Source organism: Eupeodes corollae, chromosome 2, assembly GCF_945859685.1.
Source record: "Eupeodes corollae chromosome 2, idEupCoro1.1, whole genome shotgun sequence".
Taxonomy (NCBI): domain Eukaryota; kingdom Metazoa; phylum Arthropoda; class Insecta; order Diptera; family Syrphidae; genus Eupeodes; species Eupeodes corollae.
Window position 1 is genome coordinate 131,914,221 of NC_079148.1, and position 72,089 is coordinate 131,986,309.

Below are 72,089 nucleotides of genomic sequence, written 5' to 3' on the forward strand. Positions count from 1 at the left end.
GTAAAAATTTACTTACGGTTTAAAAAGATTTTAAAAATTAAAAATATTGTCTTCAAATTCTTTTTATTTCACAGGAAATACTGTTTTTGATATTCAGTAGTTTTTTATAAAATTCCAACTGTCTGTTTTTCATAAAAATATAAAATCTACAAAAAATAGTAAGCAAATTTGTTAAAAATTGATGTTCGGTTCTTGATATCTCTCAAATTAATCGCATTCATCCAATTTATAAATACTTAAGAAATGCTACTAAAATTGGTAATCAAATTTTTTTGACTTAAAATCTATTTAATAGAACTAGATTTTCAAACTTAACTATTTCTTTATATGAAAAATAATGTTGTTAATTTTAAAATTTGTAAAAATAATTCAACTAACAACTTTTTTAACCCAACACGAAAACCTACAAACTTTTAAGCAAGACAAATAGACAGACTGGATGGGAAGTTATCAGTGCGGTTCGCAAACCAGCCTCTTTTTTTTAGAAGGGACAGAATTATTTATGGTAATGGCTGTTAATTGGAATCCAAGATCGTGAGACTTAACACAGGTAGCTTGAATTACTGTGGGGATTTATGAAATTGCAAGTCTACGCTCATAATTGGAAGGATACAAATCGCTGAGCCATTGACGATATACGACCACAAATGTCGAAAAAAGTCCTCGAAAATCAAACCTAGAGATTAGACTACGTCGGAATACCCAGGAGCGGTCATATGCCCAAAAATCATTTAAATAAGAAATCCAGAAGATTGTATTTCAAATAAATTACATTTAATGAATATTTAAATATATCATATATCTCATTTCAAAGTTATATACCTCTTAGAAATACCCTTGATGTTCACGTCGAACCAAGAACAAACAACCAAAACAAAAATCAGTTTTAAACGGCAAGTTTAAAAAATCTTGTGTTTTCTCATTCAATTCCTACTAACACCAAATTCCACAAAACACAAATATTTAAAGATCCAAACATAAAGAAAAATAAACTTTGTTGATTTTTGAAACTAAATAGATATAAACTTCATTCTTTTGGAACTATGTACGTTAACCCAGGAAACTTACAAATTTTTCTCTTTTGTTCAATTGTGCAACAAAGATAACAACTTAAACTTTTGATATTCTGCTCATAAAATATCATGAAAAAAAAAGTTGAATAAAGTTTGCACTCTTCAAATTCCAAACCAAACTAAATAAGCTTTAAGAAAATAATTTTTGACATTTTCTGTTGACTTATGTTCAAGGATATTAAAAAGGATTTTAAGAATTGCATCATAATAACAACACAATTTTTGGATGATGATGATTATGATGATGAAGAACTTTTTTAAGGATCAGTTATGTAATTTACCACAACAACCACTTACCCATCGACCCACATAACATTTCCCCCAAAAGCTTAAAAAGAAAAACTTAAACTTTTTCCTTTTTCCATTCACAAGTTTAACTTTAAGGATTATTTATGTAGAGTTGATATATAGTGTGCAGTTTTGTTGTGTATAGTCTTTGGTTGAAGGAAATTGTTGAAGTAGAAAATAAAAGGAAACTGGATGTGAAAATGTTTGTAAAAGTCTGATATGGTGTCTGATTTGTGATGCAGAAATTCGAAGCCGATTAAAGAAAATTGAATTGAAATGAGAAAAACGAAATAATATTGAATTTTGTCGAATTCTTTTAAAAATTCTTCTACACTATGTAATGCACTACAGATCTTTACACATATGTTATTTTATTTTCAGGATTTAAACAAATTGCAAAATTGTTCAAAGTCAATCACTGAAGAGGAATATAAGAATGATGATGAAAACGGGATTTTATGTACAAACATATGTGTGCTTCTTATAGGACACATTTTACTAAGGGACATAAATTCAAGTGAAATATGGTATTGTATTCAATTGTTGATCTTTTAAGTCTGAGAAGTTAAATGATTTTTGGTTTTTTCATTAAATCTAATCATTATCTGTTGTATAAGCCAATTTTACTAAATGTGTTGGAAATTTGAATATTTTCCAATTGAAAAACATACAAACAAATTGTTCGTTATAACTTATGCTATAAATTTGATTCTTGGAGTTTTTTTGAAGTTAAAAAAATAAACTATGAAATTGATCAATTATTGTTACACTTTTTAACAAACCCCACAAACGAAAAATGTCATCGACTTCAATTTGAATTGTATTTTATATATTATGACGCTATACAGAATTGGTATAAACTAAACAAAAATTTTACCAGTTACAACATTTGGTGCTTGTAACTTCGATTATTGTATAACTTATTATCGTCCTGTAGAGAAATTGTCTACTATTCCGTAATTGTTTAAATTCCTTGTATATGATATAAATTCTTTTAATTGTTCTTTTGATATATGTGAATGCAGATGCATTTGAAAAACAATCTTAAATCCATTTAATCTTTACAGATTTTAGTAAACCTTTTTACAAACTAAGTCATGAAAATCTTCTTAATAAATTAAGTAAAATGGGACTTAATGACCTTTTCACTACATGGATTTCGTCAAATCAGAGTCATGTTCAGGAGTAACCCTTCATGTCAATTTAAAGTCAATTCTGGTGTACCTCAAGGGAGTCCCCTTTGTCCATTGCTGTTTATATTATTTATAAATGATTTGCCTTCTGTTTTAAATAATTCTATATCCCTAATCTATGCAGATCATAGTAACATTTTACGAGTTATTAACTCCATTAAGAGTTATAAAGAGCTACAAGAATATCTAAATACATTTTGGGAATGGTGCCAAAATCGTTTGTTTTTAAATATTGACAAATGTAAGAAAAAGTGTTTTTCGCACAAACGTGACTTAATAAAGTATGGTCATATGTTAAACTCGTCACGTTTGAATAGAGAATCCAGTCTTTCTGACATTGATATTAAACAAGACTCAAAATTAACATTGACTGATCACTAAAATTACATTACAAAAAAAGCCAAAAAAGCACTTCTCCAAAAGATTTTCCCCAGAGTTCCGTGATCCATATGTTTTCAAAATTCTGTTTTGTATTTGTCAGGCCAATTTTTAAATACGCCTACGTTGTATGGCCGCGTAGATTTTTTAGATTTTGTCTTTGTTTTATCTCCTGGTCTAATAGACTTATTTTTACCTCTATACACTTAAAGGCTTTCTCGCCAAAGAGAGTATTTGTAGTCCTGAACCTGTGTTGCTATTTAAAACTTGGTTATTTGAAAACCTAGGTGATGTTGATTTATAACCTTGGTTATTCTTATGATCTGGATTATTTTCATAACCTTAGGTTATTTTGACAACATGGAATATTGTTTAACTTTGGTTATCCTTATTACCTTGGTTTTATTAATAACCTGTGTTATTTGTGTAACCTGGGTTATTTTTCTTACTTACTTACTTAAGGTGGCCCTATAATCCTCTATGAACTAGGGCCTTACTCAACAAACATTTCCATCTAGTTCGGTCCCCAGTTTTTTCCAGTTGGTTGACGTCACTTTCCAGAGCTTTAGTTTTCATGCGCTCTACGTGACCCAACCATCTTATTCAATGGACTTTATGGACTACGGTATGATAATGGTCCTGTGAGAGAGGACTCAATTGCTTTCTTAGTCCAAATAAACAGCGGTTAGTAAGAGTTATCCTTCGTTTGATCTCAACGCTGGTGTTGTTTTCTACGTTCATAGGGGAGCCTAGTTAGACGAAGTTCTTGACTACCTCAAAGTTACGTCTGTCGATGGTGACGTTTTGACCAAGACATCGGTGTTGTGTGTCTTTTCTTGAGGAAAGCTTGTACTTTTTTTTGCCCTCATTAACCGTTAAACCCATTTTTGCCGCCTCTGCCTTAATACTCACATTTTTTGAAATCGAAAGGTTCTGTTAAGTTGTTTCCAACCTTTATGGAGCAGCGTGAATACTCCATGGTCATCCTGCACAAACAGACGAGTTTGGCAGGGATGCCAAAACTAGACATGGCTCTATACAGCTCGTCCATGTAGATGCTGTCAGATGAAAAGATGGTGGGTGTCGATTTGGTTTTCTTGGGTTTTTCCAAGATCTGCCGTAATGTGAATATTTGATCGACCGTGGACTTTCCTGGTCTTAAACCACACTAATAAGGACCTATCAGGTTGTTGACGATGGGCTTTAGACGTTTCCATACTACGGCAGAGAAGATTTTGTAAGCGTTGTTAAGTAGACTGATTCCTCTATAGTAAGTGCAGTTTAGAGGGTCTCCTTTTTTCAGAATCGATCAAACAACTTATTTCTAGCTGTCTTAAAGAGCTCGGCATTCAAGCCATCCGCCTCAGCGGCTTTGTTAGACTTCAGTTTTGATATGGCAATCTTTGCTTTGTCCAAGTCTCCCGACGGGATTGTTGGCTATCGTCGTCTATGTTGAATGGATCATCCAGCGGAATTCGGTTGGTGGTTGACGTTATCCTCAGCATTGACTGCGGTTCCACTATGATGTTTCCACTTTCGTCTTTGCAGCCTTCGGTTTTTGGTTTATGTTATTTTTATAACCCAGTTTATTTTTATAATTTTGGTTATATTTAGCACCTAGGATATTTTTAAGGCCTTGGTTATTTTTAAAACCAGGTTTTTTTTGTAACTTCGGTTATTATATAAAACTTTATAAACTTTGCTTTTTTACACTCTGAATTATTTTTTAATCTTTGTCATTTGTATATCTTAACTTAACTTTGTTTTTATAACCTAGTTTTGTTATTTTTATAACCTATTTCAATAACGTTGGTTGTTTGTATAAACTTAGTCATTTTTATAGCCTTGGTTATTATCATGTATTCTTTTAGCCATGCTAGATGGATTTTTGGTTTGATCACAAAAATAAGGAAAATTTTAAAGTGATCTCAATCAAAGTCTTAACTCTTTAGAGCTTAAGAAATCTTTAATAATTAAATACAAACACTTAAACCATAACAGACATTTAGTGCAATTTATGCATTCAAATTAAATAAAACGCTTAATTTTCCGCTCTTTGAATTTATTATTTCTTATCCAACAGTTTGAAAAGTTTGTTAATATTTTCATTTTCTTGATGTTTAAGCAGAATACAAACCATAATCACAAAATGCTTATGTCTTAAATCCTTATCAAAAGATAGAATACCAATTTCCAAGAAAAACATAGAAAATATTTGTGTTATCTTTTTCAACAAAGCATTGTTTTTTTTTTTGTTCTTGTAACTTTCATTCCCTTAAGTAATTATCGAGTCATTCCAAAGCTTATGGAATGAACTTTTTAATTAAGCAACATCTTCTTAGAACTCATACTTATTAAGGGTATATACATACATACAATGCATACATAGATAAAATACCTACATTCAAATTCTTCTGTAATAAGAAAATAATTTAATTAAAAATGAAAACAAGTCTTATTAAAAAGTAAATTTTCATATCAAGTAAATTTTCTTGGCTTGTGTAATTTTGTTCAAAAACATTTTTGTTATCATGCTTTTAACCACTGTGAAGTGAATATAGTAAGATTTGTAGTTGTAATTTCAATTTATAAAATAATATATGAAAGAGTTACAAAATTCATGCATCAAAATGTTTTGCTTTTTGGGGATTTTTGCATATAACACATGCTTAAGATGAAATGTTGATACGTTTTTAAGTTTTCTGAAGAGTTTTAGTTGCTCAACTCTTGACTTGTATTCAGCAAAAAGAAGTCGCTGATGAATGGAAAGGATCTACTAATAAAATTTCTAAAGTATCCACCCACATCCTCCCACATAGTCTAAATATATTTTACTATACAAAACTCAAGACCATATAATAATTATGCTGTCCTATGTGATGTTCTTGAGTTTAAGGCATTTATGATTTATTAAAAAACATAAACATATTGGACTTGTCTACTTTAAAACAATCAACCCTTAAAATCTTTAAAACACAAAAAATGGATACTAAAGCACTCTATGAGGGGCAAAAAAGGACATTAACCAAAGAGGGTAGGGTTGTTGTAAGTGTATGTTTCATAACTTCGACAAAATATGTTGCCTTGATTGAATTGATTTTACATTCTTCCCTTTTTCCCATAGTTATTTTCGTAATCAAAAAACAAGGAATCAAAAAAAAAAAAAACCCAAGCACCGATTAGTGCAATTATATATTTTTATAAGCAGATCCTTTTTCATTGTTAAGAGAAATGGTTCAAGAAATAACAAAAAAGGACGAAGAACCTTTTTCAAAGCAATTAGTTTTAAATAAAGTGGGTGTGTAGTTAAAAAATAAATTGAATTCTCTACAAAAATGATGAATTGCTTAATGATTGTAAAAATATAGCTTTCCAAATTGTTTGATAAGTCTGGATTTATATCTTTTCATTAAAAAAATGAGTTTCTGTTAAAAATTCATGAATCATGTCTGGACACAGACTTTGATTGGATTTTTGTTAGAACAACGAAAATCAAAAGCGTTTTTAGATTCGTTATTTGATAACCTTGATCTTAAATTATAATCCTGTTATAAGATGTCCTTATTGTAATTTTAAATGGATCTAATGGGAAATAAAACGGCAAGCGTTGTGAGTACACCATATTACAGATGTTTTCTTGGCATTCTATAAATAGTATAGTATAAAATTCCCAACAAAACCCATCGGCAGTAGCCAGAGTTTTGTATTTAAAAATTGGTACAACTGAAAGAAGAACTGTCAGAATAATAATTTAAAAAAAAAAACACAAATAGAAAAAAGTTTTGTGAAAATCAAAAGTTAAAATTAACTTCAGCACAAAAAAAACTAACTGAAACTAATAAAATGGACAGTCTCCAAGAATAAATGGAAATAATTATCTGGAAATTGAGATCTCAAAGTTTTAACCAAACAATTTGACATGAAATAAAAAAATGTAAGAAGGGGATTTGTTCGTAGACTACTACATTAACATGTGGTGTTGAAACCAGCTTGAAGCTCACCTCAATTCGTTGCATACCTGATTCGAGTTGAAATGAGCTTGATTCGACTCGATTTCGGTCAGGGATCGGAGTCGAGTCAAAATTTGTGAAGAAAAACCTGTGTGGAGGAGTTGGTTTTACAGATAATGCATTATAGTCTGTTTATTTGCATGTTTGTGTAATTTTGTTTCAATCAAATTTAAAAAAAAATTGTATCTCACTTGCACTTCATAAGAAACATCGAAACACCATTTGCATTTTAGAAATTGCTGTCAAACTTAATGATTTTTAAATCTGTTTGTGCGGTGAAAAAATACAAAAAATATTTATTCAATCTAAACTAAGATAAACTTTTGGTTGAAACATAGCAAAACTTAATTATCTCTTCTATTGTTTTCTCTAGCAAGTCCATTTATCAGTTAGTACATTTTCATTAACAAAACTAAATAATATCAACATAAACAGATTGATTTCCAAATGCACAACTACTCAACGAACACAGCCATCGAGATACAAATGCAATATCAATCGTACCAACACTTGAGAACGAACTCACATAAAATCCATTCGAGACTCGTATAAATGTCAAAAGCCCATCTTAAGTAAGATTCTACTTTAACTATTATGGGTAATTTTCATACTACGGATATTGTTTTTGTTATTTGTGTAAAATTCTACTATACTATTGATATAGGTTTTCCAACAAAACACGGGTATTGATTCTAAGAACATTAAGGATTCCTGATTTTTGAATCAATCAGCCTTTTTAATTTTCCCCCCAATTATTTGAATGCATTCATTTGATTGCAATCTTTTGAGGCTTTAGGTATTTATTTAAAATGTTTGCATTTCTTTAAATTCTTTGATAAAAAGAAATTTGGTCCTCTTAACGTTTCTTATTTAAATCCCCTTTCACTCGTAGCTCCCATTATAAAAAATATGCAAAGTTATTTTCTCCCTTTATTCATCAAAGATCAAACTTTTTGTGAACTACTTTTCACCTTTTAATAAAAAAAAAGGTTCTATATGATGATAATGATAGCAATTTGTGATATTCTCAACTCTTTAGGCACTTTGCCTTAACTGAACTTCATTTTTTCTTTTTTAATCGCCCTACTATCGGATGCTCATGAAGAAAAAGTTTTCCAACATTGATTTTCTCATGTTTTAATATTTTGATTTATTTTTAGAATAGAATCTTCCAAATGTAGGTACCTTACCGTTGATACGTGATTGTGGGTGTTATTTTATGATATACCATACATAACTTCTTTTCAACTCATCAATCAATGTTAAAAGCTTCAATGAAACAGCACGTCATGTCTAGTCATTTTTATTTATTCAATCTAAATCGATATCATTTCTTGTCTATTACAAGTGTACTTACTTGCACTCAAACTTTTAACATTCATATAAAATATGTTCCTTATTTTACATTAAAATTGGTTAAGATAATGCAGAGAATTTAATGCTCAGATCTGACTTTCCATCATACACACATAAATGCATACCATCATTTAACCTTTATTTATCACTAAAAAAAGTCTGACAGTTGTTTCTGAAATTTTTATCAAATAAATTTATTCTTTAGAGTGTCAATCTTTTATAACTTCATATTAATATGACAGTCAGTGGAAATAAATTTTTCAAACATAAGATATTAAGTCATCGGAAAAATGACTATGCACATAAAGCCGCTATTTCAAGTTTTGATCGAAATTGAGTTTATAATGCTATTTTATTGAATCTTTCACTTTTCTCTTAACCAATTGTTGTTTAGGTTCAACACACCGAACGAAAACCATAAATTTAAGTATTGAATGTCATGAAAAGTAATATAACGCATGTGAGAAGGTTTATGTCAATTTACTATCAAAAGAGTGATATTAATCCTTCACAGATCTCAGAGATATCTGTGTTTTTCAGAAATATTACCAAAATGTCTCACTTTTGATGTTAAAAATCTGCCAATAAAATTTCTATGAATCAAATTCTCTATCGGACAATTCAAAAAGGATACAAATAAATACAAAGCTATTTTATTCCCCTGCTCTGTCAATCAGTCTTAGAAGTTTTAGAAATATAAACTTGCCAATTGGCTTAAATGAATAAAACATGAAGTTAAACTGAATTTCTTAGACTAAGTAAATAAATATTGCAAGTTCTGAATTAAATTACATTTGCAACTTTCATAAATAAAAAATATATATACATATATGTAAAAAAATAAATACTAAATAAATTAAACTGGCATCCAGAAGTAAACAATCGCTGTTTTTGTAGGTAAAATTCTCTCTGCAGTCAAATCGGTTGTCAGTTTTATTATGAGATCTAATTACGAAGCTTTCGTTCAATATCGATTGTTTTATAATCTTTTTTGTTCAAAAACATTTCGTACCAATAATATGGATCCTTAAAACCGAAAAGTGGACAGTGAAAATATAGTTTCTGACCAAGCGGACTGACAATACTGTTTTGTATGTCTCATAAGAAATAAAACTGTTGCTATTTTTAAAAGCTACAATTTAAAGCGACATTACGATCAAATTCATCAGCAATTCCACAAAGAAAAAGAATTTCTTGTGAATGTGAAAGGTTGTATTCGGACTTACTGCAACACAAAAATATTCGTTAGCTAAGTAAAGGTCATGTAATTGAACTTTCCTGGATGATTAAAGAGCAAGTTATCTCCTTCTTGCTAAACTTGGATACGACATAAGCAATGTGTTAGCTTTGGCTTTTCTTAAAGATGTTCTGAAATATTTAAATGAAATATTTAATAAACATCCAGTTATAAGGAAATGGGTTAATTAATATAATAATAATATACAAAGTTTGTCCGCTTTTCGTCGTAAGCTGGATGTTTTCGAAATAAATACATATTGCTAAAACAGAATTCATTCATTTCCCAACAATTCTTGAATATAAAAAGAAGAACTCTGAAGAAGACATTGAAGTGTTTTCAAACTTTCTATCCTATAGCGAATTTGCTGTAAGATTCCAAGATTTTGCAGAGATTGGGAAGCTGTCTCAATTACTTAAATTACTTAAATTGCCTTAGCAAAGTGCACTGAAGTGACTGCAAAGTTATTCGATCTTTCTAAATTCTCATTACAATAAGAATTAATTGACTCTGCAAATGTTTAAAACCGCATCCACTAAAATATTTTGTGGTAAAAATGTTCAAGAAAAATATCGAAATTGCAAAAACACTAGCTACAAACTTGGCTACTATGTTTGGCTAGACATACACATAATCCAAAAAGTTTCTGTACTGCAGCTTTTTTTGTTGATTTTGAGATAAAATATTTATTACTAAACAATTATTTTGAAAATCACAATCACATTTTTTTTTTAATTTGGTAAAAAGGTAAAGGTGAAACCTAAGTCAATGTTACCATTTTGGTTTTAACATTAATTCCTAGTACTTTAAAAAAAAACCATAACAATTAGAGCTGCTATACGGAGACTTTTTGGACTAACTGTATATACGCGAATCGTCTTTCTCAAAAATGAATTTTTAACTTCCCATAGGAAATTATTGTTATGGGTTCAATTTGTCAAATTGAATATTTTGACATTTCTCGACGAAATAAAATTCCCTAGAGTCGTAATAAAAGATTTTTAGAAAGTTGTCTGTGCGTGCGTGTGTACGTCCGTATGTCCGTACGTTCAAGACGTTTTTTTCGTCCTCCATAGCTCAAGAACCAGAAGAGACATCAACTTCAAATAAATGTTGTTATACAGATAATAAGGCAGAAAGATGCAGAAAGGGCTCTCAAGAAAATTTCGTGGGTGGTTTTTTGCCATAGCAGTTTTAAAAAAAGGTGAAAATTTTGGTTAACCCTAAATATCTTACGAACCAAAAACGCTAAGGACTTAAATTAAATTCAATATAATAAATTGTGACGCGATACCAAACAGGTATATTTTTTGAAAAAAAATCAATATATCGTTTTTTTTATAAATCAATAAAACTGAAAAAAAATTTTTCACCTCCAAAATTTTACGACTGAAATATGATTTCATCTCTAAAACAATTTGTTGCAACGAAGAATAATGTTTTTGAAATCTGATAAAATTTTGAGAAAAATCGAATTGACAGTTTTTTTATAAAAAATAAAAATCTAAAAAAAACATTACTTAAAGTTCGTAAAAATTGAATATCGATTCAAATATCTTTTCAAAAACTTGAAATTTGGGCTTCAAGCTTATTTTATCTTATAAGAAATATTGTTTTCAACATTTTGAAAAATGTTAAGAAAAATCGAATTGACAGTTTTTTTACAAAAAAATAAAAACCTAAAAAAATGTATAAAAGTTGGTAAAAATTGATTTTCGACTCAAATATCTTTTCAAAAATTTGAAATATTGGCTTCAAACTTACTTTATTTCACAGAAAATATTGTTTTCGATATTCAGTAATTTTTATATAAAAATCCAACAGGCCGTTTTTTCATAAAAAATAAAATCTACAAAAAATAGTACGCAAATTTGGTAAAAATTGATACGAGTACATATAGACAAACTTTTAAGCAAGACAAATCGACAGACGGGATGGGAAGTTATCAGTGTGGGTCGCATCCCAGCCTTTTTTTTTATTTTCAATTCTTACAGGCGGTATGCATTTGAAAGGTTTCAAGTGACATTTTAGTCCAAATTGAATTCTTAACACCATGGTTGAATTTTCTTTAAAAGTTTAAAAGCAAAAAGTATTCACTATATGTAAAGGGTTCTACAATAGAGCGAGGTTGAATTTTGACAACTGGTGGCGGCTATGTTTTTTTTCACTTTCTGTCTAAATATTTTCTTTTATTTAGTCATTGTAGACAAATAAGACCAAGTTAGAGCGTCGAAAAACACATGCAAATTATTATCATCAAAATGAGTGGTCTCTAGTAGCAACAATGAGTGCGTTGCGCCTTTTTCGACAATTGAACGTTACAACACGGGGAATTTTGTGTTCGTGATTTAAACCTTTACCCATACAAAAAACCAACTCACACACGAGCTGAAACCAAACGACCATATGCAGAGTCATGTTTTCGATATTTGATTTTGGAGCAGTTTGAAGTTTATCCCAACGTATATAATCAAAATTACCGCACTTGGGAATGCACCAACCAAGATTAGATCCACGAAACAATGTTTTATTTCACAGAAAATGTGATTGATAGGGCTCTTAAATAAAGATAAAGCCAAATTGGATGCATCATCGACCCCCTTTCAATGTTAACCCCTTTATGATCTTGGATATCAGTATTACTAAACATATTATTCTCTTACCTTTTCTTTTAGGTAGTTTAAAAAACAAACAAAAAAGTCTAGAAAAAATGCTTCATTCCGAATTTTACTTATCGCCATTAGAAGTATTAATTTCAACTGCATATTTTTTGGAGTGTACCTACTTTTGTAAAGTAACCTAAAAGTATACTACTAAATAATTTCTTCTCAACGATCGGTTATAAAGAATTTCATCGATTTTGTATAAAAATATATTTCAGCAAATTATTTTTTTAATTTGTGTGTAGAAGGAAAACATTTTATTTTCCATACATAAGGTACTTTAAATTTTGTTTAGTTTGGCGTTTTATTTCGTCAAATAAAGGATTTTTAGTTTTCATTTTAATTATGATTATGTACATACATTTCAGCAAAAAAAAAATCCTTACAAAAATTCTCGAATAAAAAAGTGTACTCATTAATTTAGCATGGAAAATATCTTAACTTTTTTGAAAGAGTTTCACTTTCATATAAACCAATTTTTCACAGAAATTTCGACAAATTATAGATACCTACCATCCATTACCATTGGATTTCATTGCTATCATTTAACATTGAGTAGGTTAGACCATTTTTATATTGCTTTTCATTAATTTTGTATTAAATTAAAAACTGTTTCGCTAGATCAACTTACTATACTACTTATTACACTCTCTTCGAATTACATGTAGCACTTCAAAAACAAGATTCCATGGAAACATTTTGAACTATTAATTTCCTCTTATTTCAAAATTTTACAAGACCTTAATACAGTAAAACTTTTTATAACGATCGAAAGAAGGTTTATAGAAAATTAGTATATAGAATTTTTTTTTAACACTGCAAGTGTTCTTTCATAGTTTCAAAAATAAAGTATACAAAAAAACTCATTTTAAAAAAATGTATGTCTTTTTATTTTTTAATTAAAAATATATCAATTATCGATTGTACATGAATAGTTTTGTAAGGTGAAAATATGCATCATCTGAGGTTTTATCTCTTTTTTCAATAAAACTTCGAATATTATCAAATGCATGCTCTCATATCATTATCGTTGGTAGTTCGATTTCAGCATTGTCATCTGATTAGCTTCTGTTTGAACTTTGTTCGGCAAACTTTAAAATTTTGAATTCATTCTTTAAATCTGTCGACAATGTATGTACTAAACGATACACCAAATATTTCTGCACCATCTTTTTTTTCTGCCCTTTTAACTTTTTTAATCACTGAAAACTTCTCCGAGAGCGAAATAGCTTTGCGTTTTTGGCAACAATTCTCGAACTTAAAATGCCAACTCAAACAATTGACCTGTTGATATGCGTAACATTTCTACTACACATCCATGAATACACAAATTTACTTTAGGAAAATTCGGGGAGTTCGATTTTAAAATAAGGAATACAAAGCGTAGTAAACTTTGTTTTCAAATTTGAAAATTGACATTTCGTTAAAACGAAACAATTTTGCTTTCGGGCCAAAAAATTAGTTCCTTCTTAAGAGAATTTTGCTATAGAGAATTTCGTTATAAAGAACCTAATTCGTATAGGATATTAATGAAATCGAAAACATGGGTATTACTTCCATCTCTGGGCTGGTGCTCCAGTAATTTACTTAAGCCTCTTGAACAGTGCTCAGAGAAGATTTTTTAAAACTACTGTTAACAATATTGTAAAAAAAACTTAAAACCAATATACGCCGAAAGCTGCTTTCCAACCCCTTTTTAACATATTAATATACAAAGCTGTTTGAAATGACATATTTAAAAATAAAGAATGTCTAAATCTTACTCTAAAGCATCAAATCGGTAAATGCATTACATGCTTAAAATACGAGATGTTAAAAAATAAATAGTTCTGGTATTTTATTTTAAAAGATGATTCCTTATATCACGATAGTAAAGTATTAAAATAAAAATAATAAATAGGTACCTACCTCAGAATTCCCATTTTACCATTGTCCATCACTGTTTGCTGCGTCAGCAACCCAAACCGGAGTACATACATATTGTCCATGGAAGTCTAAAATCCAAACCAAAACAAAAATACTAGATACAAACAAAAATAACCGGCTACGAAAGAGGTCTAAAGAATAAGAGAACAAACAAAAAAATCAAAATATTATTGTTGTTCTTAAGCTTATGTATGAACATAATTAAAAATATAAAATATATAATATCCAGGCTTTAAATGCGTCGTAGAATAAAAAAAGATATTATATTCTTACTGCCATACGTAGTCAAAAACCCCTTTATAGTTGTGACGTGAACCTATTTAACAACAATATCTTATCGTTCTTAAAGTGTAGATAGGTGTACCTAACCTACCTGCTTCAAGGAAACACATAAACTTTGTGGGTAGCCTGTATATTAGGGTGGAGCGAAATTTTTGTTTTCAATTTTTTTTGTTTCCTGTACTCAAAATGTTTGACCCATGGTCTTAAATGTATAAATTCTAAATTTCAGCTTTCTACGTCAACATCTTCAGGTGGCGCGCTAGAATAGAACTTTGAAGTATAAGCAAAAAAAAAGGCATTTCAAAACGGTGGAAATAAAATGCACTAAAATATTTTTTTTTTTTTTTATTAATTATATGTACTTTAAAAATAGATAAAAGAACAATAATTGAAATCTGAAATAAATTTAATTGCTTCCAGCAGAAGTTGTTGGGCCTCCGGTACGGTTGAAATATTGCGATTTTGTTTCAAAAAACGGTAGTTCTTGCCTGGATTTGATCTTTGCTCTAATGTAGCCATCTCGTGCCTCCTGTCCACAAACAGATAATGAGGCTTCTGTAACAAGCTTAACGCAACGTTCTACTGCTTGAGTGTGACAAGGCAACTTCTGCAAAAACATTAAATTGTCCTTTGAAGAAATCATGTTCGATATTTCTGTATCGCTGTATTTCATTGTCATTGGTGGTTCGGTTACTTTTTCCTTCGACAACTACTTTGAAGCTAAGACACTTTTCAAGCATTTTCCCAATGCTTCCAGAAAAACTATTAGGGCCGGTGGTGGTTCCATCGAGACTTGCAAACAGATGACGAAGCGGTAGCTCATTTGCATGTAATAAGCACACAAACCATTGTAAAGGACGACCGAAATGTTTTTCTAACAATGCAATGACTCCGTTCTTATGTCCTGTATTTACGGCAGTGCCATCACACCCAATTGCTACCAAAGACGTACGAAGTTAAAAATTTGTTTCTAGAAAGTCAACTATACTTCTTTCAATAGTAACTGCTTTTCCCGAATCAATTGAAAGGTGTCCTATGTATTCTGAATCTGGCTCCGATATAAGTGATATATGTTCTTCAGTAACAGTCTTTCGATGTAAAATGTTGTCAGTCTTAGCGATGAATAATGTTTTGTCCTTACGGCCGTCAAAATAAAGTGAGGATATAGGTTTTCTTAAACCTGCAGCTTCACATTGTAAACCTACACGGACTTTTTGACGCTCTCGTCGTAATTTACTCCGATCTATCACTTTCGATGAATTTTCACTACTTATGACGTTTAAATCCAACATAGCAGCGTTTACTATAATAGCAGCCGATCTATCTGAAACCCCAGTTCTATCGCAAGCTGTAGCCAAATTCTTTAGTTTTGTTCTCATTTGAAGCGTTTCTTTCTTTTGTTTGCAGGGTTTTAAGGGGCAAAATTCCTTGACTTCAGTTTCAGTAGAAGTACTGTCAGACAAATATTCCACAACTGCATCAGTAGTAGAAGTGCTACTGGTTGGAGTATCGGCCGTAGTTTTTAAAAATTCTTGATATTTTCGTTTCCTAAGATCCTTACGATGCAAAGACTTGGTTGCCACCTGATCAACAGATCCAATATAAATTTTACGAGCATTTCGTTGATCTTTTAAGAATGGTTCTTCTCCAATGGGTATTTTTGTCTCACATTTACACAATCCTCTTGAAATACATTTACATGTTGCAATATCAAACAACTTTTGCAGAGAATCTTGATAAAACTCTTGCTTTTTTGTTTCACTGCGTAGTTTCTTCGTACTTTTATACTTATTATAATACGAAATCAACCTTGCAACAACTTGTTGATGACTAATGGTAGGAAGTGATGCTTTATTCCATATACTTTCGACGTCATTGGAGACTATTTCACTTACCTCCTTGATTGAAGGGTCTTTTCCATTATGCAATGCAATTAAATCGTTTCTAATCCACAAATAATGTTTAATTATATCACAATAAGTTGGCAACAAATTATTATTCAGTTTTTGTGAATCACCAAAAAGAGGACAACGCGTATTTTTACGAGTCTTAGGCATTTTAATAAGTCAGTAGCAAACGAATTTATTACTAAAAGAATGGATGTCAAAGTAATGTTTATAAAAGTGGTGAAACGAATTAACTTAGTTAGTTAAAGGTTTAAATATAAAAATAGTTTAATACGCACAATTACACTTCATAGAAAGCGATTCTGACACATTACTTTAAAAAAAACATTAAAAACTACTCTGAATCGAATGAAGAATAAGATTGTAGACCTTAAATTTATTTTGAATTCAATTAATTTGCGGCAACTGAAAGAAAAATCATAGGTTCCTGATTTAAAATAACTATAAATGGAGCGAAGAACTTTTTAAAATTAGGTATTAATTTTTTTTAAATTAAAGTCATCTGCGTCACCTGAAGATAAAGTCATAGCTTCCTGATTTTTTGCATAACTGATGTCCTAATAAAGGGTCACCAGTTAACAATACAGGAACAAAAAAATTTTGATTTTTTTTTTTTGCCATTTTCGCTCCACCCTACTGTATATCACATATCGAGTCTTTAAGTTTCAATGATTATGATGTGTTGCATTGAAGTAACATAGGTACATATTTATTCAACTATGTGCACCTATGAAACATAACAGATATAGATAATAATAGATACCCAACCTACCTATGGATGTATTGTAGGAATAATAGCAATACTTTGTACACAAATTCCGGTAGCTTATATAAAGAGTCAATATGGGCTACCATTGTTTAATTTTAAAAGCCCGCCAATTAGATTGCGCCTGTATCTAATTGATATAATATTCTCGTACATGACTTATATGATATCAATTGTTTTATTAAGGACAAGACATTGTTCCACAAATAACAAATATGCTTCTGTCAAGTGATGATCATTTTATTTTCAAAATTTATATTTTTGAGACAATTTTGAACTTTTTTAAATTCCATAAAATAATAAAAGTACACATACGCCCAAGTGTAATTGTTTAATTTTTAAGAGAATGTCACCTACTAATTTATGGAACAAATCTATTAAAAATTCTATTAAATTCACAGCAAAATAATCTCAAATAAAAAGCTTGTCATGGGTTTTGTTTTGAAGGAATTCCAGTTTTAAAATTTTCAAATTGACCCCGCAAGATATTTTGTAAATAGTATTTATTGACGTTAGATTCTCAGTATGTAAAAAAAATGGAGGTTTTAATTTTGTGCTTAGAACCTAGTTACGGCTTCAAATAAGTCTCACGTCAGAACTTTTTTAAGAACTTCAATTTATATAAAACTTACTTTTTGAGCTTACCTACTTATGAGTTCAGTGGGGACGTATAAATTGTCCTAAATATAACAATATATTCAAATAATCCCAATTTTACCTCATCAAAATCAATACACACTTTGTGTGGATTTTATTTATCATCAAAATATGAAAGACGGCAACCCTGTAAACGTTTGAATGCATGCATTTCATGTTTCAACTTTTCGCTTCGTTCTTCTGTTTTGTTCTTTTTCTTTCTTTTTCAGCGTTCTGTCTCCATAAATCCGTAGAATATTATGTAGAACTGTACTCCATCCTATAAGGCATTAAATATAAACATCCATTTACTAAAGTACCTACCTTCCTCTTTCCGTTCCTTTTACATAAAACATAAAACTTTGGCATTGCTCCAAGAATGATGGAAGTGGAAACGAAATTCGTATGCATTTGCTTTGCTTTAGCTCTTGCTTTGCCTGCCTAAGTAATCTTTATAGAAATGTACATATAAGTTGTACTTATGTTTTGTTCCAGCTTTATGCATTTTATTCGTTGCACTCTGTTGCACATTACATATGTACCTACACATGTACGTCATCATCATTTGATGTTAGAGATCGTAGTTTGTTCTTTCAGCTTGCTTAACTTTCAAAACTTACCTTATTTCAATTCTTATTGTCTCCTCAAGGAGAACACATAAAATCAGAACCTAAAAAAAGATTCAAAAAACATTTCCTATAAACAAAACACAGGAAAAACAAACAACTAACCTCGAAGCTCCCAAGTCCAAGTAATATCAGCGGGGGTGACTCGGCTGCAGCGATGGCTACAGGGTACGTGATAAAAATAGACAACAATCAAACCAACAACAACGAAAACAAAAAACAAACTCCCATTTTGTATATTTTCTTTGTTTTACAAAAACGAATTTCATTTTATTTTTGTTGCTACTCATTTCTTTTAGAAACAAAATTAATTATTATAATATAATATTCAAGTCTCCTTTCTTAAAAAGTTAAAACTTAAACAATCTTATGACTAACGATTTAAAACGTATAAATGAATTTAAAATGGTTGACCCCACACCACAACGACTTCAATAGGATGTGTGGCCAACCGTTAGTTGAATTTTTCTTCTTTTTTGTTTTTGTTTTGTATGAAAATAGAGATGAATTTCAGTTTCTTAAGTAGTTTAGTTTAGGTATGTAGGTACTTCGGGTCGGTGTAGGATGCAGGCAGGTGGGAATGCTCCAGAGCAGATTGTCCTCCCATGTACATCCACCAACCAGCCAGCGAGCCACCACCTTCTAGTCGAAACGAGATTAGGGCAGTGGTTGAGTAAGGCGATTAATTCAGTTCTTTCCCTTCTTGTTGTTGTTGGTATTGACTAATTTGGTTAGAATCTTTCTGGAATGTCCACTGGGATCATGGTGGTTGGTGTGGGTGCTAGCTTCCTTCTTGGAGCGTTGCTTGCCACTGTGTCCGGTAAAGATGTGTTTATCATGGTCAAAGTTGTAATGCTCGTATTCATCGAAATAAGCCTCAGACATGATTATTGATTTATTTAGTTTTGGTTTGGTTTGAAGTTATCACAGTTTCCAAAGTTTCCAATGGGATATTTTCTTTTGGATTCAGGTAAGTTTTACTTTCTTACAGTTACAGGTGGTGAATGTGACTTTTTTTCGATATCACTGATTGATTTGATGACGTAGTGCTTTTTTCAGTTTTTAATTTTTACACTTTATGGGTAATCTTCACTTCCTTTCTCTTCTTTGATTGATTTTTTTTCTGTTTGTTAATTTGAAATTGTGCCTTTAGGGGGGCAGGTAAAAGCTGTTTTATGCTTTTTTTAGTTTTTGAATTTATAAACACGAACTTTCTTCCACAAATGTGAAATAAATAATGAACTGTGAATCGATGGCACCGTTTGCTTTTATACGGGAGTAAATGCCGGCTCCGGCAAAAATTATCTTATATACTCTGAGATGTGTTTTTATATAAAAACAAACAACAACAGCAGCAGGCGAAAAAGAGGAAAATGAAGAAAATAAGATTACTGCGCAGTTTTCACTTAGCTCGAGTCTTGTACAGTGTTTTTGTTTTTGTTGTTTATAAAGTATGACTGGGTACGGATTGGGTTCTGGGACTACCACTGGTGATGGTGGCGGTGACGTGAGGGCTGGTGTGTTTTGTGTATAGCTATTTAGTGTTATGAATTTTGATAGTGGACTTATAGGTGAAGAGGTTGGTGTGTGATGCGGTGAAAGGGGTACCAACATTGTAAACGTTAAGTATAGATGGTATAGAGAGACATAAAGCACCGCATCTACGGTGAGGGCAGAGGGAGCGACAGCCCAGAGAAGGATTATATTTTGATTTGATTGAGATCGAGGGGAACTGGTGTTAGCACACAACGGAAGTTTCTGGATTTTTCGATTTGAAATGTGGAACTTTATTTCGATTTTTGAATTGAAGGTGATTTGCAAAACTTAAACTCAAAACCTGTTTTGTTTGTTTAGTCATACGTGTTGAAAGTTGATGTTATTGTTTTAGATGTCTTTTTATTATTGATTTTATACTTTTGTGCAGGTATAGTATATTTAAAATTCATTATTATTTAACTTTGCAGTATGTAAATATTTTTGTTTTAGTTTTTTTTTTCATTTCGTGGATAATATTTTATTTTAAGTTAAGCTTTATGAATAATCGATGTAACAGCAACAAGTTTTATTTAGATTCTAAAGTTAAACAAACCTACCTACAATTTATTTATAGCGTGTCACTGTTCTATTTAAAATGCACTTCAACTAAGTACAGTGGGACAATTTTTAACTTCCCATAGGAAGTTATTAATTGGTTCCACAATTTGTCAAATTGAAAATTTTCAAATTTCTCGACGTTTCAAGGTATTAGAGTCGAAATAAAAGATTTTAAGAAAGATGTCTGTGCGTGCATGTGTGCGTACGTCTAAACGTCTGTACGTTCGCGGTGTTTTTTTCGTTGTCCATAGCTCAAGAATCATAGCAGTTTAAAAAAAGGTGAAAATTGTGGTTAACCCTAAATATCTTACGAACTAAAAACGCTAGAGGCTTGAATTCAATTTTATATCATATATTGTAACGTGATACCACATATTATTAAAAAAAATCCAATTAACGGTTTTTTTATAAATTAATAAAACTAAAAACAAAATTTGACACCTCGAAAATTTTGAGAATACAATATGATTTTATCTCCAAAACAATTTTGTACAACGAAAAATAAGGTTACATGTGGTAAAATTTTGAGAAAAATAAAATTGACAAAACTTAAAAAAAACACTGCTCGAAGTCGGTAAAAATTGAGTTTCGACTCATATATGTATCTTTTCAAAAATTTGAGATTATGGATTTCAACTAATTTTACCTTATAATAAATATTGCTTTCAAAATTCTGAAATTTTTTTAGAAGAATCGAATTGACAGTTTTTTTTTACAAAAAATAAAAATCTAAACAAAAGAATTAATAAAAGCTGATAAAAATTGATTTTCGACTCCAATATCTTTTCAAAACTTTGAGATTTTGGCTTCAAACTACTTTTATCTATTAAAAAATATTGTTGTCAACATTTAATAAAATTTTGAGAAAAATCGAATTTATAGTTTTTTTTTTACAAAAAATAGAGAGTTAAAAGTTGGTAAAAATTAATTTTCGACTCAAATATTTCAAAACTTTGAGATTGTGGCTTCCAGCTTATTTTAACTTATGAGAAAAATTGTTTTCAACATTTGGAACAATTTGGAGAAAAATCGAATTGACAGTTTAAAAAAAAAATAAAAATCTAAACCAACAAATTAAAAAAAAGTTGGTAAAAATTGATTTTGAATTCAAATATCTTTTCAAAACTTTGAGATATTGGCTTTAAACTTCTTTTATCTTTTAAAAAATATTGTCGTCAACACTCAGTAAAATTTTGAGGAAAATCTATTTTTATACAAAAAAAATAAAAACTTAACAAAAAACAATACTAAAACTTGGTAAAAATTTACTTACGACTCAAAAATCTTTTAGAAATTAAAGATTTTGTGTTGAAACTTGTTTTAGCTCATAGAAAATATTGTTTTCGATATTCACTAATTTTTTTATAAAAATAAAACAGTCCGTTTTTTCATAAAAATATAAAATCTGCAAAAATAGTACGCAAATTTGGTATAAATTGATGTTCAGTTCTTGATATCTCTCAAATTGATTTCAATCATCCAATTTGTAATAATTTAAGAAATTGGTAAACAAATTTTTTGGACTAAAAATCTTTTTAACAAAAGTAGATTTTCACACTAAACTTTTTCTTTTTTTGAAAAATATTGTTGGTAATTTTAAATTTTTTAAGAATAAATCAACTGACAACTTTTTTAACCCAACACGAAAACCTACAAATTTTTAAGCAAGACTTACAGACGGGATGGGAAGTTATCAGTGTGGGCTGCATCCCAGCTTCTTTTTTTTTATAATCATGCAAATGTAAATAAAAGTTTGAATTGAGTTTAAGCTATTTTCTTCGCAGATATTCGAGAAGTTTAAGCAACTTAGTAATAAATAAGTTATGTTTATTAAAAAATTCAAATAAAAACAATATCAATATTTTGTATTAGATGAAATAAGTTTAAATAAGATTTTGTTTGTTCTGGAGACATTTGATACAAAAATCAATTTGTAAACACTATTTGAGTTTTTTTTAATTTGTTTGATTGTTTTAAAGGTGACATATTTGTTCAAAATATTGGGGCATCTCTATCTTTTATTTGTACTTTAATAGTTCCTTAACATGAATTCCAAAAGTATTTTTATTTTTGAAGCTTTACAATGGAGTTATGGGTTAATAAGGTTTCCAAAACCTTGAGATAGGATTTTAAAAGACAAACTTTTCTTTATTATATAAAAAGTTAAAATTTCGCTTAAATAATTAGTTAGTTATCCACAAATTTGTAAGGCATCTGCTAACAATGTTCTACAATTTTTCATTGATACAAAAAGTAGTCCATAGAGAAGTAGAGCCATGTTATTTACAACTCTCAACTATTACCAAAAAAAACGTTTATGGCACAGGAAGCGATTGTAACCAAGATTCCTAGCAACTCTTTTATTTTTGGCTTTGCTCAAAAGTTGATAATTCCTCGGGACTAGGTCGAACTCTTAAAATTGTCTTCAAAAATATAAATCATTAGTAACATATTTCCTTGGTCTTATATTTGCGCTACCTCTAAGGTCAGGTAAATTCCCAATCATATGGAAGAACACATCGTAATCAGCTGCTCGGTAAGGACACAAGAATTCAAAATGAAATGAGGCTTTCGGTATTTAAATACAAATAAAAATCAATCATATTAAGTCTTCTATTTGGTATTCAAAGCTCTGAAAAGACAAACGTTTCTTATTTTATATATGTATTTGTATTTGTCATCAATATGACGGTCCTGGATTGACTAGCTTTGTAGTGCAATTTTGCATTCACAAAGCTAGTGGAATTTTGACTACGTAGCCACTAGATTTGTGAATGCGTTCATTAATTACACCAATCTTTAAAAAGGGAAACAAGTCTGATATTAGTAATTATAATTTCCAATTTCTAAACTGCCCTGTATTCGCAAGCGTTTTGAACAAGTTGTTTGTGATAGTTTAAAATTTTAACTGCAAGGACATTAAATGTAATCAAAAACATGGTTTTATGCGAAAACGTTTTACTTGCTTTTGGCATAAGTGCTCAAATGCCCTAAAATTTAGTCAAGACCATGTCTGCAAATCACATGTTCTTTCCACTTACAGAATCTAAACTTGAAATTAATATTTTCAATGTAATTTTTGAAGATCTCAATTTTTTAGGAAGATAATTTTTAGAGCCTTCCGGCCAAATAACATTTAGATTTACTTATTATAGAAACACCTTTGGTTATACTCCTAAAAGTGCCCGATAACTCCCGAAATCTCATACAAAAAATATTACGAAATCCCTTCAGACTAGTTTCATGGTCTATATTTAAAACGTTCAATATTCTAGAAAATTTCTCTTGCGCCTTAAAGTAATATCAATCAGTTTTCCTTGAAAATTGAGGTGCTCCTGTAAGAAGAACAAACAAACATAGGCCCAATGTACCTATCTACCAAACCAACTGATTCTTTTAATCTGTATTTCGCATTCTATAGGTAACTTTCCATTCCTATATTCCCATTATTTCAAAATTGGGTTCATTATGAATTATTCACCTTTACTTTGGTGTCATGTCATTTTACTTGTTGTCTAAAAAATAAATCAAATATAAAAACAAAAATTCATAAGAAAAAAGCAACAAAATAATCTTAACACCCTTCGCCTTCAGCAAAAATTGAAATTTTATGATTTATTTCTTCTTTTTTTTTTAAATCAGCTGATGTAACAAAATCTACTGACAATATCCCACCAATGATGGCACAATAAAATATCTCTTAAGCTATTATTCATATTTTATTGTATATTAATATAATATGCAATGATAACAAATATCTTGATAAGCTCTTTGCTCTTCTCAATTAAGAAAGAGGTTGAATTGAAATAAAGTCTGAGGCTGCTGTTTATCGATTGGATTAAAATTGATTTTCACTTACTTTTAAGTTCTTAAGTTCAATTTTTTAATACTACTGATGGACATATTATGTTGCTATTGATAAAAGTCTAGAAATAAAATTAAAACAAATTTCTAATCCAATTGACGGCTTTTTTATATCACTTCAATGAACTTTACAAGGCAAATCCTTCTTTTGTATACTCTTTGGGTTTTGTTTTCTTTCAATTCATTCAGATAGTGGATCAGTTTCAATTTGTATTTGGAATTAAATTAATATAATTTTATACCATGACTTATTGATAAAGTCAACAGAAAAGACTATAATTTATATCGCTTATGTTCTATGGCTATAGGGTAAAAATTTCCGCAAAATACATACAGATTAAAGAAACAAGTTTTATTCCACTTTCTAAGTTAGGTTTGTCTCACTGTGGAGTTTCTCGGGGTTATTAAATCAATTAAAACAAAATAGCTGCCTCTTGAAAAGAAGAAACAAAAACTTATCTCAAAACAAAAAAATGCAATTAAACAAAACAAAAATGTAAACAAACAAAAAAAAAATTAAATTGTTTATCAATTTATACGGACATCACAATTTCATAATAATTATTACAGGTTAACGATTGGAAATGAACTCTAACTACAAAAATTATACCTTATAAATTAAAGACGCAATTTATAGACGAAACCAAAACAAAAAATTGGTTTAGATTGTATTTTCAACATAATTTTGCAATTATAGCAAATTTTATTGTAAATGTTTATTAATTTTTTTTTGTAAACAATTGGAATTATATTATGTGTTCTACCGCGCATTTTCAAGGAATCTCTATTTTTTGTTGTTGTATAATATTTTAGCGAATGTCTGTTATCACGTCAACAATAAAACAAAATAAACACAATGTATGAATTATCGAGACAAAAATTGAAACAAAGTCAAAATGTCACTTCAGAAAGTTCTAGAATGTTTTCTTTTCTGTTTCTGTTTTTGTTTTATTTGTTCATTTAAGTTTAACAACAAGGCCATTAAAAAACACACTCAAAAAGTATATAGGTAGTGTTTGTTTTGTTTCTAGCAACAAATGCTAGATGTATAGACACGCATTCAATTCGAGCGAGGGCAAATGATAAAAAAAAGTTGTTTAAACAAGTTGATTAGAATTGTTTAGATATGATGAGTGTTGAAGAAAATGTGTCAAATATTGTACTGAAAAGACCGGTGATCTGGCAGGTAAAGATGTTCTAGATGAAACTTATTTAAATTTACTACATACTTCATTGAATAAACTGCGTTGTGTAAAACAAGTATGTATCTATAACACCTTTCCGTTTATTCAAAAATGTTTTTTCATTGAATTCATATTAAAGCTAACATTAGTTAGAATCAATAATTTTCCGAATATAAAATCCAGTTTCCTTTCAACAGGGTGTTTTACAATTAATAAAATTATGTAGTTCTCCATAAACGAAATATTTAAACTTATTTATTTCAAATACGAGTAGATTCCCATGATCAATCTTTAACAATATGTTTAGTTTCATGTTGATGACAAGAGAAATAAAGGCATAAGTGCATATTCATTAGCTTGAATCAAACCATTTAATCCACAAAGTATAATTTTGACCTTCAAAGCAACGATAAAAACGATGTCGTACACCTAGGCGTATACGTCCTTTTTTAATCCAATTATTAGATTAAATAACGAGACTTTTAAAGTTATTGAAATAATTAAAATCGTTGTGATTTCTGGAACTGATAATTTGTTTATTTCTTGATATATTAGGATTTTTTTTTGATTCTTGGGTCTTTTTAAGACTAACTGTATAAAATAACCATTTTTTTATAAATTGGAAACCCTCAAAAAACACTCGATAAAAATCGGTCCAAGTAGTTTGGGACCAATCTGTGCTAGATCGACAAATATTTTGCATTTAATGTAATTTTTAATTCCCTTTAAAGGGAGTTTATAGCTATAATATTGTCCCGCATCTTGGATCTTCTTAATCCCCGAACATTTGCAGCGTTATATTATCACAATTTTTTTTTATGTGCACATTCCAGGGAATATTTCTACCCTTTTTTGCAGAGTCACAGTGTGAGCATTAGTATAGGGAAAGAAAGATCTTTTGATGATATTATCACATATAAATTTAAATGCTCTAAGTTCGATAACGAATCTGCCATCAATGGATAATGGCAAAAGGGTATGTCTAGCTTAAACGGTACAAGGCAGAATTGGGTTTTCAATGCATTAATTTCTACATGATCCCTATTGCACAATGCTATTTGATTTGGAATTAAATATGAAAATTAATGGAATTGAATTAGCAGTTGCAGACAGGACATCACTTATGAAAATGAGAAAGAGTGTTGGAGACAGAACAGAGCCCTGAGGCACACCAGCATTTATTTTGTGATTTCCAGACTTGAACCCATCTAATACTACTTGTATTGAACGATTCGAAATTTAATTTTTAATCCAATGAAGGAGAGATTTATGAAACAAATCATTTAGAGCGGAGTTGCCCTTCGATCATTATGTTCCGCTATGAGTTTTGTTATCCAAAACTAATTTTTGGATAACAAAAATAAATCCAAGCATAAAGCAGGGTTTTACTTTGTGTTACCCAAATAAAGGCTAGGATGCGACCCACACTGATAACTTCCCATCCCGTCTGTCGATTTGTCTTGCTTAAAAGTTTGTCTATATGTACTCGTATCAATTTTTACCAAATTTGCGTACTATTTTTTGTAGATTTTATTTTTTATGAAAAAACGGACTGTTGCAGTTTCATATAAAAATTACTGAATATTGAAAACAATATTTTCTGTAAAATGAAATAAGTTTGAAGCCAATATTTTTAATTTTTGAAAAGCTATTTGAGCCGAAAATAAATTTTTACCAATTTTTAGTATTGTTTTTTTTTAGAGTTTTATTTTTTGTAAAAAAACTGTCAATTCGAATTTTTTAAAAATGTTACCAAATGTTGAAAACAATGTTTCTTAATGTTACCAAATGTTGAAAACAATGTTTCTTATAAGATAAAATTAGTTTGAAGCAAATATTTTAAATTTTTGAAGAGATATTTGAGTCGAAAATCAATTTTTACCAACTTTTGTAATTTTTTTGAAAAAAAAACTGTCAATTCGATTTTTTTCAAACTTTAACTGAATGTTGACAACAAAATTTTTTGAAAGATAAAAGTAAATTAAGCCAATATCTCAAAGTTTTGAAAAGATATTTGAGTCGAATATCAATTTTTATTAACTTTTATACATTTTTTTTAGGTTTATATTTTTTGTAAAAAAACTGTCAATTTAATTTTTCTCAACAATTTTCAAAATCTTGAAAACAATATTTCTTATAAGATAAAATAAGCTTGAAGCCTAAATTTCAAGTTCTTGAAAAGATATTTGAATCGATATTCAATTTGTACGAACTTTGAGTAATGTTTTTTTTAGATTTTTATTTTTTATAAAAAAAAAAACTGTCAATTCAATTTTTCTCATAATTATCAGATGTCAAAAACATTATTCCTCGTTGCACAAAATTGTTTTAGAGATGAAATCATATTTTAGTAGTAAAATTTTGGAGGTGACAAATTTTTTTTTCAGTTTTTTTGATTTATAAAAAAAAACGTTATATTGATTTTTTTTAAATACACCTGTTTGGTATTACGTTACAATATATTATATAAAATTTAATTCAATTTTCTAGCGTTTTTGGTTCGTAAGATATTTAGGGTTAACCAAAATGTTCACCTTTTTTCAAACTGATATGGTAAAAAAAACACCCACGCAATTTTCTTGAGAGCCCTTTCTGCATCTTTCTGCCTTATTATCTGTATAACAAAATTTATTTGGAGTCGATATCTCTTCTGGTTCTTGAGCTATGGACAACGAAAAAAACGTCGACACGTACACACGCACGCACAGACATCTTTCTAAAAATATTTTATTTCGACTCTATTGACCTTGAAACGTCGAGAAATGTCAAAATTTTCAATTTGACAAATCGGACCCATTACAATAACTTCCAATGGGAAGTTAATAAAACAGGGATATAGTCGCGGCTATGGATACTTTTTTTTAACTTAACATTTGAATTAATTGTAGTGGGACCAATTTGTCAAATGGAAAATTTTGACATTTCTGAACGTTTCAAGGTCCCTAGAGTCGAAATAAAAGATTTTTAGAAAGATATCTGTAGGTTCGTGTGTCTGTACGTTCGCAACGTTTTTTCGTCGTCCATAGCTCAAGAACCAGAAGAGGTATTGACTTCAAATACATTTTGTTATAGAGATAATAAGGCAAAAAATGCAGAAAGGGCTCTCAAAGGAATTGTGTTTGTGGTTTCTTTTACAATAGCAGTTTAAAAAAGAGGTGAACATTTGGGTTAACCCTTAATATCTTACGAACCAAAAACGCTAGAGACTTAAATTAAATTTGATTTAATATATTGTATATTTTTTGAATAAAATCCAATTAACGGTTTTTTATATAAATCAAAGAAAACTAAAAAAAATTGTCAACTCAAAAATCTTAAGAACACGAAATGATTTTATAACCAAAACAATTTTGTGCAAAGAAAACTAATGTTTTTAACATCTGGTAAAATTTTGAAAAAAATCAAATTGACAGTTTTTTTTTTATAAAAATAAAAACCTATACAAAAAAATAATAAAAAATGTTAAAAAATTACTTTCGACTTAAATATTTTTCAAAACTTTGAGATATTGGCTTTAAACTACTTTTATCTTTTAAAAACTATTGTTGTTAATATTCATTTTTTTTTAATTTTAATTGACAGTTTTTTTTACAAAAAATAAGAACCTAAGAAAAAAACAATAATAAAACTTATTAAAAATTAACTTAAGACATAAATAGCTTTTAAAAATTGAAAATGTTGTCTTCAAACTCTTTTCATTTCAGAAAATGTACATTTTTTCCGATATTCAGTAGTATAAAAATCCAACAGTCCGTTTTGTCATACAAAAAAAATAAAATCTAGAAGAAATTATCCAATTTTTAAAAATTTAAGAAATGCTGCTAAAATTGGTAAAAATTTGTTTTCGACCTAAAATCTATTTAACAAAACCAGATTTTCAAACTTAACTGTTTTTGTTTATAAAAATTATTGTTTTTATTTATTAATTTTTAAGAATAATTCAACTAACAACTTTTTTACCTAACACGAAAACCTACAAACTTTAAAGCAAGGAAAAACGACAGACTCTTTTTTGTTTTTTTTAAGGGTGTGTAATAAAAAAAAACTAATTTTTAGATAACAAAAATAAATCCAATCATAAAGCAGGATTTTACTTTGTGTTACGCAAATACATAAATAAATGATCAAATCTGGATGACAACAAAAATAAAACAGGGATATTTTCTTGTAAATTTAAAAGAGTCTTCGTTACGGAGTTGGTATGAGTCTTTTAGTCGCGGATTATGTGGACTATTATACCGTCTTCAATATTCTTTAGTTCTAGAATAGCTTTGGTTGTACATTACACTAAAAATTACTGCCTAGAGAAAGATCCATATTCTGTTTTTAAATTAAAAACAACAATGATAAACATGAATATTTTGTTAGCATAAAACTTCTTATTTTTTTAAAAACCTACATATATATGTAAATAAATAGAGTTTTAATCAAAAAACTTATCAATCATGAATTTGCTACCTCGAATATTATACAAAAGAAATGATAAAAACCGTTCTTATACTATAAAGAATGACGTTTCTAAATTCATAGAAAAATAGAATTTCACAAAATACTACTTTAAATTGTTAAAATTGATATTCGACTCAAATATCTTAAGAACAAGGAACATAATTGTTGTGTTGGAGGTTTATGTTATAAATTAGTTTTAACTTCGAAAACATGAAGATATCAGCTTCTTTTGAAATTAAAAATACCAAAGCTGAATTCTGAATTTCAAAAGAAACGATAAAAATTATTGAAACGCATTTTATATTCCAAGTAGTTTGTTTTCAGTATATTTTAGTTGATACAAAAATGTATTATTCCAAACATTTTTACACCTGATAAGGAACAAACTTATTATTTTGTTGTACTGATACAACTTTAAGTTGATAATGGGTAGACATGGATTGGAAACAAAATAAAATGCTTCATATATAAATTGTCGACTCTCCATTTCTTACCGTTATATACAAAACTAATGAAAGATTAAATGTGTTGTATAATGCTTTGATATACTTAATGTAACGTCACATTAATTTACAAGCTTAAACAAACCAGTCTAAAATTAGACCATTCCTAAAGCACCTCAAAACAAAATTATATTAATAAACATTTTTTAAAATAGTTATCTACCTAAACTTAGACAAGTTTTATAAATATAAGTGTTTTGTTTTTGTGTGTTCAATTTTGTATGTAATGTTTATTAATTGTCACCTAAATAAGTACAAATAAATGAGTAGAAAAAAACGTGTGCTATCAAAATTTATTGACCTAAATACGAAATAAATTTAGGTAAGTGAGTATACTGATAGTAAGTATCAAGTTATTAAATAGAATCTACTTTAATCAATTATAACAACAAAAATAAATGTAGCCATTATATAAATCAAAACAATAACACCTTAATAGACTCCAGAGATAGCTGAAAAAATACTTCCGGGGTTGTTAATCTTTATGTGTCATTGAATTTTAGTCATAAGAGATGTATGTATGTACTTTTATAAATATCCACTTACTGAAATACGTAATACAATTTATTGAATGACAAAAAATATAAATGTTCATACACTATCAAATTAAGTAACTCAAAATAAATTCTGGTAATTAGCTTTTGCGGAAGTGAAAAACTTAATGTAAAAATGTAAATCTTGTTAAGTGCAAGACAAGAATTAGAACAAATTCTTGCATTGAACATTTTATCACCTCTATACACAGAATATAATTTATCATATTAGTCATTAAAAAAATCTTTGATAAATTAAAAGTATTTCTGATCACATTTGTAGTTTTTTTTTTAATATAAGTAACAATTTTGAATCTACAAAAGTCCTTCAATTAAAAAAAAACAGACTGCGTAATATGTAGGACAAGTTTCCATCAAAACAGTATTAAAACTGCAGTCAACACAGGTGATGTCAATAATAATCAATTTCAACTGATAAAACACATAATGTCCTTGAAACCACATTAAAGGAATGTATTCAAAATAAAAATATCAGAAAATTCCTATTTCTTTTCTAAATAAAAATATTCTAGTCTATTTCTATTGACCTGCATTTATTTTCAAAAACAAAACATTCTAGCAAGTGTATTGTTTGTTAAACACTTTTTTAATAAAGTGGAAACTCCAAATTTAGCAGATGTTTACTTTTTCTAGAACATATTTTTATTTATTGAAACTTAAACAAAATAAAAGTAACAGTATCTTGCTATAAAGTGACTCATAAAATTCCCTAATGACTCGTCAACATTTCAACAGGTGAAGATATAAAATTTAAACAAATTTTAAAAATGCTCTTTTATTTGTTTAAGGTATTCCTGATAAAATTAATAATCATTGTTTTCATAATAGAAACAAGATCTGCAATTGCAAATTGCTTTGAAGGTTAACAATATTAATTGTGCAAAATATGACTAATTTGAATGTAGGGTGTATTAACCTTCAACTAGTAGAACAAAAATTAAAAACAGAAAACCGGCTAAAACAACACAAAAACCAAAACAATAAACAAAAATAAAAACAAAATAATTCTTACCCCACATAATTATAAATATATAAACAAAATAAAAGAAGAAAAACTATGTTACGAAATAAAATTAAAATCGACTGCGTACGTGCGCATTTGGCAAACCTATACTAATTTTGATCTTATGTAACCGACAAAAATTACGTTACCGGCACAGAATCAAACAAAAAAAGCAACATTAGACTCCCCTGCATTGCATGAGCTTTAGGTTTCTGAATTTCGATTGGTAACGTCTAACGGTGGATAATATTATGCCCTGTGATTCTGAAGAAAAATAAAATGCCAAAATATCTTGAAGCATTTTGGCACCTCGCCAAAACTTAAAAACTACTAAGTTCTCATGTTCAGGGATTTCTATATAATGTTTACATTTTCTCTGAACAAAATCTTTTATTCATTGACTTTAATTCTTTGGGTTGTTTTTCCTATTTTTTTTTGTGTTTTCATTTCTTCCGCACATTTGGTAACTGGCAAGCTTTTCACACAGTGGGAAAGATTATAATTTTGTCTTTCAAAAAATGTAGAAAACAGTTGAAAACAAAAAAAGAGATTCTCACATTTCAAAAAAGATGTCTCACATTATTAAATAATTTAAACATGCTTAAAAAATATGTTGTAAAAAGTTTTCCAAATAATACGTCACAGCTTTGAACTTTTAATGTTAATACACCTATCAACCAATGATTATGCTGTCAATATCAAAATATATACAAAAAAATAAGTTGTTGAAAAGTATAATCTAGCTTATTTTGCACTTAACGGATTTATTATAAACTCTCATTTGTTTCAACAAAAAATTTTTCATCCTCATAATTGTTGACGAAAATGGGGCGTTACGTTACAATCAGGTAAGCTTCTACAGAAACATGTTACAATGTTTCTTTGCTCATGTTTACAAACATATCAATTGTCTTAAAGTTTTGAACATCAGAATGGGAGAGAAAAAACAAGTTCCACATTCTGGAGCACGGCTAAAAAAGAATCTCTTTGAGCGTATGGGTAAAATGATGGACATTTCTAGATCATCAACTATTTCAGCAGACTTTTTTTTAAAGTTTGAATGTAAGTGGCTAATTCGATTGAACATTATTTATACAAATCCCGACAAAACAAGAAAAGACATGGAATAATCATTATTGATTATGTGGTAAGAACAAATCAGGAAGCGTTTCCGTTAAAAGTAGAGTCGTCAAAAATCAAACCGAACAATAAGCTACTGCAAACGTGCTTGTAGTGAACACATGGAAGATTTTGAATTCCTGAACCAAAAAAAAGGCTGGGATGCGACCCACACTGATAATTTTCCATCCCATCTGTCTATTTGTTGCTTAAAAGTTTGTATGTTTTCGTGTTGGGTTAAAAAAGTTGTCAGTTGAATTATTCTTAAATAATTTAAAGTTACCAACAAAAAGACAAAGTTTAGTTTGAAAATCTAGTTTTGGTTAATAGATTTTTAGTTAAAAAATGTTACCAATTTTAGTAGCATTTTTAAATGTTTATAAATGGGATGAACGAAATTAATTTGAGAGATATCAAGAACCGAACACCAATTTTTACCGAATTTGCGTACTATTTTTTTGTAGATTTTATTTTTTTATGAAAAAACAGACTGTTGGATTTTTATAAAAAAAAAAAACTACTAAATATCGAAACAATATTTTCCTGTAAAATAAAAAGAGTTCAAAGACAATATTTTTAATTTATAAAACCTTTTTGAGACGTTAGTACATTTTAACCAAGTTTTAGTATTGTTTTTTGTTAGGTTTTTATTTTTTGTTAAAAAAAACTGTCAATTAGATTATCCTCAAAATTTGACTGAATGTTGACAACAATATTTTTTAATAGATAAAAGAAGTTTAAAGCCAATATCTTAAAGTTTGGAAGAGATATTTGAGTCGAAAATCAATTTTTACCAACTTTTATTTATTTTTGTGGTAAGGTTTTTATTTTTTGTAAGAAAAACTGTCGATGCGATTTTTCTCAAATTTTTTCAAAATGTTAAAAACAATATTTTTTAGGTGTTAAAATTAGTTGAAAGCCATAATCTCAAATTTTTGAAAAGATTTTTGAGTCGAAATTCAATTTTGACGAATTTAAACTATGTTAAAAACTTTATTTTTCGTTGTACAAAATTGTTTTGGAGATAAAATCATTTTGTATGTATTAAAAAAACAGTTAATTGGATTTTTTTCAAAAAAATATTTGTTTGGTATCACGTTACAATATATAATATAAAATTTAATTCAAGTCTCTAGCATTTTTGGTTCGTAAGATATTTAGGGTTAACCAAAATTTTCACCTTTTTTTAAACTGCTATGGTAAAAAAAAAAACGCACACGCAATTTTCTTCAGAGCCTTATCTGCATCTCTCTGTCTTTCTATCTGTATAACGAAACTCATTTGAATTCGATATCTCTACTGGAACGTACATATGTACGTGTACACGCACGCACAGACATCTTTCTAAAAATCTTTTTTTTTCGAATCTATTGACCTAGAAACGTCGAGAAATATCAAAATTTTCAATTTGAAAAACCGGACCCATTACAATAAATTCATATCACAATTAAACAAATTGAAGGTCAATGTGATTAATTTTGCGGGTCATTTCAAGAAAATCAAGAAATTTGTTTCTTTTCCCTTCGACAATTCTTTTGGGCTTAACATCTAAACAACTTAGATATGTGAATTTTTGAAAAAGAAACTGGTGGTCGAACTGAAACATTTTAAGCCACCCAAAAATTGTAACTGGAAAATAACTTTATGTTTCGTTCGTTATTTTTTTCAAATTTAGTTTAAGCTTTTCAAAGCCCAATTTATTTACACTACGTTAAAATTTAAATCGAAATTAAAATATTCCCATTTTAAATGTATCTATCCCACTGTTTTTGTCATCTGATTATTACCTGCCTCCATAAATATATATAAAATTTTCTATTTCTAAAATCAGGTCAATCCCAATATGTGACGAACTTATAAGAACATAATGTATAATATAATACGTCATAATGTGTTTTATGAAAACAAATGTATTCTTTTTGGTTTATTTAGAAGGTAAATTTTGTCAGAAAATTAAAACTTATTTCGCAAGGGTTTCCATCACATTTTCTTTTTAAAATAAAAAATAATTCTAGTTCCAAAAACTCAATTAAATTTATATATTTTTTTAAAGTCAGGTTCATTTTAATGAAAATATTTGAAATAAAATAAATAATAAAAGTCAAATTGAAAAAAAATATTAATTTTCAGTGAAAATGTACAAATTTCCCGTATTCGTAAAAAAATCAAGATTTTAATTGAATTTTAAATTACAATTACAAATTGAGAATTTAAATTTTGTTTGCTGCTTAATATGTAAACAAAGTTTTTAAAAATTCAGTAAAAAATAAAATGTTCAATACAAAAATAATACGGTATAACACAATTCAATACAAAACTAAAGAATTGATTCAATTCAGGAAATGAATTGATTATAAAGGGAAATAGAAAAATAAGTATGAGTTTATACTTCAAATTATAGTGCATTTATTATTATCGATTGTTTCATATTTATCAATTTTGTTATTTTTATATTTTGTATTTATATATTTATTTTATATTCTTTTTGTTTTACAACCTCGTATACCTCAAGAAAGATTTCACAACATTATACTATAGAAATTTTACGATTGGCTATAAACAAAAAAATTCTTTTTACACCTTTTTTTCTGTCAGTTTCTTCGTGCATTTTATTACCTCTAGTTTTTTCTTAATATTCCCAATTTTCTACCTCGATATTCCAGAGAACATTGAAACTTCCAAAAGGAATTCATAAAAATGAAATATCCTTAAGAGAACACTTTAGCTTTTATTTTTTTTTCTTTGATAACGAGACATTGTCAAATCAATTTTCTTCCAAAAAATTCATCTACTTTCTTCTTTTTTTACTGTCGACTGATTCTAATCATTTTATTTTCAATGCAACGAATAAAATAGAACAAAGTGATGGGTGCGATAAAAGAACTTATTATAGGTACTTATCCTTTGTAATAATAAAAAACAAGTAAAGTCAGTGGAAATGAATTTTCTTTTGACTATAGAAGGAGCACAATTTGTGAAGTGGATAAGAATAATAATTCTTGTTTCTATAGAAAAATTAAATTTCTCCTTTCTTATGCTCTCTATTGATACACATTTTGATGAACAATGTTAAATAAAAAAAAACTTTATAGAGGTATTTTTAAGTTTATCGAGTTTTTTAATTTTAAAATTCTTAGCTTAAAGAATGAAAATAATAATAATCATGTATTAAAAGTGAGAAGTTCATTGAAATTCAGTTCGGAAAATTATTAGTCTTATCAGAAGTTTAATTTGGATATTAAGAAAACGCGTATTTTTTACGAGTGTTTAATGGATATTTATTTTATTGCATATTTCGATGACGAAAGCCAACAATCCCTTCTTCTTGACTTAGATGAAGTAAAGATTGACATATATCACTTAAGTCTAATAAGGCTAATGGAAATAAGCCGAGCTTTTCAAAGCGAGAAACATGCAGTAACTTGTCCGTAAAATATGGTCGAAAGAAAGCATGTCTGATGAATGGAACCTCAGTATTCTTTGCCCGATACTGAAAAAAAAGAAAACCTCTAAACTTTACCAATTATAAGGAATCAACCTGCTCATAACCGCATTTAAAATGTTCTTTGACGTAGTATACGAACAAAGTCCACAGATCCTGAAAAAAACCTAAGAACATCGAAACGACGATATTATTCTGATAGAATGCATCCTTAACTCCCGTTCTCTTTCCCCCCTCTCTGAAGATTCTAATGAACCTAAACTTTTAACCCCAGGCCACTTTTTAACCGGTACTTCACTTATTGCAATTTCTGGGCCAGATCTGTGCGATAAAAGTGGATCTTATCTAAATCGTTATCAGCGAGCACACTGGCGTATGAAACAATTTTGTTAGCGATGAAAGAATGAATACTTCCACAAAGGAATGAACTTGGGCTTAAAATGAATGAAATTGTCATAATCAGTGATGATAATCTTTCTCCGCTGAAGTGGAAGCTTAGTTGACTCATTGAACTCTATTCTCTTACCGATGACATCGTTCAAGTTGTTACTATAAAAACTACTACTGGAATTTTTAAAAGATGAGTTTGCTAATCTTTGTCAACTCCCGGTCGTTGAAGCTCCTTTTGAAGCTGAGGCATCTTTAGTTAAGCACCTTTAGTCCTTTAAAACGTGGAAAATTTTCAGCTTATTTTACAAAATAATGTTGATCTACAAAATTTAACCACAAATGTACACTAAGCGTATTTTATGTTCTTTGTGTACTTGTACATTTACGTAGTCACTGTGTTATCGAAATATAAAACCACATGGTTCAAAAAGCTAATTTTCTTCTTTCACGCGATTATTAAAATACTTGTTCTTCAAAGAGGTTATAAATGTATTCTTTATAAATCATTAAAAATAATATTTAAAAATATAAGAAATCGAAAACGATTGATTTCAACAATTTTCACCCACCATCTTTTCATCAATTTTAAGATAGCATATGACAGAAACTACAGGGATGAATTGGCTAGATTTGGCATCCTTACCTTACTCGTCTGTTTGTGCAGGATGACCATGGTCTATTCGAACTGCTAGCCCGAAAAGTCTTAGAATTCATGCCCACATGACAGCGCAGAAGATGAAGGCCGAGGATGAGTTGGGGCGCACTAGTAAAAACGCCACTCACTTTGGAGTGCGTAACTGGAGACATCTACCTAGCGACTGAGCTAGATGGAGAAGTATGTTGGATTGACTTTAAAGTTCACACAGGACTCAAGCCCCACGTTAAGTAATTAAGTAACTATTTTATTTTCAAGAAGAAATGGAAAACGCTATCAACCGAAGGACCGTCTTAAGTACGGTTGCAGAAATTTATCATTTTCATATAATTTGTCATTACCAATTGTTTTATTATATGCAAAATATTGTTGCACACTTTTAGTTATTTTTTTTTGTTGGAAAAATTCAATTGATAACTTATTTTTCAAAATACGTAAACCTACAAAAATAACAAATAGGAAATATTTTGTAGGTAATATGACAAGAAATAAAATTATTGAAATCAAATTATGATTTTCAGAAAAAATATTGTTGTTAATATTTTGTTAAACTTTTAGAATGATCGACAGACGAGTAGGGATGGGAATATGTCAGTGCGGGTCGCATCTTAGTCTCTTTTCAACTTTCCATAGGAAGTTATTGTAATGGGTCCGATTTGTCAAATTGAAAATTTTGACATTTCTTGACGTTTCAAGGACCCTAGAGTCGAAATAAAAGATTTTTAGAAAGATGTCTGTGCGTGCGTGTGTGCAGAAGATGATGCTTTTTTACCATAGCAGTTTAAAAAAGGTGAAATTGTTGGTTAACCCTGGATACCTTACGAACCAAAAACGCTAGAGACTTGAATTAAATTTTAAAAAAAATATTGTAACGTGATGTCAATCACGTATATTTTTTGAAAAAATCTAACCAACGGACATTTTACGAATAAAAAATGATTTTATCTCCAAAACAATTTTGTGCAACGAAAAATAACTTTTTTTCACATCTGGTAATATTTTGAGAAAAATTAAATTGACAGTTTTTTTAGGAAGAATAAAAACCTTAAAATAACATTACTCAAAGTTGGTAAAAGTTGAATTTCGACTCAAATATCTTTTCAAAACTTTGAGATTATGGCTTCCAACTAATTTTAACTAATAACAATTTTTTTTTCAACATTGACAGTTTTTTTTACAAAATATAAAATCTAAACAAAAAAATTAATAAAAGTTGGTAAGAATTGATTTTCGTCTTAAATATCTTTTTAAAACTTTGAGAACTAATTTTATCTTTTAAAAAATATTGTTGTTAGTATTCAGTAAAATTTTGAGAAAAACCAAATTCACCGTGTTTTTTTAATAAAAACTTAAAAGAAAATAAAACAAAATTAGGTTAAAATTGATTTTCGACTCAAATACCCTTTCAAAAATTTAAGATTATGGCTTCCAACCAATTTTATCTTATAAGAAATATTGTTTTCAACATTCTGAAAAATTTTGAGAAAAATCGAATGGTCAGTTTTTTTACAAAAAAATAAAAACATAAACAATAAAATTAATATAAGTTGGTAAAAATTGATTTTCGGGTCAAATATCTTTTCAAAACCTTAAGGTTATGGCTTCCAACTAATTTAAACTTATTACAAACATTTTTTTCAACATTCGGAAAAATTTTGAGAAAAATCGAATTGACAGTTTTTTTTTACAAAAAATAAAAGCCTTAACAAAAAAATGAATAAAAGTTGGTGAGAATTGATTTCCGTCTCAAATATCTTTTCAAAACGTTGATATATTCGCTTTAAACTACTTCTATCCTTTAAAAAATAATGCTGTCATCATTTAGTCAAATTTTGGGAAAAATAGAATTGACAGTTTTTTTCCAAAAACCTAAGAACCCAAAAAAAAAATTGGTAAAAATTGATTGTCGACTCAAATATCTTTTCAAAACTTTAAGGTTATGGCTTCCAACTAATTTAAACTTATTACAAATATTTTTTTCAACATTCGGAAAAAATTTTAGAAAAATCGAATTGACAATTTTTACAAAAAATAAAAATCGAAACAAAAAAATTAATAAAAGTTGTTAAAAAATGATTTTCGGCTCAAATATCCTTTCAAAACTTTGAGATATTGGCTTTCAATTACTTTATCTTTTAAAAAATGTTGTTGTCATCACTCAGTAAAACTTTGAGAAAATATATTATATATAATCTGACTAAAAAACAATACTAAAACTTGGTTAAAATTTACTTACGACTCACAAATCTTAATCATTAAAAAAATATCTTCAAACTCTTTTGATTTCACAGAAAATATTGTTTTCGATATTCACTAGTTTTTTTATAAAAATCCAACAGTCTGTTTTGCATAAAAAAACAAAATCTACAAAAAATAGTACGCAAATTTGGTAAAAATTTATGTTCTGTTCTTGATATATATCAAAACTAAATTTTCAAACTAAACTATTTCTTTCTATGAACAATATTGTTGGTCCTTTTAAAATTTTTAAAAATAATGCAACTAACAACTTTTTTAACCCAACACAAAAACCTACAATTTTTTAAGCGAGACAAATAGACAGACGGGTTGGGAAGTTATTAGTGTGGGTTGTATCCCAGCTTCGTTTTTGTTTTTTTTTTTAATAAGACCACATTTTTTCGACTGTCAGTGTAAATTGTTATTCTTACAAATTTGCTAACACTTGACTAGACGAGCCTAGAAGATATAAAATATGTATCTATACAAAGGCGTGGATTTCTTGAAAATGCCGGAAACTATGCAATAACAATAATTTATCTTTTGTGCTTCTAAATAATAAATTATGTACCTCTTGTCCGTTATGTATATTTGAATTAGTCTTAAATTCGTCCAATAAATAGATTTCTTTATTTATTTCACCTAAAAAATAAGTTTGGAAATTCTTGTGTGATAGGAAATTTAAAATTTCCCGGTTATCTTTTGAGAAAAACGGACACTGTGACGTAAACGTAATATTTATTATTGCAATAAACAACATTTCGTTTCGAATCGCTTTTTTCTCATTTAGAATTTCAGAAAAGGATGTATACCTTATAATTACACCTTATTTTTGATTTGTAATAATAATCTTAAATCAATAAGATATCTGGTTTCAAAATCTCTCAAATCTGTTTATAAGAATTATGAGAGTGAAATATCTAATAATAGTAATAATTATTATTGTTCACATAAGCAGAACCAATATGATTTGATTTACACTAATTAATATTCTCCATATTATTCAGATTTGTGGTAAATGATACACATATATGTATGTAAGGAGGATGTAGCTAAGACTTTTATTATATATATACCTATATATAAATATCACATATTTCAAGTTACAAAATTTCAACACGAGATAAATTTTGGTTAGAATTAATGGTTTATTTTATGGTTACTAATTTTGTGTAAAATTATAACAACCTACGTTAATTCTAATTACATATGTATAAATCCTTGTCGTAGGTAGAAAATTATGTAAGCTATCTTATGCTATACGGTATTTAAATCAATAATTGATCAACGAATTAATATTGGACTTCTTTTTTAGACATCACATCATTTTATTAAAGCCAAGCATTTCTTTTGAATTAATGAATGCAGACTTATATCAGATAGAAATTTGCCAAAGGACCTAAAGGAAACTATATACTTTCGGAATGAACATGAACAAATCAAGATTATACTCACTCTTGATTTCAAAAATGTATTTCTATGAAAAGTTAAGTTTCTGTAAAAGTCATTCAATAGCTCCAAATGCCAAAAATGGACATCGTAAGTCTATACGTAAATGACCGTGTATAAGAAAAAAAGTCATTTATCTGATTTTTCTCTTATAATGAACCAAAAAGTATCTCATAGTTGAGGTTGACGCCTGGTTACAGATTTCGGTTTTCAGCTGATGGAAATTTAATTGAAAATTTTATAATTCAAATAATACATTTTTTGTACTTAAAAAAGAAACCTAACTGATGTGTGGAAGTACGTTTATGCACACGATATACATACATACATATGTGTACTGATTTTAATGTGGGTACATACATTCATATATCAAAATATTAAATTTCCCATAAGGAGTATCTATCACCTATTGCAAGTCATGTTAAAGTAATGAGCATAAAATCATCATTACATTGTTTATTGTCTTATCCTTCATCCTTGTTTTTTGGCCATCGTTATATTTCAAAAATATTTACAGGTACACTGTACACATTTTATCAAGTACCGATTTATATATATTGTAGATATGAGTATTTTTCTAGCAGACAACATGATGGATATGGATAACCAAAGCATATATTATAAATCGACCAGAGATAGACAAAAAGGTGAGTTTATTAAAATTTACATTTTTCATAACGCATGAGTTGGTTCTTTGATGATGATGGTTCATATATGCTATACGAGTACATGACGAGCTTCCCAAATGATATCAGATTTAAATCAGTTTTCATATATACATATGTACGTACCTATGTATGTGTGTATATTTTTGGATGAATAACAATTTTAATGATGTTAAAAATATAACAAAACAGACATTTAGTACTCGATTTTCTGATTAAATAAAGTTTAATTTATGACATTTTTTCTTTATAACATGTTTTTCATTCGCAATGATCGTATACCTAAGAAATTTGGTTTACGCGAGAGAGAAAACATCATGTATCGAAAGTCATCAAACAAAAATCTATAAATATATCAATTGATTAAAAGAAATATTTTAATAAAATAGAAATTTGAAAAACAATTTAAATTGTATGTATCATAAATTCATCTTTTTCTTTACTTTCAGTTTCCATGTAACTGCTGCTTTAAAGCTATGAAAAAGCCGTATCAAAAATTGTCAATTTTTGAGCATTATAAGTTAAAAAATATGGGACTTGAAACGAGCAAGTTGGTACAAACTGGTTTTGTATTCCCGAATATTGCAAAAAAGGGAAAAGTTACACATTCGCGTTGTTTGAATAAAGAACTAACTTCTGTTCCTAACTGTATGACCGAATTTGGGATTAAGGGATTGAAATTTCCCGACGATTGATTGGTTGATTAAGTGTTATTTCTAAATTGCTTAAGAGGAGGAATGCAACAACAGCATAATCCTTTAAAAAAATTGTATAAAAAGGTGAAACAAGAGATATTACGACGGTGTTCCAACGACTCAAATAAATCAACGAAATTCTTGTCACCAACCACTATACAGGTATTTCTTTCAACACTGTTTCCTACATAAGGCTCAGAAATGTGAATCACATTTAACTTTTGAATTTTTTTCTTGCTTGAAAATACAAATTATGTAAGGGGTGATTTTTTTAAGTGTAGATTCAATCAAGCAATTCTTGTTTTGGAGTTGGTTTTTTTGACAGCTGTCACTTGGATTGTGCTAGGCTTGTTTTGCCATTTCAAAAAGACAAATAGACTTACTTCGCAACAACGTTTTCAAATCATGCAAATTTGTTACCAAAATAATGGTTGCGAAGTCATGCAGAAAAACGTTTTTACTGATAAACGGACAAAATTGCTTTTTAATAATTAATTAATTAATTAATTTTTAATAAAAAAGTGCCACTGATCAATTATATACAATTAAATAATGATTTCTGTGATTCTTGCTTATAAATAAGTGTTAAAGATAATAGCCAGATGAGTCGAAAGGAGAGAACTTTTTACATCGCCTCAAGAAACCCTAATATCATGTTCCATTTTTGGCTACATCAGTTTTATGAGGTTCCGCAAGTTCCTTGTTGTTATTGCAATTTAAAAAATATGTTCCACATCTGTCAAGGTAGAAATGACATTTGCCGCCATTTTTAAAAATGATATAATCTTCCAATAGGGTACATGACTTGACCGCCAGGTGCAAATGTTACACTGATATTTAAGTTAAAATTGTTTGAAGGGCACCAAATTGCAAATGTGCTGTTAAATAATAATAAAAACTGTTTGCACAAATATTGAACCTTAGGCTTTTGAATTGGATTGAAAGAAATAATTTGGTAAGTCGATATCAGGCTGGTTTCTGGGCGGGCCTCTCAACGATTACGAGCGTTGCCAGGCGTTTTATCGTCAAAAAGAAGCCCCTATACACATTTTTCGTCGATTTTAAAGCTGCGTTTGATATCATCAACAGAAGATCACTTTTATATAAGCTAGCAGTTATTGGTCTTTTAACCAAATTTATTCGGATTTATGAACAACTTTTATTAAACACGTCTGCAATGGTTTGTAATGGTATATCTATGTCAAAAATTATTTAATACCGAAACAGGTGTTCCACAAGGCTGTATATAAGGTCCGCTGATGTTCGCTTTTTATCAATGACATTGAAAATAAATTACCGGGAGGTGTCAATAATGGCGATTTATCTTTGAAGCTTTTGTTCTATGCTGATGACCTGATGGTGTTCTCTGTTAACCTAGTGACATTACAGTTTCAGATAAATAAACATAAACAATATTGCGATTCGTGGGATCTCAAAAACAACACTTTTAAACCTAAAATTATGATTTTTAAACCTCAAAATCGTTCAGATAATAATTTACGAAATTGGACATTAGATGGTACCACTATTGAAGTTTTCAGCGAGTATAAATACCTTAGTTTTACTATCACCCATAATTTGAACATCAAAAATCAAATTTAAGTGAAACTGGTATTAGCCAAATCAGCTTTAAACTCGATGTGGTCACATTTTTTTTCAAGAAGCTTTGAGGCTAACGTGAACAGGATATGAAAGTTATGCATAGACCTGATGGTAATCTGCACAATTAAATCCTGCTTATATCACTCCATTATGGATATCCCTCTTTTGGAAATTGGCATGCTCTTGCCACAGCACATAATTAAGCAATGAATCTAAATGCAAACAACAAAGAAAAATGGAGAAATACCTTTTACAATTGCATTTCGATGGTTGATGAGGAAATGTACAAAACTAATCTCGAAATTGCTAGGGAATCACTTTCTAGAGCAACCTATATCCGTCTTAATTTGACTTTGGTATTTATAATTATTTCTGTGAGGACCTTTCTGCTTCTGATATAAGTTAATTATTCTAAATACGGACTGAAACTCTTGAGCTCAACTACAGGCCACATAGAACGGACTTAGATGCAATTTGTTCACTCTGCAACTCAAACCAATACGAAGATTTTTACCATTTTTTTAGCAACTTGTCCTATTTTACAAGAAATCCGTAGACTTCTTTTGATAAAAGCATCTTTTCGTCGGAAGAATTTTTACGTGTTTTGAACGGGGAGTATGGTTGGAACACTATGTCTCCCATGCAAATAATTACAGAAATTCTTATTTGAGTCTGTTTTGAAGTATCTACTTAAATAAGTACAGAAAAAAAGTTTTGTTTTAGTTAAACTAAAAGCACCCCAATATTCCATAACTTGAACCTCTTAAAGTTCGCCTTTTACCGTTTTAACTAAACTAAAAGTCCATATTCTCCGAAACTTTTCCACTTCTTCGCCATCTTCGCTTTTTTAATTAAAAAAAATTAGTTATAAATAAATATTTTGAACAATCATTTAAAGTATCTAATTGTTAATTGTTTTCTTGTTTCATTGTAACACATATTTAACATTGAGGTAGTCAAGGACTTCGTCTACCTAGGCTCCGCTGTAAACGCAGAAAACAACAGCAGCGCTGAGATCAAATGCAGAATAACTCTTGCTAACCACCGTTTCTTTGGACTAAGAAACCAATTGAGTGGTAAAGTCCTCCCTCGAGGGACCAAAGTGTCGCTATATAAGGCCCTTATCATCCCCGTCTTGCTATACGGTGCAGAAGCATGGACAATGACAAAAACGTATGAAAGCACCTTGGGTCGGTTCGAGGGAAAAGTTCTTCGTGTGGTCTACGGTCCCGTATGCATCGAAGGGGAGTGGAGGGGAAAATGGAAAGACGAGCTGTATGGGCTGTACGAGCTGTACAGCGACATAGACTTAGCCAGAAGTGTAAAAGTCCAACGACTTAAATGGCTATGTCACGTAGAGCGCATGGAAACCAATGGTCCAGCCTGGAATGTCTACGAATCCACACCCACAGGACAGCGCAGTAGAGGAAGACCGCGGTCAGGTGGCGCGCACAAGTGCAAAGTGACTTTACCCTACTTGGAGCGTAAAACTGGAGACATCTAGGTAGGGACCGAGCTAGATGGAAAAGTTTGTTGGTTGAGACCCTAGGTCACACAGGACCGTAGCGCCTTAAGTTAGTAAGTACATATTTATTGTTAACTATTCTTTTTCTTCTTTAAATTACTTTGCCATTTTAACAAAACAACATTTAAAAAGTTGATCACATTTTTTTAATATTATTTATATATGTTCCTTATTTTATATTCCATAATTGTGTACTCTTTTTTCTTAATGTACATAAATGTCTTGATAATATTCTGCAGACGGCTCTAATTCCATGCTTGAAAGGTTTTTTCTATTGTAAATTGCTATGTATCGTTTTTAATGAATAAAGATTTATCTATCTATCTAATCTGTTTAAATTGTCATTTTTTTATTGATACACATTTTTTAAGTGTAGTTAAACATAATATTGAAGCCAGACTTTTGACTTAAAAGCAACTTATATTTATTCCTAACAATGAACATTTCAAGACAAATTTGAAGCCGAATCACACATTAATATCTACCTTTAAAAAAACTAACTTAGGCAAAACTTGTCTTCCTTTTTTTCAATTTCTTAACACCCATCGCCTCCGTTTTATGTAAATATGTTTATTCTACTTTACTTGTACAATGGAGTTTAACGAAAAGTTCATAGTTACATTTTATAAATTACAGCTATAAAATATGGTCAATTTTATTTTTTAATTTAAACCTAACAAAATTTAGACACAAAAAGACTAAATTATTTTAGGAACAGAAGGTCCAACCTCATCTCAAACACTTAGACTCACTGAGATGATATAATATCTACTCTTTTGACCATAATCTCGAACTTGTCTCCGTCTAATTTAATAAAATCTAAGCTTTGAAAATATTTTCTTAACTATTTTAAGGATGAAAATCTCGCCCAAGATACACGAATTATACATACATATACTTCTTATAGCAAGGACTCTTGAATTAAATACTTATATAGTCTATACATACATATATTTAAAATTAGATAGATAGTTAAATAGACTTTAAGAGTTATAAACAAATGTTGTTATATAAGCTTATATAAAATATCTCATTTGTGTAGAATCCTTAGATATGTATTAAGTAAGTATTTCACATATTTAATCCTTCATTGTGAATACTTTGTGTAGTCATAGCTTTAAGGTTATTGAATAGGATAAAAGGCTTACTGTGCAAGCATCTCAGATGTTTACTAAGCATACTTTATTAACTTGCAATGTTTACTAAAAAACACATACACAACTAGTAGTTTACTGACTTTATCGTTCCTATGCTCAATGTTGCAGCAATATACAGAATAAAGGATACATTGAACAGCCTGATTTATATGTGTAAGTTCTAAAGGACATATGGTTTGTGGAAAAGACATTTTTGTTGTGAGATGAATGGGTGGTAAAGTTCGTATTTGAATTTAAGGATTAAGATTTAAGATAAGAAAAAACTAATTAAGTCATTAGAGAGAGGAGAATTACGCTGAAAGTGTGAGGTTGATAATATTGAGTTAATTAATTCTGACAGTTGCAATTTTAATGTCCTAATAGAAAAATTATGTTTTTTGTTCATTTTCACTAAACTTATATCAAGTTCACAAATCTCTCACGGAAAGGGGTTTGAAATTTGTGTTTAATACTTAGGAAAATCCAATTAGTCGCTAATTGGTTGAAACAGTTTCAGTTCGAGTTATTTTATAGGTATCGTTTCGTTTGCTTATTTAGAGGTAATTTTAAAAGATGCCCTGAGATTTAATCAAAAACTAATTAACTGCTGGTTGCTACGCAATACACAGTCCCATAATATGTGTTTAAAAGTCTTACAACGTTATTTATAAATAGTAATTCATTTGTTTAGTAACGTTATAATATAAAAATAAGTATAATAAATTAAAGTATGTATTGGTAGTATAATATATGGATTTAATGATGATTGTTCGGCGGTGGGACTACGACTGCGCTCCCCAAGTAATCATCCAATACTTGTCACATCCACATTAGTGTACGTACAGTGTTGTTATAAGTTGCAAGCTGTCATAATGGATTTCGTATACTACATTTCCTCCCACTCAAAGATAGCATCAATGTGAGACCTGGAATCGAACGACAGGTCTTCGTTGTCTGTAAGAGCGTCTAGGTGTTTGCACAGCCGGAATCACCGACGACTTGGCAGCTCCATTGTTGTCCCTTGTTTCTGTTGCTTGAGGAACAATCTTGCTTACTGTCGATGAGACTGAAGGAATATTAGTATTATCAGAATTTATAATTGCCTGATTTGCTGCAGAACTTTGAAGGCCCTTATTCATGAAAAACTCATCCAAGTGATTTTCATCCGAGTGCTGAGGCCTCATCTGGTTTTGGTGTCGCTTTAGAGTTCCAAAAACTGTGGATACAAGGTATGTCATCCTCCTAAGTTGCTTTTTTACCCTACCTCGAATCCATTTTGGTCCTCTTGAGAAGTTCTTCACTAACACCAGCTGTTCGCTAACAAAACGATTAAGTCCTTTGCTGCTTTGTAGTTTGTTCTGTCGAGGGAACATCAAAGCAAGAGGAATTTTAGGCTGACGTCCATGTAGTATTTCTGCTGGTGATTTCCCGGTAACAGGATTCGGTGTCGATCGAAAAGTGCTTAAATGGTGAAGTAACGCATTATTCAAGTCTTCTCCTCCTTCCATAATCTTCTTTAATGACGTTTTAAAGGTCCTTACAAAACGTTCAGCCTCTAGATTAGAGGCATGATAAAAAGGTGCTGACGTCAAATGTTGAATGCCGTTTGAAGAACAGAATTGCTCAAACTCGTGGGACACAAATTGTCGACCATTGTCCGAAACAACTGTATCAGGTAGTCCCTCCAGCGCAAAAATTCCTTTCAGAATTAAAATTGTGGCAGATGACGTTGTTGTGGACATTTTAACAACTAACGGGAACTTAGAAAATGCATCTATACAAACCAACCACATGTGTCCAAGAAACGCAAAATCCAGGTGTATACGCTGCCATGCATGATTAGGTGACGGCCACGACGAATACTCCTTCCTTGGGCTACTGCTTGTTTCCTGACATTGTATGCATTTTGCTGCACGTTCGGTTATGGCCTTGTCTATAAATGGCCACCAGCAATATCTCCTAGATAGCTGCTTCATTCTTGTGATCCCCCAGTGTCCATCGTGGAGGAGCTTCAACACATTTGGCTCTGCGATGCTGGAACAACGACGCGAACGTGCTTAGCCTCAAGTAAAATAATATTATTTTCTATGAAAAGAGAATATCTTCAGTCAAAATAAGGTTTTAACTGTTTATCTATAAGCTTTGATGAGTCCGGCCAGCCTTGGCGTAAAAACTTGAGTACTTTGGATAGTACGGGATCCACGCTCGTCCTGGCCCATTGTTAACCGGGACAACGCGTCTGCGTTTCCATGTTTGCTTGTAGGCTAGTATCTGATGCTATATTGATAACCCATCAAGAACAAAGCCCAGCGCTGCAATCTTTGAGCTGTAAAGACAGGTACATTTTTTTCAGGGTTAAATATTGAGACCAGCGGCTTATGGTCCGTATACAAAATAAAATGTCGACCGTAAAGATACTGATTAAACTTCTGTACGCCGTATATGATAGAGAGGGCCTCCTTCTCTCCTATGCTCCTATGCCATGAGAGGACGCGTCCGTAGCCAGAATTATAGGCAAATCGTCACGAAAGTGAGACAGCCGCGTTGCGTCCACTAGTTGTGATTTTAATTATTGAAATGCTGACTCTTGCTCTTTACGCCACACAAACGCTGTATCATTCCTGCGGAGTATATTTAAAGGAGCACTGATTTGAGATAAGTTTTGAATGAATTTATTATAATAATTGACTTTCCCCATGAAAGCCTGTACATCTTTCACGTTAGTTGGACGTGGCAATTCTTTAATCGCAATAACTTGGAATCTGAAGGTCTAATACCTGACTCACTAATGATGTGGCTTAGAAATTCAATTTCTGTCTGCAACAAAATACAATCGTAGTCCCACCGCCGATCAATTATCATTAAATCCATATATTATACTACCAATACATACTTTAATTTATTATACTTATTTTTATATTATAACGTTACTAAATAAATGAATTACTACTTATAAATAACGTTGTAACATTTTGACGTTGTAACAATATTTTTTAACTGATATTTTACTTAGTTTTCTTTTTCCTTATTATATCAAAAATGTAATCGAATGGTCGAATTATTCACGTTTTCAAAAATAGAACTTGTAAGTGATCTATAACCAACTTGTAAACGGAATTCAAGGTTTCACCAATGAGAGGTTTCATTTTGAATAACCCGCTATCACTTTTTAAGCTGTCATCTTTTGACATTGGAAAAGGGCTGCCATCACTTCTGGAGATATCATTTTTTGACATTTGAATAGCAAAAAGCCAAACAAGTGTTTTTATTTAAAGACGTAATAAATTTGGCCATTGAGTTCTTTTGATTTGGATAAACTTTCTCCCAATGTTCCATCTATTGAAAGCCTTTATAATGGAACTCGAGAAGTAATCAAATCAAACACTTTCGCAGATGTGCGAATTGGTCGTTTAAAATTCAACAAAAAAACCTTTTGCCATTCTTTAAATGAAACAAATATTTTTTTTTAAGAAACATTCGTTTAGTTTTCAAATCAAAATGAAACCTCTTTTAGAAATCTTGTATTTTGGCCTCTGTTTATTCCTCAATAATATTTTTGAAATAAGGAAATGGCACCTAAAATGAACTCTTAAATGAAAGCTTTAAAAGCAATAAAATGTTGTTTTTTTAATTTTTTGTCGACGGTCTTGACCGAATTTAACTCAAAAATGTCTCATTTAAATTTGTTCACATAATTTTCATTTTAATTCACAATAAAAAAAAGCAGAGATAAAATTCCAACAAATAAACATCTGGTTTTAATTTCGCTTTTTTATAATAAGGTCCTTAGTGAATAAAAATGTAATTTAAATTCATTATTTCCCATCAACTATAGAACCAAACAATCTAATTCGTCGATGAAAAACTTAAAGTATAAATAAAAGGAAGAAGCCAAAATTATTTTTAACCCTATGTGAATTCCTAAACCAAAAAAAAATTATCCTTTTTTTCGAACTGTCATAGCTTTATTAAAATTTAAAGCTTTCCATTAGATTCTTATAGAGTCTGGTCATCTGTACAATGTTCAATTCGTATACCCTCATACTTTTGATGTTTAAAAAAGTCTTTTTTTTTGTTGGGATTTGATGACTCATCGTTAAGTTTAAAAAATGAAATGTCCTTGGAATGTCTTTTTTTTTTTTTGTTTGCTATTTGTACTTTTTGGCTTTAAAGGACTTTAATTCCGAAATAAAATGGTTATTTTAACAACATCCATTTAATGATTGTACTTTATGTTTTTTATCCCCTGCAAAACCGGGGTAGTTGCATTATTTTTGTAACTTGTTTAAATCTGGAGTAACTTATTTTTAAATTGTGCCAGGAAGATCACAGATGGTTTAAAAGGTTAGTTTCGTTTTTTTTTGTCTGTTTTATAAATGCGACTACGAGAGTTGCAAGTGATTTAAATGGCAGCAAATGTAGATATAGTATATAGTGCAACACATGTTCCTATTCATTCATCAGCTTAGTCCCTGTAGTCGAATATGAAATCCTGACAAGAACATAAAATCAGATACCATACGGTCGTGCAGGAAGACTATAAATCAACTAACACAACACGACGCGACGACGAAGTGGTGATGTGACTCGACGTGACGTTTGCACTAAAAGACTTTAAGGGTATATCTCCCCTAAGGGTTACACTTTCGCTTCAAAAGAAAATTAGTTAGGGAATTCAAGTTTATGTAAGACCTTAATGTTGGTGAATGAAATTGACTGTACATACTCACAAATAAGAACCATTAATTAAAGAATAAAATCACAGACTAAAATAATGTTAGTTAAATTTAAATATATTGGCCAAATTGCTTTTAAAGTAATATATTTTCTAAAAAATCTGGAAACAGAGCTTCATGAAATTTTTTTTATTTTTTTTTACGAATACAACATTGACCCTTTGTACGGATATCCCAAGGAAAAGGCAATGAAAGAGTGATTTTTGCTCCTTTCTTTTCCGTCCTTTGATTAACAGCAATAAAACTGTCACGATAATGAAAAATTGTTTCTGCAACTTTATGAATTCGTAGTTCAAAGACAAACCCATTAAAGCTTTGTTATATAAAAAAAATACATGTATGCATGAAGTTTATAAAACTACAGTTTTTTAAGTGCGTTTTTTTTTAAATAAAAATGAATGTGGATGAACTTTCTATTAACTTATAATGATGCATAATATTACTTTCAGTTTTTAGCTAAATTATTTTAAGCCTTCTAAAGATTTTTGAAGCTTAACAAGTACGTAAGTTTTAAGATATGTTTTTTCTTAATTATAGTTTACATAGATTTTGTTTTCACGTCCTTCACATTTTGAGTTTTTGTAAAATAATCAAGTATGAACATTTTAAAGATACCAAATATTGAGTAAAAACATTTTATGTGCTCTGAAACAAAAATAGGTCAGAAAGTGACTTTTTTTCGGTTTTATAAGAGAATACAGTCTCTTGTAAATGCGGTATTTAAAAATCATTTATTGAATTCAATTAGAAGATTGAATTAATTAATTTCACTTTGGGCCTTCAGACTTCAAATCAATTGAAAGCAATCTTTAAAAGTTCATGAATGCTTTGAATTTGTTTGAACTCTTTTGTATTCTTCAAAAACTTTTCGATTTCTTTATTTTTGTACTGAGGTAACCTACATATGTATGTTAATTTATTTAAATACCAAATTTGAAATTTTGGGTGCACAAATATGTTCATATTCAAAAACATGTATTTTTAATTCTTTAATTTTAGTGTTCAAAAAATTTTGGCACTAAGTCAAACCTAAGTTGGCGAAAACACCGATCATACGGATTTTAACCTTCATTATTACAGCTTAGTTCCATTATTCTTTTCTTAGCATAGTCTAGCCGTTTACGTGCGTAATGTTGTTGCCTACCAGCTTCTACCACAGTATGGCCAATGTTTTAATACAAAATTTAATTATATATGGTTCAAATTTACTGTTAAAAGGCACATCTTCATACTTGTTTCATTTATCGCAGCTCAAGTTTGGATAGTGATTCGCCTTCAAACGAACTCTATGCATTGTGCGAGAATTGAATCCCATTTTCCGCACAGTGAGATCGTTGTTACGGGCGATTTCCATGAACAAAATTTTCGTGGTTGCGCTTTGCTGGTCAGACAACATCCGAAGGAAGGTATGTCGAGATTTTTGATGACTCAGTTAGTTGACGAGCGAACTCGGAGTTCTGACGTTGCAGGTCAATCCGCCAACACTCTAGACTTGTTTCTTACCTCTGATCCTAATAAATATACTTTCAGTGTATTATGCCCTCTAGGCACATCAGACCATTGTGTCATACTTGCAAGTTTCTCATGCTAAAAAACGCCAGTTAAAGTAAAACCGTTTGGCAATATAAGAAAACAAACTGGGTCGGTTTCAATGAATTCTTGACTTTAACTGGTCACTATGCTTCCTCAATAGTGACATGTATTCCAGTGCAGATATGACACAAATCTTAATTATTTGTGAATTGAGAAATTTTATCTCGAATAGGGTAAAATCTATCAAACTAAAAAAAAACCTCATGGGTTGATTCGAGCTGTAAAGAGGTAATTAGGATCACAAATGTAAGTTTTTCGATATTACAAAGCCAACCCAACTGAGGAAAACCGGAATAAGTTCAAACAAGCTAGAAAGACCTACAACGGACATATACGACACATTAAATTTTTGCATGACCAGAAATTACTGAAAAAAATACTACAATGTCCCAATGGTAGTAAAAATGTCTGGTCATTTGTAAAAAAAAAAGAGGCTGGGATGTGACCCACACTGATAACTTCCCATTTTGAAGCCAATATTTAAAATTTTTAAAGAGATATTTGAGTCGAAAATCAATTTTTACCAACTTTTATACATTTTTTTTTAGGTTTTCATTTTTTGTAAAAAAAAATGTCAATTCGATTTTTTTCAAACTTTAACTGAATGTTGACAACAAGATTTTTTGAAAGATTAAAGTAAATTAAAGCCAATATCTCAAAGTTTTGAAAAGATATTTGAGTCGAAAATCAATTTTTACCAGATTTTATAATTTTTTTTTTAAAGTTTTTATTTTTTGTTAAAAAACAGTCAACTCGATTTTTTTCAAACTTTAACTGAATGTTGACAACAAGATTTTTTGAAAGATAAAAGTAAATTAAAGCCAATATCTCAAAGTTTTGAAAAGATATTTGAGTCGAAAATCAATTTTTACCAACTTTTATAAATTTTTTTTTAGTTTTTTATTTTTTGTAAAAAAACTGTCAATTCGATTTTTTTCAAACTTTAACTGAATGTTGACAACAAGATTTTTTGAAAGATAAAAGTAAATTAAAGCCAATATCTCAAAGTTTTGAAAAGATATTTGAGTCGAAAATCAATTTTTACCAACTTTTATAAATTATTTTTTTAGGTTTTTATTTTTTGTAAAAAAACTGTCAATTCGATTTTTCTCAAAATTTTTCAGAATGTTGAAAACAATATTTCTTTTAAGACAAAATAAGTTTGAAGCCTTAATTTCAAGTTTTTGAAAAAAATATTTGAATCGATATTCAATTTTTACGAACTTTGAGTAATGTTTTTTTTAGATTTTTATTTTTTTTTTAAAAAAACTGTCAATTCAATTTTTGTCAAAATTTTATCGGATGTCAAAAACATTATTCTTCGTTGCACACAATTGTTTTAGAGATGAAATCATATTTCAGTCGTAAAATTTTGGAGGTGACAAATTTTTTTTTTCAGTTTTATTGATTTATAAAAAAAACCGTTATATTGATTTTTTTCAAAAAATATTTCTATTTGGTATCACGTTACAATATATTTTATAAAATTTAATTCAAGTCTCTAGCGTTTTTGGTTCGTAAGATATTTAGGGTTAACCAAAATTTTCACCTTTTTTTCAACCTGCTATAGTGAAAAAACCACCCACGCAATTTTCTTGAGAGCCCTTTCTGCATCTTTCTGCCTTATTATGTGTATAACAAAATTTATTTGAAGTTGATATCTCTTCTGGTTCTTGAGCTATGGACGACGAAAAAAACGTCGCGAACGTACGGACGTACGGACGTACGGACGTACGGACATACGGACGTACGGACGTACGGACGTACAAACGTACGTACACACGCACGCACAGACATCTTTCTAAAAATCTTTTATTTCGACTCTAGGGACCTTGAAACGTCGAGAAATGTCAAAATTTTCAATTTGACAAATCGGACCCATTACAATAACTTCCTATGGGAAGTTAAAAAGAGGCTGGGATGCGACCCACACTGATAACTTCCCATCCAATCTGTCGATTTGTCTTGCTTAAAAGTTTGTCTATATGTACTAGTATCGATTTTACCAAATTTGCGTACTATTTTTTATAGATTTTATTTTTTATGAAAAAACGGACTGTTTTTATATAAAAATCACTGAATATTGAAAACAATACTTTCTGTAAAATAAAATAAGTTTGAAGCCAATATTTTGAATTTTTGAAAAGCTATTGAGTCGAAAGTAAATGTTTACCAAGTTTTAGTATTGTTTTTTTTAGAGTTTTATTTTTTGTAAAAAAACCGTCAATTCGATTTTCTTCAAAATTCTATCGAATGTTGAAAACAATATTTTCTATAAGATAAAATTTGTTTGAAGCCAATATTTTATAGATTTGAAAAGATATTTGAGTCGAAAATCAATTTTTACCAACTTTTATTAATTTTTTTTTTTAGGTTTTTATTTTTTGTAAAAAAACTGTCAATTCGATTTTTCTCAAAATTTTATTGAATGTTGAAAACAATATTTCTTATAAGATAAAATAAGTTTGAAGCCTAAATTTTAAGTTTTTGAAAAGATATTTGAATCGATATTTAATTTTTACGAACTTTGAGTAATGTTTTTTTTTAGATTTTTAGTTTTTATAAAAAAACTGTCAATACGATTTTTCTCAAAATTTTATCAGATTTTTAGAACATTATTCTCCGTGGCTCAAAATTGTTTTGGAGATGAAATCATATGTAAGTCGTTAAATTTAGGAGGTGACAAATTTTTTTGTTCAGTTTTTTTTGATTTAGAAAAAAAAACGTTAGATAGATTTTTTTCAAAAAATATATTTCTTTAAGATCACGTTACAGTCTATTATATAAAATTTAATTCAAGTCTCTAGCGTTTTTGGTTCGTAAGATATTAAGGGTTAACCAAAATTTTCACCTTTTTTTTAAACTGCTATGGTAAAAAAACCACCCACGCAATTTTCTTGAGAGCCCTTTCTGCATCTTTCTGCCTTATTATCTGTATAACAAAATTTATTTGAAGTCGATATCTCTTCTGGTTCTTGAGCTATGGACGACGAAAAAAACATCGCGAACGTACGAACGTACGAACGTACGTACACACGCACGCACAGACATCTTTCTAAAAATCTTTTATTTCGACTCTAGGGACCTTGAAACGTCGAGAAATGTCAAAATTTTCAATTTGACAAATCGGACCCATTACAATAACTTCCAATGGGAAGTTAAAAATGTGCGTAACACTACGTCTTCGTCGGTTCCTACGCTCGTTTCTAATGACACTCCCTATGTAAGCTCGCTTGATAAAGCCAATTTGCTTACAGCACAGTTTGCTGTTAATTCGATGCTGCCAGTGAGTGACATGACTCCACCTGTACTTGAAAGCGTAAACGATTCTATGGGACGAATATTCTTTCGCACTCGTTCAGTTGCTAGAGTACTTACAAATCTTGACATTCACGAATCCCCGCTATTGTTCTGAAGAGGTGTTCTTCAACGCTATCGTCCAATTGCACTTACATCCCTTCTTTCCGAGGTCATGGAAACGTTGATCAATTTTCAGCTAAAGAAATATCTTGAAGAACGGAAGCTTCTTAATGTCCGGCAATATGGCTTTCGTTGCAATAGGTCCACTGTGATTTCATGGTTTATCTCACCGAACAATGGAATAAATCTTTACATTGTCTTGGAGAAAGTCAGATTATTGCACTCGATATTTCAAAGGCATTTGATAGAGTTTGGTACCAAGCTCTTTTTATCGAAAATGGGTTCATTAGGTATTGATGAATCCCTTCTTCGTTTTGTTAGAAATAACCTTTCGGACCGTTCAATTCAAAAAGCATTGGACGGGTTCAAATCTGGTATCCACAAAATAAACGCTGGTGTACCCCAGGGCTCCGTTTTGTCTCCGACGCTCTTCCTTGTTTTTATAAAAGACCTTTTTTCTGAAACTTCTAACCCACTAAATTGTTTCACTGATTACAGTACCCTCAGCTTTTCATATTCGTTTGTAGATTCTCATCCTTGTCCTTTGGATACGAAGTACCGATGACAGCGTATGATAAGCTCATTAAATTCTGATCTAGACAGCGCTGTTCAATAGGGAATCAAAAGCCGTGTAGAATTGAATTGAAAAGCGTAACCCTCTCCCAATGCTACTATCCATGAGTGGTACTTGCATCGAGGAGACTGTACAGCTATCAATCCTAGTTATATGCATTACAATCCACTTCTTGTGGAGTGATCATATATTTGACATCGCCAAAAATGCTGCTAAGTGTTTAGGTTTTCTGATCTGGCTATGATTTATAAAGCCTAAAAACTTGAGTACAATTCCCTTGGACAGAATTCAATAGAGAGCTCTAAAAATGATAGGCGACCGTTGTCTAACTGAAACTTTTGCATCTCTCAAACACCGTCGTAAGGTTTCATGTCTCTCATTATTTTATCGTGACTTCCTTAAGAAATGCTCTTATGAAATAGCCAGTTGCATTCCTCCTCTCAAACAATTCAACCGTAAAACTCGTTCTTTTAGGAATGCCCATCAGTTTACCCTTGAGCCCAATTTCGGTCGTACTGTAAGGTACAGAGATTCTTTTTTCAGTTGCACTACACGAATGTGGAATGCTTTCCCAGACTCAATATTTCCCACTCATTACAATGTGCAGGCATTCAAAACCAATGTGCGTCCGGTATCTCCTTTGAAATCCTATTCTCCCTTCCTAATTACTTGCACTGTGTATAATCATTATAAGGGTATTCAGATCCCCTTGATAAATGTGGTGTAATTAACTCAGCTGTTTATTACACATTAATGTTTGGACAGATTTTGGGACTACAAATCAAAATAAAAAAGAGGCTGGGATGCGACCCACATTGATAACTTCCCATCCCGTCTGTCGATTTGTCTTGCTTAAAAGTTTGTCTATATGTACTCGTATGAATTTTTACCAAATTTGAGTACTATTTTTTGTAGATTTTATTTTTTATGAAAAAACGGAATGTTGGAATTATATATAAAAATTACTGAATATTGAAAACAATATTTTCTGTGAAATAAAATAAGTTTGAAGCCAATATTTTTAATTTTTGAAAAGCTATTTGAGCCGAAAGTAAATTTTTACCAGGTTTTAGTATTGTTTTTTTTTTTTAGAGGTTTATTTTTGTAAAAAACTGTCAATTCGAATTTTTAAAAATTTTACTGAATGTTGAAAACAATATTTCTTATAAGATACAATTAGTTTGAAGCCAATATTTTTTTTAAGAGATATTTGAGTCGAAAATCAATTTTTACCAACTTTTATAAATTTTTTTTAGGTTTTTATTTTTTGTAAAAAAACTGTCAATTCGATTTTTTTGAAACTTTAACTGAATGATGACAACAAGATTTTTTGAAAGATAAAAGTAAATTAAAGCCAATATCTCAAAGTTTTGAAAAGATATTTGAGTCGGAAATCAATTTTTACCACCTTTTATACATTTTTGTTTAGGTTTATATTTTTTGTAATAAAAACTGTCAATTAGATTTTTCTCAAAATTTTATCAGATGTCAAAAACATTATTCTTCGTTGCAAAAAATTGTTTTAGAGATGAAATCAAATTTCAGTCGTAAACTTTTGGAGGTGACAAATTTTTTTTTTCAGTTTTATTGATTTAAAAAAAAAAACTGTTACATTGATTTTTTTCAAAAAATATTCCTGTTTGGTATTACGTTACAATCTATTATATTAAATTTAATTCAAGTCTCTAGCGTTTTTGGTTCGTAAGATATTTAGGGTTAACCAAAATGTTCACCTTTTTTTCAAACTGCTATGGTAAAAAAACCAACCACACAATTTTCTTGAGAGCCCTTTCTGCATCTTTCTGCCTTATTATCTGTATAACAAAATTTATTTGAAGTCGATATCTCTTCTGGTTCTTGAGCTATGGACGACGAAAAAAACGTCGCGAACGTACGGACGCAAGCACAGACATCTTTTTAAAAATCTTTTATTTCGACTCTAGGGACCTTGAAACGTCGAGAAATGTCAAAATTTTCAATTTGACAAATCGGACCCATTACAATAACTTCCTATGGGAAGTTAAAAAGTTTGAAACGAATTTCTTAGACGGATACAAATTAGATCCAAGATAATAGCATAATTAGATACAATTGTATGCATAAACAGAGTTATAAGCTTAATTTTATAGAAATATGCATCAACGTCTTACAATATTTGAAAGTTAATTTACGAAGAGATAAACATGTCCAAATGTTAAACTTATCAATTGTTTTACGTTGTTGTATGAGTTAAGTTATTCAATCAATTTCAATAGCATACAAATTATAATTCTAGAAATCCGTGAAGCCTCCGTCACTACTTTAAAGTTATCACGGAACACCCATTTTATATTTTTAATAGGTGTGTTCATTTATTTCTCATTATTTTTTATAGTCTGGGAAACTAAACCAACAGAAATAATTATTCAGCTGTTTAGAACCTAACATATCAAAATGACTAATTTAATATGTTCTTGAATCCTAAATGATAATTTTTAGTCCACTACACGAGTATATCCTGTGTCAAAATCAGTTCACATTAGCAACAAAAGAGAAACAAAAGAGTGTTTTTCAGTTCTTTTGACCCTGAGATTTAATTTGAATGTGATTTAACAAAAGTAACCTGTCAAAGGAAGCAATATATCTCTTTAATATCATTTGTTTCTTGTTCTTTCTGAAATAAAACTCAATTAACCAGGAAAATCCAAATCATTTCACTATATAACCATCAGCATCTGTCAAAATGTTTCCTTGGAGTAACTTAATTCAATCTTGTATCACTCTCATGTCACACTAAAATGATAATTAATTAAGTTTTGTATCAGTATAAGGGATTCTAGATGTGACTGAGTATAAAATGTATGTTAAGATAATTTTTCTTTTCTATTACCTTTTGTCCAAAAGTGTGTGTCAAACCATTGCATTGTTGGTTTTATATTCAAGTACCAGACATTTTTGTTAACTATTAATAGTTGATCCTTCAAAATCGAATCGAATAAGCAAACCTACCGTCGTTAACTTATTTTGAAATATCTAAAAATTTGTTTATTTATCTAAGCATAATTATAATTTTTGTTTAACAAAATTAAATATTTAATCTCCTAACCATAAGAATAATTATCGAAGAAGAACATAAATATCAAACTTTTTATACTTCTTCAAAACTCACATAAAAAAGGGTCCATCTCATTATCAACACAATAATCTTCCAAAAATTATACAAACTCATCTATTAACTTGTCCCAAAATTTATGATTTGCAACCCTTATGAAAGTTTCGAACAATACTTATCCATCCCATATCTCTTAATTAGAAAACAAATCCCGGTGAGACCATTTCTGATAGCAATGGAAATAAAATTACTGCTGAATTTTCAAATGATGCCATCAAAATTCAACGGTTGTGAAATTCATGAATAAACAATATATCTATAATTTATATTACCTAAAGAGCTATAAATTTCAAATCAATCTAATGATGATGTTTATTATTATTTATTATGCATTCATAATAATTTTGGTCAGCTAAAGTTTTGCATTTCTAATTTAAATTGAAATACCGAATTTAAAACGATAGAAACAAACAAATTTTCTTTGCAACATGTTTCTCAACATATGATTTGTCATTTGTGTATAACAGTTTCCCCTGAAGGAAATTATACAAAACATGCGCTTTAGATGTTTAAATTTACGCGGGAAAATCTTTCTAGCCATGAATTTGAATGCCTTGTGCTTGAGCTTATATCCTTCACCTTGAAAAATTTTAAAGCATACGAAGGGCTGATGGTCTTTTAAATTCATAGGATAACTGAAAGTTTTTGTCCCATTAAGGTTAATCAGTTTTTTGTTTGCAACAAAAGCTAAAAATTTGTACACATTATGCAAGTTTAAAGTACGAGAATACGAGTATAAAACTTAGGAATGTGGTTAGATATTTTCGAAAACCTTTAAGAAAAAACTAAAAGATCATGACCTGAATACCAATGAAAATAGTTGGTTAAATAATTAAGATATAAAATAGATTATTTGAAAGGAATTGTTGGGATGGGTCTTGATAATGTCCTTAACGTTTTTTGTGTGTATTTTAAAGTCAAATGAGGTTTCGTCTTCTTTTTTTAAAGGGAAATTACCTTTGAAAAAGGTTTAGGCTTGTTTTATTTTTAAAATGAGATAAACACTTCAATGAATAAAACAAGAATGATTAATGATTTCAGCACAATAAAGACAACAAATATTGTGGTAAAATAGAGTTTGAAGTTTGAAACTATTTATAGGTATACGTATACGAAATAATATTGAATTGGGATTTCTATACATTGAGAATATTAACGAGATTTTCGTAATCAGAAAAGGGAAATCATAAATAAACAAAACTTAAGGTTACCTTATTTATTTTTCTTGACATACATATTTGTTTCAACACATCTATACCAACTAAATAGGATAAAATTGAGGCCCATTACTGAAATAGGGAAAACAGTTTGATGGGATGTCCTTAATAAAGTTCTTGACTTGATTTTTTACAAATCTTGAATTCATTTCCCATTTATTGGGACATGTTCAGATTGGACTATTTTGCTGCACTTTACATCATTTCCGTAGTTTTATAAGCTTATCCTACTCCAACTTAATGGTTAATTCAAAAGTTGGTGGAAGTTAGAAAAAAGTGAAAGTCGTCAAAATGACGTCTTCCATTATTTGGTAGGTGTCACACTTTTTAACTGGAAATAAAATACCAAACATGTCTAAAATTTTGATTAATAATTTCTTTTGACGCTTTTTGGCGTCGCTGAATAGGCAAACAAGTATTAAAGTGAAACTAACATAATAAGAGTAGCTTGGAACATTTTGAAATATGTAAGTCACAAGAAATGAATACAAAATTTAAAGCCCTTTTAAACTATTGGATCTATAGGAATGCTTGCAAGACGAACGAACAGGAAAGTGAAGTTAGTTTAAATTATATAAGTTATTTAAGCAGTTTAAGTTTGAACTGAATTCTAACAACAATATTTGTATAAAAATATCACCTCAAAACTGCCATTTTCTACAACAAAATAAAAAAAAAAACTGTTTTTAAGAGAAACATTTCTGATTTTTCAGACGACTTTTAAATTTTCGAAACCTAACTATCGTTTGAAGAAATTTTATAAAAAACAACTTATTTTTGACATAACTATGTTCAAATTTAAGAACACGACCACCACTAATCTGAACGAACCTTAAATTGAAAGTCAGATTTCTGGCGCCTAATTTTGATGTCTTATTATAGCCTTTTCGCACCAAACCCAAAACCAAGTTTTCAAAAACATTTTGCCGAACATTTAGACGTTTTCCTTTGACATTTAAATTTGTTTAACACCGGCTGTCAAATTTTGTATTAATGAAAAAATTTGTGAATACAAATTTTTGTTCTTCTCAAATTATTTGTGATAATAATATGAATTCTAACCGATGCAAATTGATTTTAACATAACACTAGCTCGTCTCTAAGAAGAGTTTCAACTGAAGCTCTGGGGACGGGTAGAATGGGCTCACGACATTAACCAACAAGAACTACAAGCTCGCTTGGCTGCAGCTATCTTTTCAGTTCACTTCAAACGGTCCGAACAATTCACTAAGTAGAAGCTTATTGTCCTTTGAGAACTAGCCTCGTCACGCCAGTAGCCAAAGTGAATTCCGGTTCCTCGATTAACAAACAGCGTTTGAAACTCTGAAGGATCATAAAAGAACCGCCAGTGCCGCGAATAGCCACCGTGGCTTTTATTCTCAACGTTGGCAAATTTTCCCGCAATTTTATCTGTTGCAACGCAGCTCGCCCAAAGTTTCCTTTTTTGTTTTTTTTTTCTCTTCCATATTCTGTTAATAAAAAAAAAAAAATAATTTTTATTTTGTAAGGAAATTGTATAAACAATTTTACTTAGCACTACCAAATTTATTTCAGAATGGCATATTTGTTTTGACAGCAGCCATCAGCTGTTTTGTTTACATTAATTTGAGCGCTGAATGTTTTGAAAGGTTTGTTTGTTTAGTTCAACTTTGAATTGCTTCTAGTTTTCGAGAGGTTTTATATAAAACTTGTGGTTTACGAAATTTTGTGGTTTAACAAAAATATATGGGAAAACTTGAGTTTTCGATGTAGGTTTTCGGCCAAAACCGATAATTTCGCTAAAACCGGGTTTTTGACTTGGTGTAAGAAAAAAACCTGTTAGAATTTAAGCTAACTTCACTTTGATGGTAGGAAAGAGACAGTGAACTAAGACAGGAGTTTTAAGATTTAATTTTTTGTTGAATTGAGAGGAAGAGAGCTAGACAGTTTTCACACTTTCACACGAGTCGCTTGAACAGAGTCCAATAGGATGTCAAAATAAAGTTAACTAAAACTAAGAACATTTGAATACGCTCAAGGAGTGTTATATTTTTAAAACTTTTTGAACAATTTATATTTAACATTTGGCACTTTTATTTAGCTTATGTAAAGCACCAAGGAAACAATTTCGAGAAAAATTATATTGACAGCCGATAAGATGTGCAAAATTCAAATACGCCAGTTTTTGAAGAGAAAGTAATGGAAAAAAGTAAAACAGTTAAACAAAAAGATGTCTCGGTAAACTGAATATTCTTAACCAGGAAATCGAAAATCCTTTCAACATTATGTAAATCCTTCCAAACTAAGTACATACTTAATGTGGTATATTTTATATACTCTAAAAGATTCCCTCTGCCTTATAGATGTGTTCCTTTTTTATTTTTCTGAAGAAACCTAAGACGAATGCATGTATATGAGTGGCTATTAAAAAAGGCAAAATGCAAAGCAGTCTACTTTTGTCCTTATACTTTCTTTATAAACTACCAAACTATGAAGGATTCAAAAGTTCACATCACAGAACACATTTAGTAAAAAAAAAGAATGCATAAATATATGTATATAAAAATGTTAAGAGTCCTTCTCCTTGTATTTTCATACCCAATGGCAAACGAATTCACACAAATCCCCTTCGTCCTTTTCTAAGTATTCGCTTTCTCTGATCTAAAGCTGGAAGCTGCATAACTTTGAAGAAGTTATGAAATTTTATTTTGTTGTGAAAGTTAAGTTCAAGGGGGCGCGACGCCGCGCGCATAAACTAAGATTTAGGTAAAAACAAAAACATTTAATAACCTTGATGTTTGATGGTTATTGCAAAGGATACTACCCTAGAGGGAGGAAGCAAAAAAAATTGTATGTTGTGAATATTTTTGTACTTTATACAAAGGGTATTTTTTAGTGGCATATAACTTTAGGTTGGTAACACTACTTTAATTGAAGGCCATTTTGACAGCTGTCTAGTGTTTTTTTTTTTATTTTTTTTGACATTTTAACATGAACAGACTGACACATCTTGAAAAACGCTTTTAAATTGAAAAATGGGTCTTTTCGAAATATAATAAAAGCGAATCCTGCTAAGCGATAAAGCTAAATTTTTGTTGAAAGACAAGTCAATAAACAAAACTCTAGCATTTTGAGTGTTGATAAACCTAATGGTATTATTGAGATTCGTTGCATCCACAATGCTGACTGTGGTGATGGCTTATGGGTTGATGGAATAATTGGTCCAGTCTTTTCCTAAAAGTAGTCAATAGTGACCAGTACAGAGCCAAGATTACTAACTTTTTCGTTCATCAATTGAAAACCCATACAGCTTGTAGCACAATTAATTTATTGGAGGGAACATTTAGTAACCGAATGGGTTCACTTTACGGACCCGTAAATTGGCCTCCAAGATCGTACGATTTAATGTCACTTGACTATTTTCTATTAGAATATGTGAAATCGCTAGTCCACGTCAATAAGCACGAAATGATTGATCACTTTAGAAGACTACTTCCATCGTGTTATTGCCAATATACCGCCAAAAATGTGGGAACAATTCATCGAAAATTGGACCTACAGATTAGACTATGCTTCCGAGCCAGCCGTGGAAGTTATATGCCAGACTCATATTTAAATTAAAAAACCAGACGATAATCTTTCGAAGAAAGTAAATATCATGTAAAACTGAAAAAAAAATATCATCTTTGTTTAATTCCATTTAAAAAAAGTTAAAGTTATACACCTTTAAAAAAACACACTTTAAATATCTAAAATACTTTGCCATCATCATACCAAATAACAAAAACATTATTTTTTTCGAGACAACTAGGAAAATAAGAAGTAACGAATTCAAATTTATTTTGTTCGTATTGTAAATTGTTCTATAGAGATGGCTATTTTCCTTCCTGTTCCTCCTTTCCGAAAGTAGTTATATCCATTATTTTTCTAAACAATCAATCCATAAAGGAAATATTATTCTATCTCTGTGTAAAAGAAGCCCAAAAAAACGATGCAAAACCTAATCGAGCCATTACCAAAATTGAAAGGAAATTACATTAAACGGAAACGGAAGAGAATGTCAACAATGGCTGGTTTAGTTTTGGAATTTTGCCAAAAAAAAACCACAAGCAAGTGGTTGAAAATAATAGACTAATGTTTCGATTAAATTCAACTAAAAGGGTTGGTGTGGTAAAAAATTGTATGATTTTGTTTAAAGCTAGCTGTGTCGGGTGAAAGATAAATTTAAAGAAGTAAAACTTTAAGTACTTTTAATTCCATAGCAACCCAACAAAAACTTTAATTTTATACTTGGAAGGAGCAAAAGTAAAGCTCACCCTTCTTTTGTTTAATATGGCAGCATCTGTTTCCGTAAATTACACGATAAAATGTAGACAAACTATGCTTTACATCAATAAAGTCAAAAAGTTATAAGGGTTAAGGTTGGTGTTTTGGTTTTGGTTTGCCTTTGACATAAAACGCTGGACTTAAAAAATCGTTAAACTACTTCGTAAAATGTGATTTTACCTACTTTATATACCCTAGTTATTTATAGTCGAATGAGTTTTGGACGATTTGTGCCTTATTACTTTTTATTTGTTACTTTAAGATTAGTTATACGTTTAGACAAAAAGGGATGGGAATTTTATTATTATGAGTTATTATCAGGATTCTAAATATACCACATAACTTTATGATGCCTATTTTTGGCGCTACTGATCTTCATAACTTCAAAACTCGCACCCATTAAAACGTACGCCTGTTGGTTCTGAAGCCATATGCGGGTTGATTAACTTTATAGTAAATCATTTTTTAGTGGATAGCTTGGTTCTCAAACAATTTGCTTGTTTTTTATTTCACTGTTATTCTGTTTTTTGTTGTTGTTGTATTTTTGTTTAGTTTGACCTGTTAGGTTAGCACCTAACTCATCAGGTTGGCGACATTGTCTGTGAACAATACTGGCTCTATTAAAATATGTATATACAACAAGACGAAAAAATAAAAACTTTCTTTTCCAAAACCATGCTGTATTCAAAATATATTTATGCTATATAAGTATGGTTAACATTGTTTCTTGAACTCAAGGTAGTCTGCTGGAAATGGCCTCAGGGTTAATGTTAACATCAACAACGGAGATGCTAACCATAGTGTCCGATGCCGATGCCGATGCCTATGCCCACGAAAAGCGAACGGAAAAAAAAATATTATACTGTTCCAAGTCATGCCTAGCTTGCCAACTAGATGCCAGAATGAAATAATACAATGCATTTATTATATTTTGGATATATCTAACTACATAGGTAGAAGATTTATCTTATACATTAAAGTGTTAAGTTTAGATAATTCACGCAGGAGTAGCGTTGCCATCAACAAATACAAAAATGTATGACATTTCAATTTGTTACAAAAATTTATTAAAGTGTGAGAAAGGGTTAATGACACCTCACTTGGTTTAACAGTTTGGCCTTTCTTCATATTTCATAATCGGCTTTTTAGAAGCAACATATTTTAAAGTTTCTCGATTTATCTCGACTTAACTAACTTTTGTATCTTAATTTCAATATTTACAAACTTCCGCCATTTTGTTTAGATGAACTGTCAAAATTAGAAAATTAATGAACGTTAATTAAATGATGTAAAGCGGGTTTATTTGCTTTTTTCGGTTGAAAGGCAACTTTAGGAAAATTCCCAAGACTTCATGTCAATTAAAACAAAAGGTTTGACTGCGAATGCCCAATAGAGAAAACTAACTCTTTTGTAAAACTTGGTTGCCTCGAATCTTTTGTCATTTCTTTTTAACATATTGTCAAAATTCAAAATAGACAGTCCTATTTTATTACTTACTTAAGGTGGCGCTACAGTCCGGGGCGGACCTGGGCCTCAACCAATAAGCGTCTCCAGCCAGCTCGGTCCCTAGCTAGCTGTCTCCAGTTTCGCACGCCAAGTTGGTTGAGGTCCTCTCCCACCTGGGTGCGCCACCTGAGTCGCGGTCTTCCTCTACTGCGCCGTCCCTCGGGATTGGATTCGAAGACCTTCCGGGCTGGAGCGTTGATGTCCATCCGCTCTACATGACCTAACCATCTAAGCCGTTGGACTTTGATTCTGCTAACTAGGTCAGTGTCGCTGTACAGCCCGTACAGCTCGTCGTTATATCTTCTCCTCCATTCTCCATCTATGCGTACGGGACCAAAAATCGCCCGAAGAATTTTTCTCTCGAAACAGTGAATCCGTCCGTATCCGAGGCTTGTTGTTGCTTCGAAACTATGATGTTTTTACGTGGCCAGGAAGTCACCCCGACGGCACAACCCCCAACCTGGAGGGCCAGATCCTTAGTATAACTCCAAGGAAGGGGAGCCGGATGAACCGCTCCTTATAGGCCTGGGCTCCGAATATGTCGAAGAAGCCCTATAAGGTGTTCACTAAGTAGTTCGACCTTACTGGAACTGTAGACGCCACCGTTGATTCTATCTCGAGAATTCGTCCGCTGCCGCCTGGATAAGGAGAGGTGCCTTAGTGGAAACACCTCTCCCCCCCTCTCTCGTTTGCTGCCCCCAACAACTTTCCACTGGGGTTGGAACCCAATCTCCAGTTGAGGTACTAGGCACCCGATGTTCACCGCGGGGAGGTGAGAGTAGGAGTTGATAGACAGAGGTGGGTTTTGAGAAAAACCTGTGGACGCTTGTGTCCTCTTGAATGCACATGTCTACCATTTGAACATCTATTAGATTTTTTAAAAGCTGGTAAAAGACTGGTTATTTAGCCATGTTTAAAATAGTTCAAAAACCCCTTATCCAAAAAAGAACTAGAAAAATACTCTTAAATGTGCTGACATATTTGAAAAATAATAGTTAAGTGGAGTTTTGGGTTTTGAGTAAAAGACTTTTTCCTACGGAAGACTTGAGGAATTGAAGTAAATCGTTGAAGCTGCAAATAAACGCCGAGACAGACGCTCTACGAAGGCTGAATTGGGAAACGAATATCGGGTTGCACACAAGATGGTCTATTGTTGTGTGAGACGTGACAGGAGGGTGAGGATAGATGGACTCGCTGATAATGCTGAAAACGCTGCAAGAAGAGGAGATATCCGAGAATTGTACCAAATAGCCAAAGAAGTTGTCGAAAAAAAAAGCAACAACAATCATGGATGGGACACTATTGGTATCAATTGAAGATCAACTTCGCAGGTTGAAGAATCACTTTTGTGCCCTGTTAAATGACGACCCCGTTGAACAGAGTGCTGAAGTGCCCCAACTTAACGAGATGCGCAGATCCTGCAGGGGTATTGACATCGAACCCCCTTCAGTAGCGGAAATTGAAACAGCTATTAATCTCCTCAAAACCAACAAAGCAGCCAGGCTTGACGAAGTGCCAGCGGAATTCCTGTAAGCTGATCTCGCCATAGCAGCTAGTATCTTGCATCCGCTTATACAAACTGTTTGGGAAAACGAAACCTATCCCAGGGAATGGAAGGATGGTATGATTGTTAAGGTGCCAAAAAAAGGTGATCTCAAGAACTGCTACAATTGGCGTGGTATTACCGTTTTGTCCGTTTTCCCAAAGCTAATGGCAACTTTAATCCTCGAACGGATAAAGGTTAGAATTGAGACTACACTCAAGAGGAGTCAGGCTGGCTTCCGCAGCAGTCGGTCGTGCGTTGACCATATCAACACCTTACGCATTGTTCTTGAGCAGTCTGCGGAATTTCAAACACTGCTTAACCTAATGTTTGTAGATTTTGAGAAGGCCTTTGACCGAGTTAACCGAAAATGTTATGGAGATCACTTCTTGGAGAGGAATTCTGTCAAAAATTGTTGCCATTATATAGGAGTCCTACAAAAATGCAAGGTAATTCGTGTTGCATAATGGGCAGCAATCCGACTCTTTCGAAGTGCGTCAGGGTGTGAGACAAGGGGATATTTTATCGCGAATTCTTATTCTGCTGGCGATAGATGATGTTCTGACGGCCAGCTTCGGTACAACTGAGAGGCAAGGTATTCAATGGAAAACGTTTGAAAGGCTTAGCCATTTAGACTAAGCTGATGATATATGTCTCATGGCAAATAACATCAGTAGGCTGAACGAGATGTGTCAAACTTTACTGGTAAAAGGAGAATCGTGCGGTCTTAAAATAAATAGCAAAAAGAAAAAAATAATGCTAACATGCCCCACAACACAACATCGTATTTTTCTGTATGATACGCCTGTTGAAGAGGTCGAACAATTTAATTACCTCAGAAGTATTGTATCAGCAAATGGTGGTACGGATGTGGACGTAAAAAGCAGAATAAATAAAGCTCGCGTTGCCTTTGGTGCTCTGTCCCAAATTTGGAAATCCAGTCAAGTCTCCTTACGCACTAAACTGAGATTCTTCGAATCCAATGTGAAATCCGTGCTATTAAATGCTTGTGAAACATGGAAAGTCTCGGCCACCATCTCGAGAAAATCGCAGGCTTTTGCGAACCGCTGTCTGCGTCACACCCTTAAAATTCGCTGGCCACAAACAATATCTAACCAGTAATAGTAGCGTAGGACAGGTCAGAGGCAAATGGCAATGGATTGGTCACACACTGAGGAAACCAAACGATGATATTGCGAAGCAGTCCTTTGAATGGAATCCTCAGGGGTCACAGTTGGTTGGAAGACCAAGAACAACATGGAAATCTACAGTGCTATCGAAAGCTAACTCCCATAGAAAGACGTGGCCACAGTTAAGGTATCTAGCTGCAGATCGAGAAGGATGGAGACGCTATGCCCCGTACGGGGTTAGAGGAATTGATGATGATGTGAGGAATCGAAAAATCTTCCAAGAGTTATTCTTCTCATGAAATTTCCCAAATTAGCCAGTTGATTCGGTTTCAAACAAAAGTTGGTACTATGTATCGCTGAAATTTGCACTCAGATTAAGAGGTGTAAGTCACTAGGTCCTGATTCTTTCAAAATCTTAAGACAGTTGGTACAAATATTAATTAATAAAGTTTTGAAATTAGAAAACTGTTTTTTTATCGTAAAAATTGTGTTTAAATTTTTTTAACGTACTTCTTAAATTATTTGATATTTTCTGCTTAAAATTAAATTAGTGATTCCCATTGAGACGGCAACACTACAAAACTATGCATTGCGAACAGATGCCAAACTTAGGCACGGCAACGGCACTGCGCACACAAAAGCAAAAATAACAAGGACTTAAGGTGTTAGGTGATTAATCAGTGTCTATGTTTTAAAAATTATTTTAACGCCGAGATTTCGATTAAAAATATTTAAAATTTTTTCTTTTTTTGAATTGGAATTTCTCTTAATTTGCTTGTGTGAAAGTAAACAATATTCTCAGCGGGGGTATAAATTCGATGAAAAATAATTCAATAAATTCCACAATTTAATAATTATAATGAAATATATAAGATTATGTACTCGTATATGTAATTTTGTTTGAGCTTATGCTGTGCATTGCATTTCAAAGAGTCCTTTTGTATTATTAGAACGAACTTCATTAAAATATAATATTTTCTAACTGACATGCACCACATCCACATTGAAATTTATGCACCTAAAGTCATTTAGTGTCATTAACAGAAACTTTAGAACTAATTAGTGGATTTGGCATGGTGAATTTTACTTAAAATATTGAAGTTTAGTTAAGTATAGTTACCTAGGTCTTAAGGGAAATAAATGCGGTTATGATTGTGATATGCGTCTAATGAGATTTTTGATATTATTGAAAAATTTGTCAAGTAATTACCTGCTAAAGAGCTGTTTGCTTTCCTCATTACTTCGTTCATTATAGAATAATCGTGATCAAATTATTCAAGGAATCTATTAACGAGTGTTTTTAAAGCATACATTTGATAAACTTAAAATAAGTTTGAAAAAAACATGTAAGACACGTTTTTCTTCTCATCGTATCATTGTTAGATTTTTTCTGGTTTAATAATAGTTAAAAGTTAATAACGAATTTGATCGCCATTCGAAACTAACCCAAAACGTATCCAGAAGTTTTTACTGCAAAATTTAAATTTGTATGATGTTAAAGCAAGCCTTGAGTGTACACAATTTTCAAATCCCAAAAATGTTTGGTGGTCGAATTTGTGTTACTAAGAGAACCCAAACATTTTACAAAGAAATGTTTTAAAATGTAAAATGATTTGCAAAATTATGTTGTTTTATGTCAACTTGAAAGTTATAGACAAAAAAAATTAGTAATCGATTTCCTAACATCAGAAATTGATTGAGAAACTGACCAGAATTTGATCCATTTACTGGTTTTGTATTGAATATTTGAAGAATATTTTTGAGTTCGCACATTGGATAATATTGAATTGGAGAAGAATTGAAACAGTTAATATGAAAATTTAAATGCAGAATATTCCAATAAGAAGTTTTGTTTTGATATTTCAAAAAATATGTACATATGTATGTTTAAAATGCTCAGAAAACTTTTATTAACTTCCGATAGGAAGTTATTGTAATGAGTCCGATTTGTCAAATTGAAAATGTTGACATTTCTCGACGTTTCAAGGTCCCTTAAATCGAAATAA

At 30.4% G+C, this 72,089-nt stretch overlaps 1 protein-coding gene and 1 long non-coding RNA gene across 2 annotated transcripts; one reads left to right on the forward strand and one right to left on the reverse strand.

Moving 5' to 3' along the window:
• The first annotated feature begins 19,721 nt into the window (after nucleotides 1-19,721).
• Nucleotides 19,722-30,788, forward strand: LOC129946193 (uncharacterized). Its single transcript, XR_008781551.1, has 3 exons — nucleotides 19,722-19,858; nucleotides 19,913-20,151; nucleotides 29,188-30,788. It is a non-coding gene; the product is annotated as an uncharacterized LOC129946193 (long non-coding RNA).
• Nucleotides 30,789-47,822: 17,034 nt separating this feature from the next.
• Nucleotides 47,823-48,884, reverse strand: LOC129945242 (uncharacterized protein K02A2.6-like). Its single transcript, XM_056054903.1, has one exon. The coding sequence runs from the start codon at nucleotides 48,882-48,884 to the stop codon at nucleotides 47,823-47,825; it is 1,062 nt and encodes a 353-aa protein (XP_055910878.1).
• Between the last annotated feature and the right edge of the window lie 23,205 nt (nucleotides 48,885-72,089).

Bases quoted from the DNA above. Each gene is read 5' to 3' on its own strand.
- LOC129945242 (XM_056054903.1), bottom strand. From the start codon at position 48,884: ATGAAGCAGCTATCTAGGAGATATTGCTGGTGGCCATTTATAGACAAG.